The 60,948-nt window shown below is 41.2% G+C and overlaps 1 protein-coding gene across 1 annotated transcript; it reads left to right on the forward strand.

Annotated features, from left to right (window-relative positions):
• Positions 1–18,412: 18,412 nt before the first annotated feature.
• On the forward strand, positions 18,413–60,179 carry pcdh7a (protocadherin 7a). The gene is given in 7 exon segments (XM_082535712.1): positions 18,413–18,825; positions 18,986–20,816; positions 20,819–20,930; positions 23,149–24,325; positions 30,737–31,516; positions 54,412–54,613; positions 56,144–60,179. Coding segments are annotated over 6 exon segments (4,119 nt in total). The 5' UTR covers positions 18,413–18,825; positions 18,986–19,507; the 3' UTR covers positions 56,683–60,179.
• Positions 60,180–60,948: the final 769 nt, after the last annotated feature.

The raw sequence follows: 60,948 nt of genomic DNA on the forward strand, positions 1-60,948 counted from the left end.
GATTAATGAACAAATGAGTAATTAAACTTGAACGAGAAGACATCCTTGAAAGACTAATAAACCTAATTTGAATCAAGTAAGGATTTGGGGTTTCATGAGCACAGTCCGAGACAACTTTTTTTTTTTAAATTTCTTTCTTTCTTTTTGTGCTGGAAGTATCCTTGGCCTGTTTCTTTTTTAATTTACATAAAAACCTTGCTAGGTTTGAAAAATGGTCTTTTTCTTTCACAAGTTTATTGTGAAGCCCACCCCTTCTTGGAACACAGCAGCATTTAGTCTACTTTCAACAGAGCACTGCAAGATCAGCAGCAAAATGAGAAGCTGTGTATGGGCTGTATTTTTTGCAAGGAGGATTTTCAGCTGTCAATGTTGACCTTCACTTGTAGAGAACTTGTAGACAAAATAGATTATAAGAGTGCAAAGAATGCTGCCTATAGACAAAGATCCTTATAGAGCACTCAGAGCACTTTTTACACTGAAGGCCAAGCTCTTTATCTGTTACTGAGACACTGGGGAATACATTCAGGAAGATTTGGGATTCAGTATATTGTCTAAGTGGACATTAACATGCAGACTGGAATAGCCAGGGATCAAACAACTCACCCTCTGATTAGTGGTTGACCCGCTTTTGAGGCAGGCCTGTTTTTGAATGCATCTTGTGCGCATTTACTTGATCTCTGTGCTATAAGTAGCAGAGACAGATGAGTGAGAAAGAGGATAAACCTCTTTAAAATATAAGAATTCACAAGCTATTGATTATCATTTGTAGATTAACATGTCCAGAGGGTCCAAAGAATGAGCCTTGATAAGGCTGCACTCCACACGCTGTGATAAACAAGCCCACACAACTGAAAATAATTTTAACACATTTTAATGAATAATTTATTCATTTGTTTATAATATTAGAAGTTGAATAAAAAGCAGGAATAGATACAATCACAAAATATTTAAGGTTTGTCGGATTTTTTGTAACACTGATTTTTCAGTCTTTTCCTGAAAAATGTTTTCTCTATATTTTATTTGACTAGGTCACAATCTTTATGACACACACAGCCATGCATTCATGCAGACATACACACATGAATACAAAAACATTAAAACACAGGTAGTGTACACCCCACCCATCACACACACACACACAGAATCACAAGTGTCCACAAGAAATAGCATGCACTTGCCACCAATAGCTATCAAACCTAATCTAACACACACACATGGCCACCCACATACAGAGTTAATGCTCTGCCACCCACACTTAGGTTGTTGTGGCCAGGAGATTCTGTCATAACTCAAAGGCTGACCTTTCATAAGCCACTGCTCCAGACAGATGAATAGTCCTATAGCACTGTGTCTATGTGTTGTTGCTTGTATTTGTGTACTGTGTATGTTTGATAAATGTGTCCCTGTGTGTGTGTGTGTGTGTGTGTGTGTGTGTGTGTGTGTGTGTGTGTGTGTGTGTGTGTGTGCGCGCGTGGGTGTGTGTGTGTGTGTGTGTGTGTTTGAGAAAGAGAGAGAGAGAGAGAAAAGGGGCAGACCTATAATGAGTGTATGGCTCTGTCACAGGGCAGGAAAGGTGAAGAAGGAAGAAAATGAGCAGCGTGCTGGAGAAGTGGGTCTATAGAAACTGTTTACCTCAAACTGCGTGATAGAAAGGGACAGCTTAAAAGAAAGACAAATAGAGTAGAGGGCTAAAGAATTTAATATGAGACAGAGAGAGGGAGCTTATGAGGGGCAAAGCTGTGGTAAATTGGAAGAAGAGAGATGGACAGAGGTCAGTAGGGTGAGAGAAAGCCAGATGATAGCCAGGAGAGAGGAGAGACTGGACCGAGGAATGGGGCTAAATGACTGATTATGAATTATCTAGTGTGTGTAAATACATGTATTTCAATCTGTGTGAGTGCTGATGCAAATCTATGCATGTAAGGGTGTGTGTGTGTGTGTGTGTGTGTGTGTGTGTGTGTGTGTGTGTGTGTGTGTGTGTGTCTCTTGGCAGCAGTGAAGGGGCAGATGCTGCCTGCGCTCCAGGCCCACTGCTTTACGGCCTTCTGCGGAAATGTCGCCGTGCCAACCTTAGCTCTCATCCACAGCCAATCACACGCCTGGGCCCTCGGTGAAGCAGTTAATGCATACACCCAGACACACACATATACATACAGTGCAACAGCATAAACACACACACACATCCACGGGAGAGCATGCATGGAAATTCGATAATGAGAGACGAGCGTAATAAATGGAAAATGTGTGTGTCAGTGGTAATTCTGTTCATTACGGTGCAGAGTGTGTGTGCCTATAACCAGCAGGAGGCTTTTGGTGCACACAAACAAGCCCTCTCTCTCTCTCTCTTAAATACACACACACACACACACACACACACACACACACACACACAAACTTGAAGGGCTGCCTAAAGAGACATTTGAGAATACTTTATGGCAAGCAAAAGAAATTCATTCCCACCTCTGAACTTTTCTGAGTTGTAGCAGTTTTGTGCATATAACACTGATCATCAGAAAAATAAATAACCAAATAAATAAATAAATAAATAATTGTCCCCTTTCTTTTGCTGAAGAGGTCACACCATATCCTCTAACACCACCATCATCCTTGTTCAGTATGAGGTTTCTGCTTGGCTGCTGCAACTGCTTCTTAAAAACAGTTCAAGGCCTTTTTCATTCATCATTTCTCAACTACTTCCAACTTGTTTTCACAAACTCAAGTAAAAACCGCCATTCAAAAAAAAGAAGAAAATCAAGGAAGTATTTTAGAAAAAAAAATAGCTGAAAGGTGAAAATAACCAGAGCCAGGCAGATTGAACGTAATACAAGATAAAAATTAAAAAAAATTGGGGTTGTAGTAGCTCAGAGGGAGGGATGAAAAGGATGTTAAGATAGGCAACAAGATGCTGCAAGAGAAAAAAAATAGAAATGAAATGGAGAAGAAAAGACCCAGAGAGCAACAGAGGTATGTAAAATGAAAGAGAAACAACTCTGAAGAAGGCGAGAAAGAGAGTGAAACAGAAGGAGAGGTTGAGAGGTAGACAGACAGATCACAACCAGGCTGAGACTGGCCGACAGCTGTGAGAGCAGAATTTGATACTGCAGTACAAACACACAAACACGCACGTATGCAGGCGTAGACACACACACACACGTGTGTACGTACATGCACGCGCACCACCACGGGCTCTAAGGGGCACATACACATGCTCACACTATCCAAAAGAGCCACATTACACATGAAATATTAATGGTGCAAAGCAATCGGCAAAAATGGAGATGGGTAGACAGAAGGAAGACGCAAGGGGAAGACAGTGGGGGAAAAAAGAAAGAGAGATGGATGAAAGCAATATGTCTTTATTGCCAGTGCCCCTGTGACATTTGGACTATCAGCAAAAGGATATACATGGAATCATCACTTTTAGCATGAGCATGTTCAACCTGTACAAACTACTTATTTCCTTCACTGGTGTTTTATTTATTCCATCGAGATACAAAGGAAGGTCATCCAGAGTGCTAAAATGCCCTAATGCAGATTGAAAGTGGCACAATAAATATTTTAAAAATGCATATATATATGTGTGTGCGTGTGAGTGTGCATGTGTTTATCTGTACTTAATGCTGTGTTAGAAATGCAAAGCTTAATTCAGCTTCTCGAGCATGGGTGGCTTGTGTGAGTCTCAATAAATCATTAATGAATAATTTTCACAGGTGAAAGAGTGTGTGCAAAACAAAACAAAAAATAAAGCTGAAAACAAATTTTGGTGAGAGCATACTTGCTAACATCTTCACGAAACACTGTATGCGTCGAAGATGTGTGTATCACTGCATGTATCTGACTTTGCTGTGCATATCTGAGTGTTAATTTCTTATGATAAAGCACAATAGTCAGATGTGTTTGTTCTCTTAAGCACCTCTCTGCCCCTTAAAAGTTTCAGGTAATAACACCATCCATCACCGGCGTGTGTGAACATGCGCGCATGTGATGTGCGAGCGTGCGCGCAGGTTCGACAGAAAGGTCAAAAACAGGAGGAGTTTTCAGAGACAACAGGAGGTATCGCTTCACGGCAGGAGTTTAATCAGAGGGGGGGGGGAAATGAAAATATGCCAGCATGTCCACGCACATATGCAGACGCTGAGCTACACACACGCACACACACAAACAGACACAAATACCCAGGACATGAACATCAGCCGAGTACATGCATTAGCGCGCAGCAGTAGCTCCTCACTAATGAAGAGGGGAAACATTGTGGAACGGCGTGTCTAGGCAGGTGTGGGGAGAAATAAACAAATAATGAGATCAACACTGCCCAGATTACAGCACATTCATTACATTACTTAATCTGTTCCCTTCAACCACCGACACTTCTCTTTACCTCTTTATCAGACGAGCTTTCTTTTTTTCTTTTTCTAACACGTGACTCTCCGTCATGTTCCATCTTTAATTTCCTACAGTGTAAATCTGATGTTTGTTATTGTGCCTCTGAATGCAATGTCACACGTTATTCCATTCGTTTTCCTGCCTGGGAAAGAAAAAGCGCAAAAAAGGAGTCACTCACGCTGGTTTATAGAATCTGACACCAAAGTCTACTTACTCAACAGCTACACTGAATTTGACTTACTGGTTGACAACCGTGCAGTTACTTTTTTTTCTTTTTTTTTTACAAGTACTTGTCAGAATGAAATCAAATCAAAAGCATTTTCAACCATCTCAAGGGCAAGTGTATGAACCGCTGCCATAAAAGAGAGCATGATTTTTCTCCATGATCTGCATTCTTAGACAACTCTGTTACTCCGTCGGCTTCTTCTTCTTCTTCGTGGAAACATTGTCCATGATTCATGTAAGCCGCTTGACAATCACACTCAGTTTAAGCTCCATGCGTGGCTGCACCCATGACAAACACTTTGGTGTACACAATGTCAAAATATAAGAGGGTAAACTGCAAGGATGTTTCACGACAGTGTATCATAAAGCTAAGTACATTTCTCATGCCTTAAAGGATTGTGGTGTTTTCTTCCTTTTTGTTGTTGTTGTTTTTGCTGCAAATGACATCTGTTATAAAAGACCTTGTGCCTTATGATTGTTCACTGATACATATCGACTTCTTTTATTTGCCTCACTTTACCGGTCACTCTGCAGCCATGCTCAATGGTCTGACTCAACAACATTCATGTGAGATTTTGCAAATCAAACCATGACATCCACAGGGGAGAAAAACCTGTTATGACAAATAAAGGTGAAGTGTGGAGAGTAAAAATTTGTTCTGGTTCTGTCTTTTATTCGCTCTGTAACTTTTTGACAGCTGGTGCTGTAGCAGTAAATTTCCAGTGGGGTAAGCCTATGCTGTCTGTGCCAGCATGCTTGTTATTCTGACGATGGAGGGAAAGGAGGAAAAGCTTCCTGATCTTCATTAAGAATGACTCAGCTGCTTTTTTGGCTTGTCAGCATTTCCAAAGCTGATGACGTTCCAGGGGTGCTGCCGGGAGAGCTATTCAACACAGGAATTGAGAGTTTAAGACTAAGGCTGCCACGGCTTGAATTAAATTATAATTGTCAAATTTGTGAGATAGTATACATGATGTGTGTGTGCATGTCATGTGGCGTTAAGAAAGTCAAGGCAAAGTTAGAAACTTAATACTCATCACAAGCTCTTTATATTACTGTAACCTGATTAAAAAAGAAGAGTTGAGACGTGTGTAATCTCCTACAGCTTATTAAAATGTCAGTTTAATTATTCCTCGCACTGTAAGTCAAAAAGAGAAGCTACTGATTTTAATTTGCTTATTCATTTTTTTTAAAGTTAAACACATTTTGAAACAGCAAACTCAAAGTGTACGCTTATGAGGCAATGTACGGGTGGAAATCAATTTAAAATGTGTTTTTTTAATTAAAAAAAACATAGAAAACTTTTGTGTGCTGATTGATTTTATTGTGCTTTAAACTTTATCTAAAATTTTAACTTTATTTGATTTTTTAATAATTGTTAATGGAGATTCTTTGTAGCTTTTCTTACTTTCAAAACCACATCCAAGTTGTAAAACTGATAATGTGCACAAGACATTAGCATAGCCTACCTTTTATGGGAATGCTGAGGAATGTTTTTCCTTCTGCATTATGTATGCCTCTTTTTGCTTTCCACTGCAACATAGCAAATTGCAATGCATTAACAATGCAAATGACCACTGAAGCAGATCACCGAGGATTTGTTTTATACTTTTTTTTTCAATGAGACACAAGGGTGTTAATGCTCATAGTAGCAATTTATCTGCACTTATACCTTTCTTCTACACCTGACAGGTGGGGAGTAAAAAGCATTAAGTGTGCATTAATATGCGCATGCATTTGTACATGTGAATGTTTGCATGTTCAGCTTAAGTTAACAAAGTGAAAGAAAGTGATAGCAAATAAGAATGTGAGCATGTGTGCAATTATGAGTGTCGTATCCCTCTTTAAAAGTACATTTTCTTTTTGTGCATGACTCTGTGTGTGTAGGTGGGGGTGTGCGCGTATGAGCGCGTGCAGAGGTGAGAACGGCTTAGACTTTTCAGTTTAAGGTCACGTCTCTGATTTATTCTCTGCAATGTGACAGTCTGTGTCACAGGTTGAGTAAGCGGCATCAGAATGCCAATACACCTAAGCTGCAGTGAGTTCGAATCATAATATAGTTCTGTAGCAATGAATATGCCTGATGTTTTTTTGTTTTGTTGGGGTTTTTTTGGTATGTTTCTCAGAAGCTACGAGCCTCAAAGTAAAATTGTGAAGAAGGATATTTCTAAAGGATTACTTTCTGAAGAATTAAGGACTGAAAAGCAGAAAATTATTTCTCAGCAAACACAGAGGCAACGAGAAATTATTCAGCCCTTTGAAAACAAATAAATATGATAAAGTTGTGTAGAACTGCAAATGAAAGCTGAGTAAAGTTGTTATTGTTTCTTAAATATTAAGATTTTTATTCTAATATTTTCCGACATTCTTTTCTACCTGTAATGGATCCAGTTTTTTATTCTAAAGGCATGGCTTTTTATATGCAAATAAATTAATGCAGAAGTTGCCATAATAATAGACAGGTTTACTGGAAGGAAGAGACATTTTTCTCACTTGACATTTGCATTATTTTTTTAAAATCACTGTTTAAACATTTTGTGGATGTTTATAGTGGATAGCAGAGGGCTAATACAAAATCAAGGACTGCAAATGTGAATAAGAAGACCAAGTCCAACAGAAGTCCCCAGTTAAAAACAAACTAGACATACAGAACTTTTTGTTTGGCACCTCCGATTTTTTTTTTCTTAATTAAAGTGAAATAAATATGTTCATATAATCAACATGTTTGACTCCTCCTATAAACAAGGTCTCAAACCATGACTCTGCAGTCCCATCAGCTCTGCAGAGCTTCATAGCGGTTTTCAGGTCACTGTTTGCGACTTGCCTGTTCCAGTTTTCTCTAATAGCTTTATTTAAGCTGCAGCAAACAGCTGTCTACAACAGAAAAGCACTGAAAGCCCACTATACACTGCCTACACAGCATCAAACATCATGCAGACTGCTGGTACCAGTTAGCTGACAGATATGAGTGTTGGAGGCAAACTTAAAGGAGAGTGAATATTGAACTTACATGCACCCAAGGATATGACTTCACAAGTATGAAATGACTGCAGAGTGATAGACAGTTCAATAAGTGTTTATTGACAAGCACTTGGAGTATCTTGCAGAATGCATTGGGGAAATCTGAAGTAACCCCATTTTTCGATATGTGGAGAAGCACAAAGCTCTAACCAGTAAAATAATGGCTGCTAAGCTTCTAGTTGGGCATATACAGTCCATTATGATGTGTTTACACAAATAGTTTTAATGCATCTATCATGTTTCCTGAAACTAGTTTATCTACACAAAAACAAAGCAAACAATGGTTTGGGCCCGCTGATTGGTTTTGTGACAGTATCTAATCACTACATGATCCATTTTAAGTGCTTCTACTGTATGTGCAAATAGTGCAAAACCTAAATATCATAGACTCTGCTAACAACAACAACAACAATCTTTATTTATAGAGCACATTTAAAAGCCTTGGGCATACCAAAGTGCTTTACATAAAACAATAAAAGGTTCAAACATTGATAACGGATAAATAAAAATAACGAGTTATGTTCATAGATAAAAGCTACCAATAAGAATGACTACAGCACATGGGTAATAGCAAGATAAAAGCTGTACCACCATAATAAAAGACACCAATAGAAAGATAGGAGGGAATTAATACAAGAGGTCTATAGGTCACAGCAACCAAACAAACAAACAAACAAACAAACCAGCAATTAAAAGGTGGAGAAGGCAAGTTTAAAAAGATATGTTTTAAGCTGTGATTTAAAAGAATGAATAGAATCAGATGCCCGGATGCCAATCGGGAGATTGTTCCACAGCACAGGTGCGACAAGAGCAAACGATCGATCACCTCTAGTCTTAAGTCGAGATCTGGGCTGAGCCAGCAGTAGCTGTGACGATGACCTTAAAGCCCTAGCAGGAGCATAAGGGTTTAAAAGTACTGCTAAAGTACTGGATACACAAAAGCAATTATAACCTAATTCATAACCCATCACTAATCTTCATTTGTAAATATAGGATGTGTAAATAAGCTGCGGTTCGCTAACAGAGGTTATTGTATGATCTGAAAGCAGTCTAATGTTTCAAGATCTTACTGCTCTGGAATGCACTACAGTGGTTAAAGCCTTATTTTTTGCAGCCACAACCAAGGGTTTCTATTGTTAACAAGAAACCGTCTTTCATAAAGATTAAAACAGCAGCTTCACAGAAAAATTCTTCAATTAACAGTACACCTAACTGCAATTAAACTTTCACCTTTAATTAAGGTACAAACACAACATCCTTGTTTTTTCAAAGAGCACTGTCAGACATCAATCATGTAAATGATAAAAATAATTACCTCGCCTCTCCTGCTTAGCAGTGGTATAAAGATACACACTGTTTGGTCAAAACAAGGTGTTAAACAACAGACTGCACTGCCGAGTGTAAATGTCAGCGATGCTCATAACATCTCAGGCATTATAAATAAATGTTGCTGAAAAGCTGCAATGCCTTTAATAAAGAACTTCCCGACGGGTCTGATCTCAGCCCTATTCATTTATTACAGAGCATCTTCGATATCAATTACAAGCTGAGGCTTAGAAAAGGCTTCCTAAATGCTGAGTGAATATGTATCTGACACACTAGTTTAACAGCTGTACCCTTCTAGATCTGACAGGCATATTTTTTACAAGCTTCTTAACCAGATTACTAGAGGTCTGTGTATTTAATTAATAATATGAAAAGGTTCAATTGTTGACATGCTTGTATCTACATTTATTTGTACATGAGTGTCATGGTCCTGTATGTATTTGGACTTTTTGATTCTGGCTTATTTAATATTGTAACGTTTAGCTTATTTTCAGGGTTTGTGTAGTAGTTGTATATTCTGGTCTTAGTTTTGTCATCTAGTCTTTAGGTCTTTGTTTCCATGCCTCCCCTGTTTTCCATCTTCCATGTTTAGTCACCCTTGTCTTCATGTTTGCTTATCTCTTGTCCTGGTGTTTTATGTTCCCTTCTGTCTCCCCAGTCTGTTGTTTTCCCCTTGTTGGGTTATTTCCAGTCAGTTGTATATAGTATTTGTATTTGTATTCTATTTTTATCTTATTGTATATTTATTTTATTTTATTCTACTGTATATAGTATTTTATTTTATTCTATTCTGTACAGTTGTGTACTGTATTTATTCTTATTGTATTCTAATTTTTCCCTCATAACTTTTGCACTGTCCACTTCCTGCTGTGACAAAACAAATTTCCCACGTGTGGGACTAATAAAGGTTATCTTATCTTATCTTATCTTATCTTATCTTATCTTAGTGTCAAGTTCACATGTCTTAGTATGGGTCTCGGTGTTAGTTCCTGTTTTACGTTGATAGTTCCTGTCTTGTGTGTATTATGTTCAGGTTTGCTTCATCTGTCTCATCAATCGGATTAGTGTCAACTGTGTTCCCACCTGTGTCCTGTTCCCTTCTTATCCTCTCTGTGGCTGTATCCCAATTCAGGGTCTGCAGCCTTAAAGTACGCAGCCTCAACGATCCTCAAGGGCCGCGTACTCAAAGGCCGGAAGTGCGAGGCTTGTGAAATGGGACGGTCTAGCCTCCGTTGCGCTGCCCAGGTTGCCTAGCAACCATGATACTAACAACTGGAAACGTGTCATACAGCTTTGTTTGACAGAAATGAAGGAGAAAATCTTTTGTTCATTTGTTGGTTTCTTTCTACATGAGCTTTGATCATTCTCTGTAAGATTAAGCTCAGCTATTGAACGGCGTATATTTTAAAGTAAAGGCTTTAAAACCAAGTTAGTACAAACGTCACTAATGTCACATAACTTTGCCGACATGTGGCCAACAGTAATGTTTTAATGTTCTTCGTTATTAAACATTTGCACATAAATAAGTGACATAATATTCAGTACGTACTTAAAGTGTACTCTTCGGGCGCCCCTCATCCGCCGTTTTTTTTCGGCAAAATTATCCACACCCACCGCCACGCTATGCATTCTGGGATATGTTGGGCCACGAAGTCTACACTGCCACAGCCTTAAAATTCAGGGAAATGAAGGACGCATTTCAGGGCCGCATTTCGAGCAGCCTTTGAATTGGGACAGCCTTCGGCGCGCCGCTGTGACGTAATCGGCCTTGAAATGCGGCCTTTAAGGCTGCAGACCCTGAATTGGGATACAGCCTGTGTATATATTGGTCGTGTCCAAATTCATGGGCTGCATCCTCCTGAGGACCTCCGCGGTCTATGCGGGCCGGGTCCTCAGAAGGTCGGGTAGGCCGGAAGTAAACAGCTGGGGAAATTGGACGGTCTAGCCTTCTGATTAGCGTCACCGCTGTCTCGGTGGAGTTTAATAAACTCAGCCGTCTGCTCCTTGCTATCTAAAATATAACAGGACACTGGCGTAAATTCTCGACCGTCTCATACTTCTTTTTCATCAGTTTTCTGTTTGACGTTTAGTCAGCTGTGTAAAAACCAAGGAGGAACCCACCCGGGGGATTAATAAAGTTTTATTTTATCTAATCTAATAACTTTAATCTCAGCCAAACCGATTTACTCACGAACAAACAAAACACTGAAAAAATCCCAACAATAACATTTTTAGGTTGTCTAAGTGACTTATATATTACGTTTAACCCGAGTAGCGAAAAATGAATTTGGACACGACTGCGTTCCCGTCTGTGCTCTGTCGTGTTTTGCTTCATTGTAGGTAGTGGTTCTGTCTGTCTGTTTTCCTTCCTGTCAGTGAGTCAGTTTATTTTATGTTTTGTGACTCTTTAGTTGGCCCTTTTCCTCGTGTTTTTTGTTGCCTTTTCCAGCATTAAAGCTATGAATTTTAGTTCAGTTCTACGTTTTTGGGTCTGCCTGCCACACACCTACGCGTACAGTTATGATACATGAGTGTTACAGATTGATGCTTCCTTTGCTGAATAGGTACTCCAGAACAAAACCACTGACATGTAAGCTTGATTTTGACCTGCCATTGGGTTATTGTAGAATTAGTGTAACCTTCCACCAGTTCCATTTTGTCATTTTGTGACAATCAGCAGGGCTTTGCTCCCTGAATGTTATGTACACTGATCTTTTCTAATCATAAAAAAAAAGAAATAACACTAAGCGGCTTAGCGAATTTTGCCATCCCGGGTGTCAGAACAGTCACTCACCGCAGAACAGTCACTCACCGACGTGCAACTAGTTTTTCATTTACACACTGTAATTTCCACTGTCACATGCAGTCAAACGCTTGTAGTGTAGAGTCCAGATGTCATTAAAAAGAGCAATATAGCAACCCAAGAGATGGACAGTACATATTTCAACAAAGAGCTGGGTTTTTTGTCTGCTCTATAGTACCTGGATTCTACTTTAAATATTTGAAACTGTTAAATGTCTCAAATCCCAGTTGTATCATGAGTCTATCCCAGCTGCCAACTGGCAAAAGGCGAGGTACACCCTGTTCGCCTGTCTGTCACAGGGCTAAGACAGAGAGACAGACAACCTATTGTAGTTGTGTGCATGCCTGTTGCCACTATTGTTACTACTATTTGCCATTTAAAGATTGCCCTCATGCACTCATTCAGTTTTATGAAATCAACCTTTCCCAACATTTCAGTAGTCGCAGATTGTTTTGTTTCTTTTTCAGTAATTTCGGTATTTATTTTCAAATCTTTGTTCAAATACACAATTTATGTCATAACTTAAGCTATAACAAACGCAACAGACTGAATCCTTGTGAGCTACACAAAGCATTTATAATCATTTAGTTAAAAATAATACGCTAACACGGTTAAAATTGGAACAAAAGGGTCGCACAACATCATGGCAGGATACATATATTATTCTGTTGGTAAACATAAAAAATAAATGCAGAAATGTTGCTTAATATTTAATGGTTTTAATATGTTTATCACTTTTGTATTTTATTTTTAGTAACCCGGGTTGGAAATCAGTCCTAACATTAGTGTTTTCTCAGAAAAGAAGATGCTAGAAGTGGAATGTAATGAACTATAAAAGTCAAGGATAAATGTAGATGTTAAAATAAAGGAAATATTGCATTGGTTAGACTCACACTCTAAATCGAATCAGAAAATATTAGAACAATATGGAGGACTGACCTTTGATCTACCCATGGTGTAAGTACACGACTCGATCGTGTCACTTCTTCTTTGTGTCATCTCACTGTGATCCTGATTCTGGTAAATGGACTTATATTGCACTTTTCTATTCTACTTGAGCTCTCAAAGCGTTTTGTGCTACATGCCTCGTTCACTCATTCACACAAGCACATTTTCTACATCTAAGTGCTTTCCATCTCACATTCACATGCTGATGAATGCATCAGTAGCAGCTTCAATATCTTGCCCAAGGATACTTTGGTATGCAGGCTGGAAGAGCCAGGGATTGAACCACTAACTGTCCAATCAGTAGAGTACCTGATCTACCTCCAGAACCACAAATTATGAGGGACATACCTAAAAAGGTAGATTTTTATATATATTTTATTGAATATGTTTTTATATAATATGACATTTGCTAGTAGACAAGAAAACCAGATCACTCACCTATTAGTAATGCCAACTTCTGACTGTCTTTTACAGGTGATTAAGGTTGGTTCCTTCAGAATCAGTTGAGAGTTCATAGCAATTTCATTGAATTTGCTGACTCAGGTTTAGCACTGCATCTAGCAAGTCCAACTCTATGAAGAAGCTAATTTAGCACTGGCACCTTAGCTGGGAAGCCTTAAAACATTAAAATTAAAATTGTGGCAAATGCTTCTCACAGTCACAACTCCTAAACCTTTCTTTCCAATATTGTTTGAGTGCTTGTTATCATCCTAGTGGAGAAGACCAGCTACCCCAAACACACTGCCACGTCTCTCTCTGTTTTCCTATTCACACTCAGCACAGAACTTAAAGCAGACTACATGCTGCATTTAATGTCTGCAATAAATTATATGCACTAGGTGTAAACAGCTGTTCAAAAACATCTATGACTACCAACTATAAAAATGGAAAATAAAGAAAGTACCCTGGGGATAATACAAACAACCCAGGGGAATTTGAACTTTGGAGCCAAGTATGCCTGTGTACACAGCACTAGCAGGGGCATAGGAATAATAACAGAGATACAGCTGCATATAAGGAGAAGCCCAGAGATGCTGAGCTACCTAGAGGTCAGTACCATCAAAGCTGAATCAGAATACATGATATCATAGTGCAGATAGTGGTCAACATATGGTATGATTCAGTACAAAAGCTGACATTATGCAGAAGCTAGCTCTTAAATGCTGATGTAAAAGAAAAAAAATAATGCAGTATAGATCACTGGGATTCTATTCTTAAGTGGTTTTCAACCTTTCAATGAGAAAGAGTCACTTTTCAGGTGACACACAAGATCACTGTAAATTAGACATGAAATTACTGCATGTTTTTAGTTTGATCACAAGTTTCTCACATAACACTGACTGAGACAGAGAGTAAAGGACGAACAGACAGCAGCAGGGGTTTTATTTCTAGGAGCTTTATTAGTTTATTAGAACATTAGTAGTTCCCAGCATGTAGAACATGATTTATAGTTCACAGCTCTGGGAAGCAAGTACACAAACCAGCATAAAATTCAGATAGATGCTTGTCACTGAAATTATTTTACAAAGAGTTAAAATAGGACAAATATGCATTTGTTGGAATTATAACTGCAAGTTTTAGGAACCGTTAGATCATTTCACCTTGTAATTGCTGTTCTTCTTTGTCAGACTCCTTACCCTGGACTTATTCAATATTAAAATAGTTCTTTGACTGACACTCTCATAGTTAGAATGTGAATGATTGGGCCTCTTTAGAGGTCTGTTACTGCAGCTGTTTCAAGCTGCTTTGAAAAGACATCAAACCGTTGATTACCAGACCTTGCTAACAAAAGCTACTAATTGGCATTTCATCTAATATAGCCCACCAGTACCAGTGTTTTCAAATGTGATTAAGTTATTCCAGAGTCCAGTTTAATAAAGCATATCCCTTGTATCTAGAGATTTGTAACTGTGATAACATATTAACAAACAGAAACATTTTATTCTAGACATCATCCAATGCACACGTGGGCATGTGAACTGAACTGTAATATTCCTTGCATCCAGAGATTTGTAACTATGACAACATATTAACAAACAGAAACCTTTTATTCTAGAAATAGTCTAATGCACACATGGGTGTGTGAACTGAGTTGTAATTTCATATTGAAGGACACCTGTGCTCTTTGTTCCTTTATTAAATGTCTTCTACACATTAAATACCAGGTGTATAAAAATTAAACATTATACATACACAACATAACAGCAAAGTATACTGTCCACACAAAGCCATGAGGGCTGATCCATGGTAGAAGTCAGAGAATGGTGACAGAGGCTAAAGTCCCACATCAGTGCTGATGGTGCTTGGTTTATTGGCTCTTTCACCATGATAAAGAGGATGAAGGTCATGCAAGATTGAGTCAGTCCTTGTACTCATCCCACTCTCACTGACTACCTCTAGACAATATGGGCTCATCCTACAACACAGCTTGCTTTCTTGACTGGCTTATTGAGCTATTTAGCTTTGCCAATCTTGATGCTCCCTCTCCAGCACATCATAAAAAAGAGTGCACAAGCTCCTCAATGTCCTGTGTTATGGTATTATACACAGTGAAGGACAGAGTCAGCCTCCTGCCTCCTCTGTATCTCTGCTTTTCACATGCTGTGGAGAATTAGATATTGGCACAGTCAAATGTACAAACAGATATCAGTTTCACTGTATAAGGATATATATGTTTGTAGGGTAATTGGATTGGTGTGGGCGAAGTGACAGTGATTTGAATTATTAAGAACTATGAATGACGAAAATATTATGTATGTTGAGAAATTCTGAAAACCGAGTTAACAAAGAAGAGGATTTCTTCCCTGCTTGTTTCTAAGGTGAATGCTAAGATGTGGTGAGGCACAATCTTAAGGGAAGCAATTAAAGTTGTGGTTGCAGTTATTAGAACTGATTATGACTTTTTCTTTTTTCAACTGTTGATATTTTTCTTGATTTTCTGCATTCCTCTTCTAACATTCTTCACCTGTAATGCTTTTTTTCATGTTTTTTTATTGAACAAATCATTCCATTTTGTTAAGGTTGCCAGAGCTGTTCACCTTAACATTATGCAAACTCATCTAACGCTTGCATTACATACAAACCCAAGAAGTTTGAAAAGGATTAAAAAGATTCTGATGTGTTTAACTGGAGAAGAGCAACAGAAAGTACACACATCTAAGGAGTGATGGAATATTCTGCAGCTTCATTTGCGCTCCCCTACCAGGAAGCTGCCGATCCTTTAACAGGTGGAAGCAGGCATTGTGATTTAGGAGAGATTCGTGTGAAGCAGTTAATGGATCAAATCGCAAACGCTGAGCTGAAGTCCACCACCAGGAAGAATCAATAAATGTATTCTTGGGCTTGCAGCTTGTGTTCTGTGTAGGAGGTGGACTGCAGGATGTCAAGTAGGTGGTCTGTGAAGATGATTCAGGTTTTAAAGGGCTTTATGACCACTGAGGTTAGCGTGATGAGTTTTGTAGTCACTCAGCCTTTTTTTGCTGCAGTTCTGGATGGGAACACTGGGGTATAAATATATGCTCAAACAACCTAATGTGTCACAGATAGTTGGCAACTGGTGTTCGTCTTTGTGCTTCTACCAAAACATAACAGAGGCAGCAATCAATAAACAATTAACAAATCTCATTTATGATGCAGTTTGAGTAGAAAAAATGAATAGACGGAGAGGGGAAAATACAAATGTCAAAGAAATGGCATATAATGGCTTTAGATATAATGCACCTTGAAAGTTTCTGATTGACTGAATGTCTGTAGTTAAAGCTCCATGATGTCAATGTAACATCACATATACATAAATTTGAATGAAATTGATTATAAGGTCGCATTCTCTTAAAAGGGATGGTGCTGGAACAATTATCATTTGCCTGGATGACATCGAGCAAACATGATTCATGATACTTAACATGAATAACTTTTTATGATCAATGTTGTGGAATGGTTTTTCCCTTATTTCCCTTATTTCCCTTATTTCTCTGTGTAGTTATTACAATATGATGTAAAGACTGTTGACTGCTGCTGCGGTGGCACAAACAGCAGATTAAGCCTTTAGGCTAAAAAGCTTGTCAGCGCAGAGACAAAAAAGACATTCTGTGTTTAACTAGACCACACACACACACACGCACTCACACCACGGGTCACTTTTCATTCAATATGCAAATTGAAAGTGCAGTTCATTTGCTGATGAAAGAGGATTCGTGCTCAATTATATCTTAATGGGTTGGATATAACAGCATGTTCGGGTCAGCATATTTTTATTAGATGATTTTTTTATTAGGTCAAATGAGACCAAAATTTCTTAAATCAGCTGAAGCAAAAATGAACTAACCTGACCGGAGGAGCCAAACAATACACACAAGCAGGCGCGCACGTGCACTTCATTTTCTAATTGCCCGTTTCTTTCTTTCTCTCGTTTCTTCCCAGAAATGAATGTGCGCGCTCATGCCCGCGCGCACAAAACACGAGGCGAATTCCAGGATTCATTTCGAGGGAAACAAACGCGCACGTGGGGCAGACAATAGAGGGCGTGAGTGCGCTTGAAGCGGGCGAGTGTCGGTGCCTCTGAATGTTAAGCACATTGGCCCATAAGCGCTTTACACACCCACAGCTCCTGGTGCAGCTGGGAGGGGGGGGAGAAAGGGGAGTGGGGGTGGGAGAGAGGGTAGAAACGGCAACATGTCACCCGTCTAGGCAGTTTGTCAGTCTTTGTTTACTCTCCGTCAGCAATAAACTGTTCACTAATGGCTGGTGCACAGGGCTCACTCCGTCAATAATGTTATGTGTTATGGGGAACTCCCTGCTTTCAGGCCGGGAGACAAACGGTGCTAGTGGCTCTATAACAAACGGCCTGACTAGCTTGGAAATTAGAAATGCAAAGGTGATGTAGTAGAGCAGCAACGTGGAAATCCCGGTAGTGTTCAGTAAGCAGCGGACCGATGCTGCATTGCGCTTCTCACCGAGCAGGTCCCTCCGCTGAGAGACAACAACTCCACACCAGTGTGCGCACGTGTGTGAGTAGACTATGTAAGAGGCAGTGAAAGCCAAGAAACAACCGAAACACCTCTGAACGTTAAAAGAAAAGAAAATAAAATCAGAAAAAGTGGTAGATAGCATGCTTACCACTTTTAATTCATCCGTGGAATTTATTTCTGCATTTATTTACAATAGAGCATTGGTTGCAGTGTTGCCTTGTGGAAGGTATACTATAGGTTACAGTTTACGCATGCCGAGCAACTATACCCGTCACAGGATTGTAAATATTACAACAATTTCCCATTACGTGAGAGCGCAAAGGCTGTGTCAATTTCTGCCTCTTTCAGAAAAGAATGAATGAAGCCCTCTACACTTGCCTCTGCAAAAGAGCTGCACCAGCAGAAATATGACTGAGCGCTGGGCTGACTTGTATTACAGCCAGATCACTCTCTTTTCTATCCGTCTCTCTTGTCCTTTGTATGAATACGTGAATAAAGATATTTCCCCACCAGGAGCTGTCAGCAGCCCAGACACCAAGCCATTTAATCTTCCTATATGACAGGAAGGGGGGTGAGGTCTGTCCCCAGTAACCGACATACACACACAGCGACCCAACACCGCCTCTGCTGCCTCTCCCGTTACAGCTCAGCGATCGAGTTACGCGAATGGGGGAAAATGTTGCAGTAGCGAAGAGAGAGAGACAGAGAGAGAGAGAGAGAGGCAGAGAGAGAGAGAGAGAGAGAGAGAGAGAGAGAGAGAGACTGCAGCATTGCTGGAGACCGGAGGCAGCAGCAGCAGTCCCGAGCAGTGCAGGTGAGAGGGGAAAAAAACCAGAGGAGGAGGCGCGTGTGGAGGAGTGAGAGAGAATGCGGGACTCTTGGAAAAAGACGCATCTACACTCGGTCCATCACCGAGACATCCATCCCGAACACGGGCTGCACAGGATTATGCTAAATTGATGCTGCACTCGGGATACCCCCCTTTTAGTCCACAAAGAGTGGCTCTGGTTTTTCTATTTTATGAGAAAATACATGATCAGAAAGTCGGCTTGCAAAACACTCCTCTCTCCAGATAACTTGCGTGAAGGAATCCGACTGCTTGGCACGTTGCTCCACTGCGGGAAAAAGAGGAAAACGCAGCTGGATCTGAAGGTAAGAAAAGATCCCGTCTAGCAGGATCCCAGAGACTTGTTTCAAACAGATTTTCATTCTTTTTCTGAGATTCGAGTAAATTTTGACCATCCGGAGAGCTGAGAGGCTGTTTTCTCTTTCTCCCTCTCCCTCTCTCTTTCTCTCTCTTTCTTTCCTCTAGTGGTGCTGCATTGCAGTTTCTAACTGTGAAAAACGCGAGAAAAGCCTCTGTCCCAAATGTGACTGGAATAAAAAGAAGTTACAAATAGCATTATGAACTGATAAGCGCCCTTGTCCGGATAGCTCTCCGGTTTACGGAGGGAAGAGAAAGAAGTGAGGAAGTGGATTAATCCAATTCTGATAAATTAGTTTTATTTTTCGCAGCAGGATGGATTTTTTTATATCTCTGAGGCTTAAACAGCCCAGCAAGATAAGAGCACTGCTGCTATAGAAGTTTGAAAATAAAAATCACTGAGTATAGGAGGAGAACAGAAGAAAGGAGCCTGTGCCACTGAAGTGAACTACAGTCAGAAAGCTTTTCTCCGGACCTCAGGCAGCAGTCCACAGAGAGTGGTAGAGAAAGGGTAAGAAAGGATAAACCAAACACCCACGCCGTGAGGTACACCAGAACATAAATAAAGAAGAGACGAGCCGCAGCTACGAGGCAGACAGAGCGGGAAGGAGAGAAGCGAGAGAAAGAGCCATGCAGAGGCTTGGTGCAGTGCACTCCTCCGCGGCGCAGGTTCTCAGCCTCGTGGTCTTAGTGCTGCAGCTGCTGACTCAGCTACCGGGTGCCGACTCAGCTCTCCGGTACCGGGTGGCGGAGGAGGGTCCACCTGACGTCAAGATTGGCAACGTAGCCGCAGACCTTGGCCTCACAGCAGGTACAGGCAGTGGGGATGTCACCTTTGCCCTGGAGAGCGGCTCAGAGTACTTCAAGATTGACAATGTGACAGGTGAGCTGACAACCGGCCCACGGCGCATCGACAGAGAGAAACTCCCCCAGTGCCAGATGATATTTGATGAAAATGAGTGTTTCTTGGACTTTGAAGTGTCAGTGATCGGGCCACTGCAGAGCTGGGTAGACCTGTTTGAAGGCCGTGTTGTCATCACAGACATCAATGACAATACACCTTCCTTCCCCTCACCTGTGCTGCAGCTCTCAGTTGAAGAGAATCGGCCCATTGGAACCCTTTACCTGCTTCCCACTGCCACAGACAGAGATTTTGGGCGAAACGGCATTGACCGTTATGAGCTCATTCAGGACGGTGGGGCTGGGTCAACTTCATCAAGACGCACAGCAGGAGGAAACCCCATTACTAGAGTAGATGGGCTTGGGGACCGGAGGGGTAGAAGTGGAGATAATGGGGGAGGAGCTAGAAGCAGTGTGTTTGAACTGCAAGTGGCAGATATACCAGATGGTGAAAAACAGCCACAGCTCATTGTGAAAGGCACCTTAGACCGTGAGCAAAAAGATTCATATGAGCTTGTCCTGAGGGTTCGAGATGGAGGGAACCCACCACGTTCCTCCCAAGCTCTGCTTCGTGTTTCTATCTCTGACGTGAATGACAACAGCCCACAATTTGAGAGGTCTACATATGAAGCAGAAATGGCAGAAAATGCCCCTCCAGGTACACCTGTCCTCCAGGTTAGAGCGTCAGACCGTGATATTGGAGTCAATGGGCAAGTGGAGTACGTCTTTGGAGCTGCAACTGAGTCTGTCAGGCGACTCCTAAGGCTGGATGAAGCAACTGGATGGCTGAGTGTTCTCCACAGGATTGATAGAGAAGAAGTGGCACAACTGAGGTTCACAGTAATGGCCAGGGACCGCGGCCAGCCACCCCGCACTGATCGAACCACGGTAGTTTTGGCTGTTCGGGATGAAAATGACAACGTTCCTGTTGTAGAGATCCGAAAAATTGGCCGGATCCCTGTACGAGACGGAGCCTCTTTAGTGCCAGAGAATGTCTTGGTGGACACACCAGTAGCTCTGGTCCAGGTGTCAGACCGGGACCAGGAGAGAATGGAGCTGTGACTTGCACAGTAGTAGGAGATGTCCCATTCACACTCAAGCCAGCTGGGGAAACAGTGCTCCCACCCTTACCTGCAGATGACGCCTTTGACAGGTAAGATGAACCAAAACAGTTAACAGTGATAACTTACACAAAATCCTGAAAAGTTAAAAGTAAACATGCCAGGATAAGTGTTTATCATTAAGCATTTGCTGAACAACACTGAATCAAAGACTAGATAATAAGTTACTTGGGCACACACTGTCAGATAATGAACCTCTATCCTAATAATAATTCCTTGCCAAAGCACGGTGGAAATTTTTTAAGGAGCACAACACAGTAAGTTATCTTTGGTAATTATGAAGTAATGAGGCATTTCAAATAAAAGTTCAATATGATACACAACTTCACTTGAGCGGGGGACAAAACATTAGCAAACAGGCAGAATATTAGTAAAATAACATGTGTCTATGTATCATTAAGCACCTGAATCAAAATGACAGAGTTGAAAAACAACAGCGAGGTCATTGTTTATTAAAAAAAGGGTCATATACATCAAACAATACAACTTTAAAATTCCATCAAACACAGGTAATTTATAGCTATTTATTAACACTTATGTACAGTGATTAATTCAGTTATCAAAGAACACAGATGTGTGAACAATCAGCGGGAAACTTGAACCCTTGATCCTTATACGGAGAGATTCTGTGGGCTCTGTCATGCTATGGAGGTCAAGTTCCTGGAACAGTTTGTTCCCTTAAAGGCAAGGGTCTCCAAAAATCAATACAAAGGTGTCCTGAGTGCTCACCTTTATTGCTTGATGAAATATTTCTGTACTGATGGCCTTAATCCATAGGGCACAAGGGGTCACTAAATGGTTTATGAGTATAAAAATGATATTAATCATATGGTCTTTGTAGTAACCCCATCTCAACCCAGCACAACACCTATGGGAGATTTTGAATCATATACAAAGACCTGACTCTCTACCATTGTTATCAAAACATCAAATGTGGGAATATATATTTTTTAATAACAATATTTAATCCCCCCCATTAGCGTTTCGCACACTTGTAGAATCAGTGATGAATGGTGAATAAAAGTTGTTCTAGAAGGAGCCTATTAGCTTAGTAAGATGCTTTTCTTCTTCTTTTGTAATTTGTCAACCCCCATTTTCCATAAACTGTACACTAATGTGAAGCTACTTCTTGGCTCACTCACTGGTATCTCCTCACCATACATACCATACAAACCTTGAACCGTGTGAACTGTTATCATGATTCAGAAATATACAGCATATGAAAATGTATATACACCTGCTTATTCTAACACTGATAACAACACATCCAGCAAACCGTTTCCATCTAGATCTCTGTTTTTCACAGAGAATTCAAGTGTTTTTCTATGCCAATTTCACTTGAGCTTAGTTCAAGTAGTGTCACTCATTCACTAACGTTACAAAGTAGGGAAGCTATCTTACAATCTGTAAACTTAAGGCACAAATATTCATTATAGTCAAGGGCTTTGCACTTTTAAATAATATTATTCCAGCAGTGATGACTACAGATGTCAGTGCACTTCAGTCAGTTATAAGAATGTTCCCTTAAGGCATTGAATGGCAGGAGTGAGAAAAAAAAGACAAAGCCTCTTAGGATATTATTGTTAGTACCAGACACCTGTACAATGAGGTTAGTGGTTTTATTGAATGTAAGGCTATTGTCGACTAAAGAAATTTGTCAAAGTGGTAACGATAAGAGGTCTTCACCACATCGATACATGGTTTTAATTAAAATGTCACAATCACAGTTTCTCCAGTGTTAGTGTCCCTTCACAGATTATTGCAGTCACCTTGGAAGATGTTTTTAAATCCAATGATTATTAAAGTAGCAAATATTAGAGCTGATTGAAAGAAAAGTGAAATTATTCGACAGATGTTAATTTTCAGGCAAAAAAAAAGAACAAGGTATTCTCTAGTCCTTTCTTTTTAATTGAGTGCTTGTCTTTTTTTTGTTTCTAATCACTGTGATCTACGTATCTCTATGCTTTTTTTCCTGTTGGAGAGACAACACAAGACTTTTGAAGATGTGACCTTGGGCTTTCTAAAATCAAAAGAAGTGACATTTTGTATGATATGATAATAGAACATTTCCCATAAAAATACCAAGACAATAGCCACTTAACTTTCTGCAACACCTGGTGTCTCAGTGCCAGTGCAGTTTAATAAGAAATATCATTATTTGTCTCCACCGGAGATCAAACGTATATCATTTCCCTGTAAAATGTCTATTGCATTCATGTTTCTTTTTTTTTCTTTTTTCTTTTTTTACAGGAACAAGAAAAAGTACTTCTTACACACTTCTGCCTTGCTGGACTACGAGGCCACAAAAGAGTACAGTGTAACAATTGTGGCAGTAGATTCTGGCAGCCCCAGTCTCTCTAGTAACAGCTCATTGATGGTGCGAGTTGTAGATATCAATGACCATGCTCCAACCTTTGCCCAGAGTGTTGTGGAGGTCCACTTTGCAGAGAACAACTCGCCTGGCGAAAGGGTAGTCACTGTTGTAGCTACAGATGCAGACAGTGGCAAGAATGCTGAAATTGCCTACTCACTCGACCCTGCTGCTAATGGACCATTTTACATAGATGCAGACAATGGAGACATTCGTGCCACTGGGGTTTTGGACCGTGAGCAGCGAGAGCGATATGAACTGCGGGTTTTTGCAAAGGACAAAGGCACCCCGTCTTTACAAGGCTCTGCCAGCGTTGTTGTTCAGGTGACCGATCGCAATGACAACGCTCCAAAGTTTGTTCAGGAAATCTTCACATTTTATGTAAAGGAGAATCTGCTAGCCAACAGTCCAGTTGGCATGGTCACTGTGACTGATGCTGACGAAGGTCAGAATGCAGAACTAAGTCTTTTTGTAGAGATGGATGGAGTTGATGAGAAGATGACAGGAGAAAAATCAGAGGGAGAAGATGGTAAAAAAGAGAATGAAGAGTTGTTCTCCATTGAGAACAACACTGGAACCATCTTCTCTTCTGCATCATTTGATCGTGAAAAGCTTTCCACCTACACTTTCCGTGTCCGGGCAGTGGATGGAGGTGAGCCTCGCAAAACTGCTACTGCCACCATCTCGCTCTTTGTGACGGACGAAAATGACAACGCCCCCGCAATTACTTCTCCAGCCAACGAGTCCTACACCCTCCTACCGCCTGCTAGCAGTGCCCGCACCATTGTCAAAACTGTAACAGCCATAGACTCAGACACAGGCCCAAATGCTGATCTTCACTACTCTCTAGTAGGAGGAAATCCCTTCCGACTGTTTGAGATTGGCCACACCAATGGAGTGATCACCCTGGCAGAGCCTCTGGAGCGCCGCCACAGAGGTCTACATCGTTTGGTGGTCCGAGTGAATGACAGTGGCATCCCCTCTCTCTGTGCCACTGCGCTGGTTCATGTCTTCATTAATGAGAGCTTGGCTAATGCTTCACTAGTGGATGCACAGGTAACTTCATGTATTAATACAGTCTTATGCTAACTGATTTCTCCCACAGAGTACATTAAGTTAAATAACTCAAAGTAAAAGATTTAATGAAACCTACTGTCCCTTTTTGGTAAATGTGAACCACAATTCCACACTGTTGATAATGATAACAAATATTGACAGCGATGGTATTGCCCCGGGGCCTACTTAAACGGCCACAATGTCTACACATTACAGTGCAGGAGCTGTGGCTGCAGAATGAATAAATGCAGAGATTCTGCAGCCTGCATGGTGTAATTTTCAGACAGTTTTTTGGGGGAAAATGTGCCTACATTTGCCCCAGATAAAGAAGCCCATTTCTCAATTGATGGCTACTGGCAATGCCAGCTTCTTTGTAGTTTGGAGCCTACTGGAGTGTGTTCTTTGTCCAGCATGCATTGTTATAATGTGTGTGTGGTTAAAATAACTGTTATTACTGAAGTGGTTCTCCTTTTATGGTACATTGAACTCAAAGCTGAAAGCATTAGGTGTGTGTGTGTGTGTGTGTGTGTGTGTGTGTGTGTGTGTGTGTGTGTGTGTGTGTGTGTGATAGAGAGAGGGAGAGTGAGAGAGAAAGAGGAGAGGAAAAGAGTGTGTTTGAGAGAGAGAGAGCATTAGAGGTAAGTATGTTAGAGAGCCAGCAAGAGAGAGATCGCCCTGTCCCAGTTTTGGCCCTCTGATACAGAATAGGTTGAAGTATGTTCGTACATTTGAATAGAAGTTATTCCAGAGCCGTGTCTCTTAACTATAGACTTGAATATTAATGCAGTATAGAGTTTGCATTGTGTTTTGAAGCACACTGTGAAGAGAAGAGACACGGGCAGAGATTAGATAAAGTAAACCACTTCAAATGGTAAAGGAGTAATGTTTACTGGGAGAATAAAGAGAATCTTTAATATATAATGCATCTGCTATTACTGAATAAATCTGTGTGGCTTTCTGAAACAGAAGTCTTCAGAGCAAGATCAGAGTTGGCTTGAAAGAGCCACACAGAGGTGCAGAGGTAATTGACTAGACTCAAAGACATTACCGAGATACCAAAAATAACTACAACAGTATGAGTTCAAATTTAGCTTATGCTATGCTGGTGGAAATCTTTCTTTCTCCTCTGCCTCCGTATTAATCAAATGAACTTCCCATTACACTTTAAAAATGTTCAATTAAGTTATAAATGCTGGCAGGTAATAATTACTGAAACTTTATCTCTGGTGTGGAAATTGGTACTGGCGCTTAATTAATTAAATTGGTTCAGTGGCTTTGTGGTTAGAGTGTTTGTGCTGAACTTGTGGTTTCAACTCCCACTTGAAACTTGGGCAGGAACTGATTCTTAGATTTTCTCTGAGGAAAAGGTCTTCAGCTGTCCACTCTTTGCATGTATCATGATTTATATAAATATAAATATTGTATAAATAGTAGTGAGGTAGTGAGGCGAACAGTAAGAGTAGTAAGAGGCACACATATAACAAGCAAAAAAAATGTTTTGGTCAATATGGACAGCATAAAAAGTTCCACTGAACTCTAACCTATGCAAAATGTTAGCTGAATCTGTAAGAGCACACTTTATAATGCAGATGCACCTCTTGCAGACTCTACCTCGTTCTATGCTTGTTGTAGTGTATTGCTTCCCTGGGTGGGAAGATGACTAAAAATGAGACACTTGGAGAATATATATGATTGCCAGCTGAGAAATGTAAACTTTAACTAATTTCTCATTTTCTGTTATGTTAGTATAGCTATTTTAGACAGTTGCATAGCAACTACAGTAAAACTGTGCTAAACATGCCCTCTGAGTAATCTAAATCCTTGTATTGAACCACACTTAAAGCTAAATGTTGTGTTTTAGCAAGGGAAAAACATCCTGTATTACCTCAGCTTGAAAGTTTTGACTCACCTCATGTGGAGACAATTTGGCATCCAGATATCTTTTCGAACAAAGTCAAACAAATGAGTGCAGACAGAGGGTGAATGATTTTATCACAAGGGAGTAAATAGAACACCTTATGAATTTAACACTTAAAAATAGAAATATATATTAAAAAAAACAAGAAATCAAAGAGATGAGAATTTAAAAAGATCACGAGGTAAGTGATGAAACAATACCAGGGCAGGAAGAATTAGCTGCAGTATGCCTAAATGACCATGCCACTGAATCAAACAATAGGGTGTAATATATCCAAGCTGATATAAAAGCTGTCTGTGATTACAATATGCATAGTTTAGTGTGACTGGAGGAACTTGAAGGAGTAATTGAGTAGAAGTCATTGAAGAGAGAATACCTCCATCTCATAATGAAGTCAAACTGAGTGGTGGATGGATGCCAGATGCAATTAGGGAACGAAAACGGCTGCTGCTGCTGCAGTAGCACCGCGGCAGAAAATTACCCCAGTCTTTTCTATCCAACATTACTGGGAGAGCCACATGTTGGATAATTATCTGGAATATCATTCTGCAGAGTTTGAGGTAGAAGAAGAAAGAATTTAGTTGTGAGATTTTAGACATTGCTGTCATTTGGGACCCCTTAAGGTACATCAAAAGTGTGATCTACTATGACGTCCACTTTCACATTTTGACCAATTGTATATTATCTCAGTTCATCTATATATATATGAATATATATTTTTTCATCTTAAAAATGTAAGATTTTTAAAAGTGTTGCTATTCTGTGGTGTGAATTTATTGAGCCCCCAACCGGGAATGAGTACTTTTCAAGTATCGGCTAGTTGTGTGGACTCCTTGTCTGGATGCATCAGTATCTGCAGTGACATGCTGATAACTGAATCCTTGGAGAGTAGAACAGATAGATGCTAATGTTAGGTCCAGCTAGAATAAAGCTCATGCAGCAGAATGGAAGATTCCTCTGGGATTTTGGGATGCGTCACAAGGTTGAATTCAAATGTAGGGGTAGAGTTGGCAGCTTATATCGCTCAACACTTGGGGCATCTAATGTTCTTGTGCAGGTATGCTGTACCCATACCTGCATACAGCATGCATATCTACACTTGGATGACAATACATGGGCTGTCTCATCTTCTCACATGCACACACACACACACACACACACACACACACACACACACACACACACACACACACACACACACACACAGAGAGAGAGGAGATGATTCACAAGCATACACCTTGCACCATTTCATGTTTTTTGCCGTCACATGTGCCTGTGTGCTCACTCAAACACACAGAGACTCGGCGGCTGCACCATCACATAGTGGTATCTGTACATATGACACACCATCGCAATGTTCTCTTTGTTCTGCACACACAATACAGCAGACAGTGCAGGGGATGCGCTATGCCAGAGACGCCCAGTAGAATGAGAATGGAAAGGAATACTGCAGGCAAAAGAACAGTGGGGCTGATGGGAGAGCGGAGCCTGGCAGAGAGGCCCTCTGCAGTGGAAGCAGAATAATGGAATAGAACCAACACAACTCAGTGAAAAACAATGAAACTTAACCCTGATAGATGGGGATAAAACAACGAACTACAACACTGCCAGGCTTATTCTCAGCTCATGGATAACAAAAAGAATGCCTCTGTATAAGTAAGCCTCATATGCCTTTTGTAGTATAATGAGCAAGTTACACAGTGCAGCTGTATGAGCAGAATTTTCTGCAGTATTACTAACACTGCAGGTTATACCATATATTTTTTTTATTGAGCCATCTGAAGCCACGAGGGCTCATATTTAACTTCTTTTTCTCCCATCCATCCTTGCATACTTTATTATCTAACATTCTTAAGCAGCAGGCAGCAGGAATTACATGAGTCAGTAGTTTTTTGTCTAGATGGGTCAAAGAAATTGTCGTATGAGCTCTGTGACAAGGTGTCGGGATTGCTGAATGAGTTGTCTCGCTAACAGCTTACACTCTCTGCGGGCATGTGTAGGTGCATGAATAGATATCACTGTGCTCATATCTGTCTAAACTTGTAGTGCATCTAAATAATGATTCTGCCTACAAAGCTGGTTTGTATTGATTAGTCGTATTTAAATTCATGAGTCTACCCCATATTATCAGCAGGGCTGTGCAGACCAGAACACCACAGCCTCATTGTCTCCTGTCGAGCAAGGCTCCATATCCACTAGAGATGGACCGATCCGATATTACGTATCGGTATCGGTCCGATACTGACCTAAATTACTGGATCGGATATCGGAGAAAAATAAAAAATGTAATCCGATCCATTAAATATCACGAAAGCACCTCACAAAACTTGCAACACACCGTAACTCACCTCAGAACGTTAGCAGTCGGAGCAGTATGCATCACGTGATAGAGCAGCTGTGGCATGCCGGACCTGTCGGTGGTCTGGATAGCATGTGGAGCTTCGCTAGCAACCTGGCATTTCATCTCCGACAAAGTTATCCCCGAGAGAAGTAAAGCAAGTGTGTAAGTCCATCTCTGAATGTTTGTAAAGCATTCCCACGTTAAGCTTAACAAACGACTGCCTCTCGCTCTCCTGTTGCTACTTCAATCGTGAAACTGCTTAAATGATCAGCTGATCGGCTTTTCTGTCGCGAGTCCGTGTCTCTTGTTTGTTTTTGGCCCACTTTGCACCAGAAAGAGGAAACCAGCGGCTGAACAACAGCAGAACGTTTAAGCTTGATAAGCTGTTGTTAGAATTTATTTAATATTAATTTCTACACCAGGATCTTTTTCTACGTAGCTGACGCTGGTAACTGTGCAGGGGCGGATCTAGCAAAGTTTAGCCAGGGGGGCCGATAGGGCATTAACAGGGAAAAGGGGGCACAAAGACATACTTTTCTTTCTTATTCTCATTTAAAATGTCGAGCTTTTAATAAATAATTATCTGACACCCAAAGTTTTAATTTGATGTAAAATGAATAGAAGTCAATTACTGTATATAGTGACTATTAAGTCTAATATATATACCCTAGTAAGCTATAGTACTTTTTACTTTGGGAAGGTACCATCTGTGCAGTCTGCAATTTTGTTGAAGAAAGATGTTGAATCTATTTAATATTTCTTGAAAAATAATTGATTTCTGTGCATTTTTTTTCACACTGCATCAAATTAAGGTTGATTACGTCGATTAAGCATCATGAGGTGGAGCGTGAGGGGTGGTTCCCTATTTTTTATTTATTTATTTTTGTTGTTGCTGGGAGTTGGAACCCTATTAGTTAGGTTGCTTAATATTTACGCTAAGTACTCTTTAAAATACCAGAATAGGGAGGATGGTGTAGGTCTAAGTTTATTAGATTGATCAGTATTGCTGAACTATGAAATATTTTTTTGTATACAGGTATAACAGAATAGCTTTAGTGTAGTTGTTGTTTTAAACTTGAGTATGAACTTGCAGACTTGCAAAATGCAGCAAGATATTTTAAAAAACAGTTTTGTTGATTAAAAAACACTATATCGGATTCATATCGGTATCGGCAGATATCCAAATTTATGATATCGGTATCGGTATCGGACATAAAAAAGTGGTATCGTGCCATCTCTAATATCCACTAATGGCTGTGTTTGTGTTTCAGCATAACCCACTTTCTTATAATGATCCTTTTATTAGTGTACAAGCTCAGAGCATGTCTGAGCTTCAATCCTGTATATGTGTTCATAAAGGAAGATAATTGTTAGATCTATCTTAAGCCCAGAGACAAAATATGTGCAATATGCTGTATATTGAAATGGATTAGCGTGGATTTACCTTGTAACAAAACCATTATGCTAAACAGAACAAACTTGAGACCTTAAAATGTGGGGGAAAAAATGGCTCTAAAGACAATTCCACAGAGCTCACATATTTACAGTGGCCTCCTTATTTGTCTAACTGTCCAATTCGCAGTGCAAAAATTGTGATACCAAATCCTTAACAAATCCATGCCTACGCTTTCATTTACAATAGGGACATTGTTCATTGATGAGACAGTAGATGAGTTTGCATTCAGAGGGTGTATTCATAATGTCTCTTGAATTTATTTTCACATTTACTGACTGTTTCTCCTACTTTTCCCATTCCTAACTGCCCATGAGCTCAGTGTCTAAAGTTTCATTTTATTCTTTTAATCAGCTTTAAACAGTATAATCCCAGATTTTTTCTCTACTACTGCAGAAGATGCGAGATCACAAGTGAAGAATTGGAGGCACAATTTGAAATGCTGCAACTGGGAAGCAAGAGCAATTATATATTTAGTGACACCCTATGTGTCTGGGAATAATGGGAAGCTCTCACACTAAAACACAGTGTAATTAAGATGACGATGCTGTTTGATGTTTCTCTGTGGCTCACCCCCACTGTGTCATCTTTTTACAGTTGCTGCTCTAAACTTTTTATTGATGGTTTGTCTCTGCATTCCTTTTCCTTCTTTACTCTGCATTTGCATCTTATCTTTCCCCCTATTCCCTTTCTCCCCAGGTGGCCCGAAGCCTGATGGCTCCGCTGTCACTAGACATTGCAGGGGACCCAGACAGCGAGCGTGCGTTAGGCAAGCAGCGCCTCAGTGTAGCAATTGGTGTCCTGGCAGGAGCCGCAGCAGTCATCTTGGTTATTCTTCTGGTAGTCACAGCTCGGCAGTGTGGTGCTCAGGGTAAGAATGGCTATGAGGCCGGCAAGAAGGAGCCAGAGGAAGATTTCTTTGGTCCCACGGGGGCGCAGCCACAGGTTGGCCGTGGTGGGGGATCAGATCGTGGACGCAAGCCTCGTAGGGACAAGCGCAGTGGAAGCAGTGGGAATGGACCTGGAGGAGGAAAGTCAGACAGAGCCCTCTACAGTGGTATAGTCACAGTCAACGGACTGCGTCGCCATGCCAATGATGATGATGAAGAGGATCTGAGCAGTGCTAGTGAGCGCCTGGCAGCTCGTTACTGTGCTGTGGATGGTGACCCTGGAAGCCCGCGGATGGGCGGTGGTAGGAGGCATCAGTCAAGCCCAGATCTGGCCCGGCACTACAAATCCAGCTCGCCCCTCCCCGCAGTGAATCTTCAGCCTCACTCACCTCCAGCAGAGGGAAAGAAGCACCAGGCAGTCCAGGAGCTGCCTCCCTCTAACACCTTTGTAGGCAGTGGTGGGTGTGTGGGAAGTGCTGGTTCCAGCAGCAGCAGTAGTGGAGGCAGTGGCAATGCAGATGCCATGTCCCTGGGATCTGACCAGTGCTCAGAGTATGGCTGCCAGACTGGAAACAAGTACAGCAAACAGGTAGGCGCACTGGATGTTGAATATTCTTTTGACTGGTCCCTCTTTACAACTCTGTCTTAAAAAACTCAGCTCTTTCTGTCTCTTTGTCTCTTTGTCCGCTGTGTGGCTCCTGATCTCCTCCTTTTCATCCCAGGCTTCATGTCTTCTTATTCACACATCTGCTGACATACTGTACTGCAAACCCTGTCGCTGATGTCTAAACACCATTTTATCTCCACAAAATAGCTGTCAGTGTGTGTGTGTGTGTGTATGCTTACGCACTTTTTTGTGTCTGTGTCAGCATACTAAGCCTATGAGCAGTGTGGCGGTAGCCTGCTGTCAGACGCGTGCGCTCCATGTCAAACATCGGCCCTCTGTTTAGCAAGATCTACTACAGGGCACATACATCAAGCTCACACTGTAGCCAAAGAGTACGTGAATGTGCATGATTGTGTGTATATGTGCGCGCGCACACGTGTGTGTATGTGACACCGTGTGTATGAACCCCTGAGGAGATCAGTCGGAGTGAAAACAGAGAGGGGTGTGGGTGAATAGTTGCTTCCAGCAGGGTAATTGGTCATTTTGTGTTTCTGTTTCCCTTGTCAAGCTGTTATCTTTCTTCCATTTATATATATGTTTATCCCATAAACAATATCAGTCATATAGTTAATGGATGCAATGGCTTTGGTTTTCAATCCAGGCGCTGCAGTTAAAAGCTGAATTCCTGTTGAATAAATGCACCATAGAGATGGTCACTCACCCCTCCACCTACACATGTATACACATTTACAAATACACAGACACAGTCACTATCTATCATCACGGCCACACTGACACAGCAGGGTCTCCGGACTCTGTAGGGAGTGCGCCCACGAGTGATATTTGAATGACAGCTAACCCTTCTTAAAGAGGCGGGCTTCTCATTTCCTTGACAGACAAGTCTACATTTATCCTCCACGTGGTGAGAAAAGTGCTGATGTGGTCATTAAAAGGGAAGGAGAGCAGCTTCTTAGGCTAATCAGTTCATACATGGGCTCTCTGATCCCGCTCAGTGCACGTGCACACACACACACACAGGAACACTCACACATATGCATACGCACACAAACTGCAGAGGTTAATCCATTACGGATTCAATCCTCTTAATCTGCCATTCCCAGGGAAAGAAAATGCTTACTGGGAGAGTTTGGTGTTCATGCTTATGTGCACTCAAAACATGCCAGAGCAGAGAGAGACTCACACAGACACACAAACTGACAGAGTAATGAATTATTGATCGGATGTGGTAATTAACTCCCATTCTGCAGTGAGGTTTGCCCCCTCCCCACCCAAGCTGACCCCCAAAATTTCCAACACCCATTGGTTTCATACACAGTGTGTGTGTGTGTGTGTGTGCTGGCTAAGATTTTGGGAGCTCATGTGTGACTTGGTTTCGCTTACATGTCAAAATTTGTTAACTCAAACAGTTTAGCGACATGAGCAGGTTTTTGTTTGTGGGTGCCTGTCACTTTGCTTGCAGTAGTGCTTATTCCATGAAGGCATATGCATTTTATACATGAGTGCAAGTGAGAGATAGACTCCGGGAGTAATAGGTGGTGTGCATGTGCCAGATGTAGGATTTGCGATGCCAACAGAAACTGGAATAGAATTAGATCAGGAGTGGGTGAGAATTACAGAAGGTTAGGAGGGGGAAGAAGATGGAGTAAACGAGATGGGGCAGAACTTCTGCATTTTAAAGCTACTTTACTGGGTCAGTGAAAATATTAAAAGCTGTTCATTTGAAGTCAGCACATCATCAGACCAACTTGGATGCTCATGAATAAAGTGCAAGATTGCATCAAAGAGGAAACAAGATCACAAGACAGCTCAGTTAATAGTGTTGGTTGTTTTTATGTAAATTGTCCACTGAGGAGTAGGAAGAGAGAGAGTGGGAAAGATATCTGTATACGAATGGAAATGGTGAGGGACAAAATGGTGAAAAAAACAGAAATGTGGTCTAAATGATTAGCTATTTAACTAAATTCTACAAGAAGTGTGTGTGTCCGTGTGTGTTTGTGTTGGGGGTTGGGGGTGTGTGTCTCTAACAGTAATAGAAAAATTATAGAGGTTCAATACCAAACTTCTTCTTCTTGCTCACCACAGTTGATCAACTGCCTCCATCTCACCCTGTCTCTAACATCCTCCTCTGTCACGCCGACCCCCTTAATTTCCACTATATCCATGAATGTTGTCTGTCTTTTTCCTCTTTTCCTTCTGCTCAGGAGCTCCATTTTCAACATCCATTCCCCAACATACCTACTATCCCTCCTCTGCACATGTCGAGAGCATCTCAGCCTCAGACTTTGTCTGTAAATTGATCAACCCGTGCTATCCCCCTGATATACTCATTTCTAACCTTGTCCATCCTGGTCACACCATAACATCTTCAACTCTTCACCTCCAGTTTGGCCTCCTGTCGTTTCATCAGTCTCCAAACCATATATCATAGCAGCTCTCACTAACACCTTCCCTTTTCACTCTTGCTACTATCTTTCAGTCACAAATCATCCCTGACACTTATCTCCACCCACTCCACCCTGCCTGCACTCTCCCCTTCACCTCTCTTACATGCTGTCCAGTGCTGTGGAGGTTGGTTGAGCCCAGGTATTTAGTTTTGTTTACCCTCACCACCTCTGTTCCTTGCAACTTCACTTTTACACCTGCAGTGGACAAATTCTAAGAAAGACGATAGGAGTATGTTTCTCCAAGAAAAGAGAGGCATGGAAAGCGGGGAGTAAAGATAGAAGACAAGAGAGCGAGAGAAAGAGAGAGGCCTGGTTTGGGTGGCAGCCAGAGACTGAGAGTGGACTGCTGAGATGTGGGTCATCAGGATACCCGTTGGCATCAGGACACATTAATGATCACAGCAGTCACATGGCACTGCAGTCAATATGGGCAAAGTGGCCTTGTTCCACCCTTTAACTCCACCACACACACAAAAAAATGCACAATTCATCACAACAAGGTTCCTCCTGTCTGTTGTCCTCAGTCACCCACAATTAAAGCTTATCAAACTTAACAGTTATTTTTCCAGTTATCTTTGGTTTTCATCCTTTTTGCAGAGTGTAACTTAATCTGAAAGAGCGCTTTGAACTTTTCACTTGTTCACTTTTCTCCCCTTTTAACTCTCACTCCCTCTTCCTTTCCATCAGTCTCCAACTTTCTTTGCCATATGCCAGGCTATAAATCTAAACACCCCGTCGCTGGTACCCTTGCATCTTCCATGCGCCACACTGACCTCCGAGAATAAATCGACTCAGCATTTTCACTAGTGCGACTTCTTTTACTGTAGTGTGCACTTTCTCTCTTGCTGAACCCAGCGGGTGTGCGGGGGCGGGTGAGCGCTCGGTGCCACAAAGGCTGAATCGAACCAGTCACACATCATCTTAAACCCATGCACACACATTCAGTCCAAGTCCAATCAATGTCCTGTTAACAAGGCCAAGACTGCAGTGGAAACAGGTGGGTCGACGGTGCAGTTTTTTGCGCACTGCACATTTCTGCAACACTTGGTGAAGGTCACTGCTGGACTCTCACAACACGGGGCACTTGTATTGGCACAGCAAGGTCAGGTGAAGGGGAGTTTGTGGTGAACAGGACTCATCCGGCCAGTCTTGTCCATCTAATTGGACTGTATGGACGGGTGCGGGTGGAGAGATTAGGTCTACTGGATTATAAAATTGAAAAGCAGCTTTTCATTTCAGCAAAATCCCTCCAGGATTAAATATGATGAGCCTCTGTCACAGACTCAGATTCATGCATGCCACATGAATGCATCCGCACATACGCCCCCTGTGATAACATGCAGCGTGCATTTGGGTCGTAGAGGTGAAGGTACTGTCATCCAGAAACAAACAGAAACACACAACCACACACTGTCCCCTCCCTGTTGCTTTGTTACACACACGAATGCGCACACTGTAACCATCCCGTGACCCTTGTCATGATGATACCAGCACACTGAGGTATTTATTAAAGTCACGACGAGTTCAGGCCACTCAGCCAGCCATATGCTCAAGGGGCGAGTAGATGGGAGATGAGGAGGTGGAGGTAAGTGGGAGGTGAGAAGGACAAGGTAACCAAAGTGGGGATCACCCATTGAGCCAGACTGAAACTGATCTGCTGACCTGGCAGCAAAGCACGAGGGGAGGGGAGGTGCTGGGGTTAGAGGCAGTGGACTTGAGAGAGGAAACATGAGCCAGACTGAATGAAATGAGACAGAGTGAGAGAGGTTTAAATGATGGAAGGAGACTAAGAAAGGGTTGACCATCGCACTATCCCTTCTTAGGTGCTTGGCTGTAGATTTAGAACACTTGCTTACCCTGTAAACATTGATTTTCCGCTTGATCGAGATTGTACGAACATAAATAGTCTGCGTCTGAAAGTGCACTGAAGGTCCATTATTAAAACTCACAAACAAACTGACATTTGTAAACATCGAGAAACACGAATTTCCCTTTTATTGACAGTTTTGTCGACCTGCCATTCAGCAGTACTTTGTGGGCTCTTGGCATGAAGAGCCACAGTTGAATGGAAGTACAAAAGCATCTTCATCGCACCTTCGATTTAAGATTTAGAAGCATCAGCTGAAATTGAAAGAATAATAGTTTGTTAGTTAAATCATTTCATTCAACATTTATATTTTAAATATAGGCAACGATCAGATTTATAAATGACTCATAAATGTTTTTGTCATGTTTTTTAAGGTCACTGGACAAAATAATCCTTTACTTTTTTATTCATGTTTTTATTTATTTATTTATTTCCATGTTTACAGTGTAGTACTGTACATAGTATAGACATATCTACAATCACAGGTTTTGAGCTATCCATCTGTTTGAACTCCTCTGTTGTTAGAACAGCTACATTGATATAAATTTAACTGAAAGAAACTAAGCTCATAGACTGAATCTGACCAAACAAATCTTCAGCTGCATTGCACTCACTTCCACAGATATAACTCTGTAATACAGGGGAAAAGCCTTAGCTTGAGGACCAGATTTGGTTTCAAATTCCTGAAAAATGGTAAATGTGAAAGCACTGCAGGCTGCATCTGCACAAGAACTGTTTTGGTCTCATTTCGAAGCTGCCATTTCACACCTGTTTTTCTGCTATTTTCTCCGGGACTATGTAGAGTGTATTGGGCCGTGACTGCTGCCGAAACTTTTCAGATTGCACAGCGGCGCTCCAACTGAACACAAAATGATTGAGAACTGCAGCTGCTACTGCTGCTGGGCTGGCATGCTGCTTTCACAATGTAGCCAGCGTAGACAAGGTGCAGTCCAAATGTCCTCAGTGGGATGAAGATGAGGTTTTTAAAGTGATGTTTTGGTCGCCCATACTCTTTAAAACGCTTTGACTCAAGATAAGAATGTGAATGTAAAAAGTAAAGGGCAACAGGCGATGCTAAAGGTTGAGATTATTTTTAGGATTCATTGAATTAAAGCCACAAAGACAGCATGTGCACTTCCATGTGTGGCAGCCTAAGTGCAGCCAGAGAAAGACAAAGGAAGGAGAGAATCAGAGGGAGGGAGGTTGCAGGAGGCAAAAGGAGACAAATTGTCTGTTTCCTTACACATCAAGGTCAACCAGAGCTGGAATGTGATTAGAAGTCCCTTGTCTGTCTCAGCTGTTTACCACACAAGATAATACAGACAGGGTGTTCAGCTGATAATGTTACCGTGTTAACAACTCCTCCCTTCAGCTTTTGTTTCAACTTCTCTGTGGAAATGGCAAGAATGTGGGAATGTCTTTCCAGCAGATACATGCACTCACGCAGGCAAGCTGAAGCAGGGATACATGTGGCAGGCACTGTCAAAATTATGATTTTAACACACACAGACGTGCCCACCGAAACACTTTTGTGTGTACATAATAGCACATAATTACACACCCTCCCAGATCCTTATGCATACACACTTTTTCACTGCAAGCAAATGAAGTCTGATAAGAATATGATGACACACAAGTGGATAGGAAAGTTTTCCATCTCTTACATCAGTTTCTTCTTCCATTCCCTCTGGATCGGAATCACATTCACAAGCCCGGGCACACTCTGCCTCCAAGAATCACACACATCTGCGGAGGCTCACAAACACTCTCTCTTAACTCCCTGACACAGACACACATTTGAGCACACACAAAGACCTACATAGCAAGCCCCTCACTGCGATGCTTCCTTTTATTTGCGTCTTGAAGACTCTGCTCCGCATTGTACAGCTCGGCATTCAGCTCATCTGCCTTCCAGCATTACCTTAATGGTTGTCTGTGGGTTGAGCAATTTTACCCAATATTGCTAAACAAAAGCACTCTTTCTCACACTAGACAGGGATTCGAGACAGCTTAGTAGCCCTATGACTGGTTTTATCCACCTACACAAAAGAATCTTCAGTGCATTAAGTGGTATTGAGTTGAGCCGAATTAAATTGGCTTGAATGGATTTTGAATTGAACTGAACTGGACTGCGCACAGCGCAGCTAAATTGAATAATTCAGATTGTGTGGAATCAAGTCAGATTGGATAAACTCAAACTGAATCAATCTAGGGTGAGTCAACTTGATTAAAATTGGTTTAGCGTTGCCAGTCGATGTTCCAGGTGACAGCTCGGTGGACGGACTGATTTTATTATGTAGAATGGACTGACACAATATCAGCATGCTTTCGTTAAAAGATGCTGAAACTGAGTTTTGAACTCATGACATCTACAGAGGAAACAACTTACGAATCATCAAACACCTATCCAATGACAGGTCTGCAAACACACATAAAGAAAAAGCGCTTTTATTCTTAAATCACAATCAGGCTTAAAGCAAAGGAGGTGAATGCTCAGAGTTAAAGTATTGGAATATAAAGATATATGTCTAATTATGAGTCTTAAAAAAAGACAGTACATACTCTCAAAAGTGATGGTAACAGATCTAAGCTTCAATGTACAAACTTACAAAACCAAGGTGGCAAAAATCTACTCACTGGAATGTGCTTATAAACACTTATTATTTTATTGTACAGAGCAGGCGCCTGAGATATTTGCTTTAGAACTCAGCGCTGTGTAAGTCGTCCAATTAAAAAAAGTGTCTCTTTCCAATCTTCCATCCCCAATATCTGACTTTACCCCCCGCCCCCTCCACACACTCACACACGCACAATTACATCTTCCTCCGTCTGTCTTTCTCTTGATTGATCTCTTTGTTCTCCCTAAGTGGTTTCATCTCTTTTCATCACTCTCCATCTGGATCCATCTTTTTTAAAACGTGTTTTTAATGGTTCCAAACTTTCTTTTTTTATAACACTTAATAGTTTCTTTAAATTTTACAAATGACTCTTAACAACCCTCTCCATTTCCTGCTCCCTCTTTTTCGTCTGTTTTTAGACCGTAGTTAAAATCAGCTTTAATCTTTGCTTTTCATTTTTGGGGGGGTTGGATAAAATTAAGCATGCTACCAAGAAACAAGCCTAAGGTGTGAATATCTGCACTGTGCAATATGGTTTATGCATATGCCGGATATCAGCTTATTAGATCTTGCGTGAGTGCAAAAGACTGGCCCTGGTAGCGCTGTAGTCCAAAGCCAATGTTTTTGCTCCAGGCTACGTGTAGCCATCTGTTTAGAATTGTTGGTGGAAGATAGATAAATCGGAAGATCGAGATGAAGACTGTAGAAGAGGAGGAGAATAAATGAAAGAGTAGAAAAGAAATTCCTGGTTAGTACCACTAACTTTGGGGGGGGGGGGGGGGGTATAGTGGTGGCGGTGTGGGGTGGTTGTAGGAGATTTGGGTAGGTGGATGAAGAGAAATAAGGTGAGTGGGAGAACAGGCAATGCTTCAGTGAGTGGTGGAGGGAGATGTGAAGCTACAAAATGAAAATGCATTCTTAGGTATTGCCTAGGGGTGGAAAGCTGATGGGGGGAGTACAGGGAAGGAGGAGATGGACTGAAAAAGATAGAAATGAGGTGTATGGGTCTAGGGTTAGAAGTAGAAGAAGAGAGGAGGGAAGGAGGTTCACTTTGAGAGGAAAGCCAGCTCAGACTCTCCAGGCTATTTTGGTGTGTGTGTGTGTGTGTGTGTGTGTGTGTGTGTGTGTGTGTGTGTGTGTGTGTGTGTGTGTGTGTGTGTGTGTGTGTGTGTGTGTCAGGGAGAGAGGGAGAGACAGGGAGAGGGAAAGAGATGAGAGCTTTCTACCTGCCCTAATGAAAAAGTTACATAAATCTGAGTGGGCATGCCTCTGCCTGCAGCATTTCTCCATATTATACCACTGACCCAAACCTCTCCCAGTGCATGTGTGAGCGTACACGCTATGTGTGCGTGTTCGATCCTTGTAGAGTCCCACTTGCCTGTTCATGTCAGAAATAAACCAGAAGAGAGACACCCATGTAAATGTGCAGACACACTTACACTTACACACAGACCAAAAGATCTAGCTGACCCAAGCCCTAAGAAATAGCCAGTGTCTTCAAACAGAGATGTTAAAACAGGTTGACCTGCTTGACAGACACACATTTTCACACAGGCTGTATAATCACACACTCTTGTTCCCTTGGACTTTGGAAAGGAAGAACTACCTCCATACGCATAAACTAACATGATTTATGTTCACATACAGACACTTAGAGCCAAAACACAGTGAACGTGATGAATCAAACTACACTTAAAGTCAAAGACTTTCTCCTGATATAGCACAGTAATAGCAAGGCATTACCATAAAGCTCGTTCTTAATGGGTCAACAGTGCACAGGTACAAATCAGACATAGATTATTTAAGAGGTTCTCCTCTTGTTTCACAAATGCAGCACTAATATGAAGATGGCAACTAACAGCACTTGAGGAAAAAGGGGGTAAAAGCAAAAAAAAAACCCTCACTTTTACTGAAAATTACTCACATCCGCATATGCACACAGAAGCTTTAAAACAAGCGCACTAAGAAACTGAAATCAAAGTCATGCAAATACGTCTTCCAATTAGGCCCCAAACAGGTTTCCATGGGATGAAATGGCAACCTCTAATTGGCTGGATAAAAGAATGCTCACATCCGAGCCGACAACTTGAGACAGCTTGGAAAATATACACATCCCTACCTGCATCCATACAAAGACACACACAGGTGTACACTTTGTAAGCGCGGATCACAGACAATTTATTCATGGTTAGGGGAGTCACACACGGTATCACCGGTAAGATGAGAAGCAAGGGTAGAGTGTGTTGACACAGATATGGTGTATTGTCTGGTGCAGGCACACACACATGCTTGGGTCAGTCTCTTTTTAAAAGCGTGAATAAAGCTTTGGTCGTGGTGTCGTGTTAACATAAAAGCTTTCATGCTGTTAAAAAGACCAGGCTTTGATTAGAATTTGATGTGTGAGAGTGTTTTCTAATGCCGGCCTTTGCTGACAGCGGCCCTTTTAAATCCTGCAGAGCCTTTGCAGGGAGTCTTCTGTCAAAAATATGTTGAATCAACGATTTCACCTTAACATGCTCTGAAGGGGGTTTTTTGTTGTTACTCTTTTTCTTTTCCCCCCTTTTTTTTCTCTGAATTCTCTAAAAGACAGATGTTAAACGTGCTCACCATGTTTGCAGTAGATCTTTAGTAGATCTCAACCAAAAGGCAACAGCAGCAGCAGTAACAGTGTAGCTGTGGATGATCAAACATTGAATTTAAAATTGTTAACTAACTGAATATCAAAAAAATAATGTTTTTTTTTAATCTGATTAATAAGTCGCTCCTGCAAGAAAGTGTCTCTGTGTGACTTTTACAAAGTGGTGTTACTCTTACATGGCATGATCATTATGAATGGTTAAATAATTCATTTCTTATTCCCGTATGGGGATTTGTGTAGAATATGAGATCTGGACTGTGAGGAATCCAAATGCGCATATCATGTCTGAACCCATGTAGAGATCAGTGAATGTATTTGCATCTACAAAGTGCTCCACTTAAGCTCAAAGTTTTCAATATATATAGTGCTTAAGTTGCTGAAATATTGTGTACATTAGAGGTCTCGTTGCTGTCTTGTGAAAATTAGTTTTCAGATAAACTAAGCGGATTAAATCCCCCTAATGGGCTGAAAAATACATTTCTTCCTTGAATAAGCTTTAAAGAGTAATTGGATTGTTGTCTCGTGGCTTAAAAGAAAGCTTGAAAGATCAATGCTTTCTAAAAACACATAGCTTCCTCTGCAGATGGACACCGTACAAGAGCCGTAGACTGCAACAGTTTCAGTATTTAAAAATTTATGTAACTTTTAGGGATGAAAACAGGTTGGATTTCAGAATCTTCTATGCCAGCATACTGAATATGTAGTCTGGACTCTTGGTTGGTTACAAATGGCAATTTCTGTCAGCCTATTGGGCTAATGAGACTAAATTATTAATGAGTTGTGAAAATAATCCACAGTTAAGCCCTGAAGCCTGAAAACAGAAGCACTGAATCAGAACATAAAGAAAATGTGACAGATGTTATATAGATGGTTATATTTTAATATACCATACACAAATCCTCATACACCCAAAATGAACCCTAATGAGGTTTCTTACTGACACCTTAAAAGTGCAATCTATACCTGTCGTTTTATGCTACAGACAAACAGCATCTAAACTATTTTTACTGCATTAGCTGCAGAATAATTTGCACTTTTCAACATTTTTTAATGCCACGAGTCGCATAATAATCAGGCAGACTTCTGAGTAAAAGGCTCTGCTGAATATGACTTCACGGGAGCCATTTCTTAACCCTAATGCCGAACTATAATTTTCAAAGGGGATTGCAAAAGCCAATGTACATATATACGCTTGAAGTGTGGTGTGAGGTTATCGATAGGGATGCTTTGGAGTCTCCCCTGCTTTCTAATTAACTCTCCTTCTTCCTTCTCCGACCGCTCAATGGCCCAACTTTGCACTTGGTCTCTGGTGTATCGAACACACACACGCGCGCACATGCACGCGCAGACTCACACACGTTATCACACACTCGCATGCAAGAAGTCTGTTTGCATACCAAAAGCATACTTCATAGCTGAAAGAAAATGAAAGCCGTATTAATTATACAGTCTGCGTTTGTACACGCACGCACACACACAAAGAAAAAAAGAGGAGAGAGTGAGGGAGCAGTTATTTTGTTTCTCCTATGCGTCAAAGGAGACAGAGTGCGAGAATGATTGAGTCTCTCTGCGTCAGGGAGAGAGGGAATGAGAAATAGTGCAGAGGGAGAGAAAGAGTTCACTGTCTTCTCTCTTTAATGTGCGTGTGTGCACGTGTGTGTGTGCCTGTACATCTTCGTGCGTGTCGTCTACCCAGTATAACGCCCCCTCTGTGTCCCCGAGCCACTCTCTGTCACTCACACACACTGAGACTATTGTCAAGACATTGGGCGAGGCACCCCAAGACATTTCTGTGGCACTGTGTCTGTCACGGGGGTGATAGGGCTGTAAAGGGGTTTGCACATGCACATACACCCACACAGTTGTGTTTAAATCATTTTAGAGGACATTAAATTGACTTAATTTTTTTATCTGAAGGCTTCTCCTGAAACTAACCATAGCTGCTATTTGCTTAACTGCTTCCCTTCCCTAAACTTAAACTAAACCTGCTCGCAAACCATGTCTTCACCTCCGAATTGTGCCCTAGTTATTATTGGGACTTGTTTATGGTTCCCAAATGGGAAGTTGGTCCCCACAATATGATGGTGTAAATACATTTATGTCCCCACAAAGTATAAACACACAATCTATAAGATCCACAACTAATGTACAAATATGCCATTTTATATGTAGGCAGGTGAATTAATGTGGCAGTCGCCTGGAGTGCAGAGCAGGCATGTGTGAGTGTGTGTTTGTACTTGTGCGTGCCAGAGTTATAGCATACGCATATGTGGGTTGTGATTATGTGTGGCAAGGCCTATGTGGTGTACGTGCTTGTTTGTATCTGACAGCACATTAGGCAAAGCTATCTTTAACCTTGTAAAATGAGTGACACTGATTCTAAACTGACAGGATGGATTTCAGTTTGCCATGGCGCTCCATCGTGTCAGCCTCTGTCAGCTCAGCCCGTCCGCCCATTTCACAAAAGACAGGAGCGTCACAAAGGAGACAAAGTATATGTGAGGGGGAGGTAGAGAAACAACGAGAAACAAGAAGAAAATGAGAGGTTTATGGAGAAAGCTGGGAAAGATATGAGAAATGAAATAGTTTGGAAAGTCGGGGAGGAAGAGCGGTCTTGTTTGACAGAGAAAGGATGCCACACCAAAAGAGCTGAAAGTGTAAACGAGGCAAAAGAGTGTGAAGGAGAAAAAAAATGGGAGTGTGAACCGAGGTAGAGGTGGTGGAGGGAGCAGGGGGAAAGAGACCTTGCTCTTGTAGTCGGACGTCTCTGAGGTCCTTTATTGACTCTATCTATTGTTCACAGCAGCACTCCTAATCACTCTCAACAGGGAGGTTGTGTTTGTGTGTGCCCGCGCGTGGATGTGTGATCTTGTTTGCGTGATCTTGTTTGCCAGCCTTTTACAAAAAGTACGTATCTTTAGCCTCATCCTCACTTTTACTCTTTCATACACTGGCCCCCACAGAGAAGCTATTGTTCACTCTTCATCTGGTCAACCTTAATGGACAATAGCAGTGGGTGGGAAAAGCCTGTTCCTAACACGCATACTATTAGTCTAATGGTACAAATTCTCACACACACACACACACACACACACACACACACACACACACACACACACACGAAGACAGAATGGGCAGTAAATACCATCTAAATAGCAGGCATACATATGTATGGTCTCTCTTACTCACGCAGGCACACAGAAGGCCAGTTGTACGCGGCCATCCTGTTTGCATCTTTCTTAACAATGACTGCTGTCATGGATATTATAAGAGATGACTGTTTTAAGGACTAGCACTGGAAAGTGATGAACACCACCAGCACACACACACCAACAGAGGAGCTAATCTGAATCATGGGCATTTGTCCGGTAAGCCTCGTTTCACATCTCACACTATGAGCCTTTGTTTCTGTTTTGTTTTTTCCCCTATAGACAGCCACGGCTGCACAAAAGGATAAACATTTCAAAGGGCCGATGCTGTGAATAGAGTCAATGATTTTCAATGTGTATCTGCAGGGTGGAGAGCCCAGATGGAGACAGGGAGAAGGGAGAAAGCACAATGCCAGAGTGGACAGATTGATGGTAATAAAGCTGTGGTGGATGGCGAAGCAGTCGATCCACATGCAGCGAAACAGTCTCTCTGCCTGTCTGCCTCTGCACAAACAGTCATCCGCAAAATACCTGCAAACATCCACACACTTTAAATAACTAGTTAGGGCTAAAATGGTGCACAACTGACTCACGGTTTTATTTCTAAATGGAGCCAATAAGAGAAAGTGATTGAAGTTCACAAAGCTTCAACAAATCACAAACGTGCCTCGCACAAAGCAAAAACTGTTAACCGGGACAGGCGTGTCAGAAGTCAGCGAGGCTCGTAGTTCCAGTGTTTGCCACCGGAGGGCTTGCAGCAGACTGCAGCATTCTGAAGAGGAGTGTGGAGAGAGGGAGCGAATGGGTCCGCATAGTGCCGATCAGATGACCTCGCTGCTGCAGTTAATGTTCTCTGGCGCTCAGACACAAGGCTAAGGCTCTCCCTCATACCGCGGGGCTGTTGTACAACAAGCTGTTGTGGTGGTAGGGGTGGTGTTGTTTGAGGAGTGCGAGTGTGGTTGTGTGTAAGTGTGTATGCAGGAGGGGAAAAGATTAGGGGAGTGGAACAAGAGAAGGTGCTCCTGTGAGGGGAATGAGGGAGCGTGACACCAAGAAGGTAACATGTTTCTAAAGCACTGCTCAATTTCTGTAATCCGGTCTTTCTTTCTTCTATACCCTTCTCCCCATATTTCTCCTTTTTCTTTGCCTCCTTTCTCTTTGTCCCGCTCTCTTGCCCTCTGCGTCTCCACCCCCCCACGCACTTTAATTTGCCCCCTCATTTCTACTGCCGCACTTGCCCCCCTTTTTCTCTACCTCATACCCCCTCTCCCTCCCTCTTCTCCCTTTCTCTCTCTCTCTCTCCCTCTCTTCTTTTTCTCTCTGCAGTGCAGCACAGTGATTATCATTCCTCTCACAGAGTCAGGCCTGATAGTCAGATACTGCTGAGCACCCTTCTACATCACCTGCTTCTAGAGGGAGCAATGGAGAGCGAGAGACTGAGACAGAGGAAAGAAGAGAAAGGAAGAGGGGAGGGAAAGAGGGAGAGAAGATCGGTGAACTGCAGAATGAGGGGAATGAAAGAAGAAAGAGGAAATGAAAGGGGAGAAAGTGGGGGGTGAGGGAACAAAGGGTGAAGGAGAGCAGAGAAACATGGGAAGGGAGGGAAAAAGCAGAAGCATGGATAAGGGAGGATTGCTGTTACTGCAGAGGTGGTCCCACTGCAACATACATGCTGCATAGTTATAGATGTGTTGTCAGTGTGTGTTAAAGTGCACACTTGCAAGTGTGAGTGTGAGCAAGCGTGGCTGAAGTGCGCATTTACGGCATCAGCGTGGAAGCTATGAATGTCTGTGCGAGTGCGTGAGTGTGCGCTGTGATAATAAGGCGCCTTGACTCATCAACATCACTGGGCCAGACAGCTGAAGAAATGCCACTCATATTGCTTCATCCCTCCCTGAGCTGAGTTTCAACCTGCTCCAAACCATTTTGTGCATTCTGCAAATGCCACAACAGTCCGCGTCTCTCCCTCTGAACAACATTCTTCATCTCTTCTTCACTTCTACTTCAGACAGTCTGTGGTCATGCCGAGTCTTTTCCTTTTATTATTTTATATTTACCTCGCTACAAATGCTGATTAACAGACATTTTTTTTTCCTCATCCCACCTTTGATCAGTTGTTCCATCCATCATCCGTCACTCCCTTCCACGTAGTCTCTTGACACATGTCTGTACCTGTCTGCTTGACCCAGCGGTGACACTGCGTAAGCAGGATGTCTGCTCTTTTCAACATAGCCTTAAGAAACTGCATTATGGCACTGGAAACGTCACTCTGTTACACCACTAAGGGCTTGAACAAAGTTGCAGATCATTTCTATATTTAAATAACCAGTTTAAATATATCATCATCAAATAAATTGTTAACCCGTCTGTCCTGTTTGCGCAGTAACTGAAAGATGCTTTCTGTCAGTGTGCTTCACTGTTTCCCCTCCTCACTGGCTTTGATGCATAACTTAGCAGTTGACAGCAAAAGATTTCAGGAGGTTTTCTCATAAACTCTTGGAGATTTTATTAGGATCACACGAATTTTACCAATTAACTCATTTTCCAGTTAAACTTTAGTTTCATTTATTTTATTGGACTCTTTGACATGATGAGAAAAGACAGAAGAAAAGAAATAGCAAAAAGTGTTGGAGTAGAAATGAACTTTGTTTGTGCAATTAGATTAAAAAAAACAACAACAACAAAGATATTCATGTGTTGTTGTTTTTTTCACCAACAAATTTCACACTTAAGGTGCTTGTAAAAAGAAAAAAATCCCTTACAGTTATGAAACAAGACATCTGGAGCCAGAGAATTTAAATGGCAATTAAAATGGTAGAAAACAATAGTAAAGAAAGGCAAGGAAAAGCAAGCTTTGAAGTTAAATGCAAGTCATGCAACATGTCATCCGTAGAGCCACTTTGTGTGAATCCACAGTGAAGAAGTGTCTCTGCATAAACGCCTTTTTCATGGCAGTTTAATCATGCAAGGTGTAAGGATGCCTGCTTTAAAGCAGTCAATGCAAGCTCATTATTTTTCAATAATATTTGCATTGTAATCTGGTCGCTGTTATTGAGTTCACTTATTCATTCCAGTATTCACTCTACTCTTAAAGTATGACCACATGCACGCTGGCTGTCTGCATTAGCACAACATGATTTCTAAACGGCAGCAAAACAACAGAGCAGAAACAAAGGTCATTTTGACTGATCAGCATTCTGGATATGAAGTCTGGACTATACCCATGTGGTGTCAACAGGAGCATATTAGTTTTCAGTGTGTGCTCTGGTAGTATAGTGCAATATCACCTTACGTATTCCACACAGTTATAGCTGTAATAAGCATTAGGCTGACATTTTATCAGGTCTGGTATTTTTTTAGATAGTAAATAAACTTCCAGATTATAAGAATCGGGATAAAGTGATATTATCTGTTAATAAAAAATAGCTATGTTGAATAATCTGCACTTTTAAGGCATTTTTAATCCTTTCTCGTGCAACACTAGTCACAGTAGAGCTGGCGTATGAAGCTCACCGGCCATCAGGAGCAACTAAGGGTTGACCGTCCTGCCCAAGGTGGAGGGACCAGGGACTGAACTGACAACCCTCTGATTTATTTATTTTTTGACAGCTTTGTACAGAACCAAAGAATAGATCGCTATTTACTTTATTCATTTGTATATTAAAGGCTTTTTAGAGCAATGTACTCGTTTAATCACTAATTTATTTTTTTTTAATTGATTATTAAGTCATTACTCATATTATGCTTAAATGCCAGGGTTATTCTAATCATTCAAGAGGTCATCCTGCCCACTAGAGCTGCTAAGCCTCTTAAAGAATTCCATAAATCTGGTCTGTAATTAAGACTTTCAGTATCCCACATCAGTCACACAATCCAATTTTTGGCCTAAAAATATCTTATTTTACAAATATTGATGTATGCCATCAAACGTAACGTGTTCTCAGGATTAAATCACGATTCAAGGATCGCTGCCAGGGAAATTACACCGCGGCACCCCTCAGTCAACGTAAGGAAAATTTCAGGTGTCTGGAGGGAGCGATTACAAACAGGATGTTTGTTGTCTGCTTGATTGACGTTGGACTCAGTGAATAAACCGACTTTGGCCTGTTTCAAAAGAACTATATTAACAACACGGGAAAAACACTTTTTCTTTTAACATCCAGTTTTTTATTTTTAGCAAACAGCAATAAATACAAACATGCAGCAATATGTTGGGCAAAGACAGATGAAAGTATAATCCATCACAACACTTTTGATGCCGGGCAGTAGGACCGGCTAACGTCATTATGAATTATAAAGATAAAAATTAATCATCATCAACACTAGCATTTCCAGCTCTCAGTCGATAAATTTAATATTTGTTCTGTCACAGCCTGTTACATTTTACACTTCTTTTCATAGTTTTGTTGTCTTGAATAAAAGAAAGAAGCCACAAAGAAAAAAACCAATTATTATGGTCATTAAGTATGTTTAGCCGAAACCTGATTACACTGACTTTTATCAATTGTCAGTTCAGAAGTTAAAAGCTATCATCAACTCTTTTAATGGATAATGATTTTATATTATGTATCAGCATTTAAAAAGTCATATCAGTCAATCCGTCAAATGAATTATTTTACATTTTTTGGTCTGTATTTACTGAATGTGTCTCACTCTGCCTCCATGCAACATGATTTGAATAAATCTGTGTTCATGATGGGAATTTGTCCCCCTGTCTATGCACTGTTACAACCCAGTACACTTGGTTTCTAAAAATTAGCCGCAGTGGCTCTTCACCTATACAAAGATGATGTCAAACATCAAGGAGAACGAGCAGAGAGCGAAAGGGAACTGTGGCTCCAGTCCTACAACCATATTTGTAGTTTTGGTTTATGCATAAGCCACATCCTGTCAGTTCATTATGCAGACCAGAGTGTACCAGGGCATAAACAAACACAAACACGGTCTCACATCCAAATGCTCTCTCTCTCTCACACACAGACACACACACACACAGAGAGAGAGAGACCAAGAATCAGATGTGCAGATACACACATGTGTTGAATATGCAGACACATGTAACAAGAAGAGAGGGAGACTGTTAATTAACTAGAGCTCGTTAATTCTCTTTGAACCGACAGCATGGAGGTTTACATACTAATTACCTTGATGACTGAGCCAACCTGTGCACGCGCACACACACACATTCTACAAACACAGACGCACACGCAGGTGCGACTAGTCTCACGGGCTGACATAACACATCTTGCAGGTTTTGAAAGTCTCACACTCGTACACGGCTATCAAACACAAACATAAATGTGAGAAGTCTCACTCATATGCATATACACACACTCACACACACAGTCTGCAACACGGTTTTGCCCTGAAATGAAAGCTATATTAGGAACTCTCTTTTTTTCTCTTCAGAGCTGCAAGATACAGATGGTTAAGTTTATTCTTAGTTCAGACCCATCATGCTTCCTTTTGATTCACTCTTTCGATCTGCCAGAAATAACTTCAGACCAACTTCCAGGATGGTCATATGTTTGTACAATATAGTTGCATTACATCCACACACACATATGAAAACATAATCGATCAAACGCGGACACTCACACTCGCTCACTTTGCTGCGCAGATGAGCGAAGCTCCCATGTCAGTATTGGACTGTAATGGCCCATGTCAGATTAGGGGGAAGGGTTTTTTTTATGTCCTCCGTCAGACTCAATTAATACTCCATCAGGCATGAATTCATAGGCCACACTGGACCTTAGCCAGTTCATCCATGCGTGTGTTTTGAAACTAATAAATGTGTTTTCACATTCAGTTGATATTTGAGTATAGCACTATGTTACCTATTATAATAATGAGACTTTTTTGAAGTTCCTCCTCCAAATTAGAGAAAGTGCACATGCACACACAAAAGTGCTTTTGTCAGTCAGGTTGGAAAACATCAAGGAGGTTTTTCAGTGCAAAGGTAGAAGCTGGCAAAGAAGCAAGGAGAGAGTAGGAGACACTTCGCAGGTATAAGCAAAGAAGGCGGAGATGTGAAAAGCTTTTTAAGAAATCCATATTCACAAAAGAAAGATGTTCAAATGGTTACTGGGTAGCAGAGGGTGAGTGAGAGCGAAAAGGAAAAAGTGAGACGACAATGTGAAGTAGCAAGAGGAGCTGAGGCAGAATGTGTAGAGTGTGGAGTCATAGAATGTAATGACTAGAAGATGCCAAAATATGGGATTTGGCAAAAGAAAAGAAGCGAGGTTTGTCAATGAGGCTAAGGCAGTGGATGTGAGAAGACGCTGGAAAAGGGGGTTTGGGGAGTGCAGAGAAGTTATGGGTCAATAAAGCCCGCTGTGGGGAAGCAGAGAGGGACTCATAACGAGGTCAAGGACACATCATCGATCGCCACATCATAACGCTGACTGGCAAGGAGAAGAAAGGATTGAGGAGGAGATGGAGGAAGTGAACAGGAGTCACGGAGGACAGAGGGAGAGCTATGCTACAGCTGTGGAGAGGGGGTGACTGTAGAATTGGCCGAAGCGAAGAAGGGGGAGAAGCGGGAGAGAAGTAGAAAATAAAAAATAACAAGGATGAAGGAATGAAAGGGGGCAAGTCTGGCCAGAAACAAGGTTAGAGGGAAATTGAATTAGACGGAATCATGGCTGAACAGATCAGATCTGTAATAAAACACACACAGAGGAGCAACCCGCACCAGTTTTGCAATAAGCTGCTGTAAATCAAGGCGTGCTCTGTGTTGCAAGCTGGATTTCTACACTTACACAGTAATCCTACCCCCTCTCATGTAGCTGACATGTTACATTTAAGCCACAGAGCTAAGAATCTCATATTCAGAAGTACAGCTCTAAGAAAAAGTTTGCTAAGCCTTTGGAAAGACCATGATCTCTACATTGATTGCCCATAAAATGTTATCTGATCTTCATGTGACAATTATAGACAACCGCAGACTGACTAGACTAGCAACACGCAAACAGCTGTGCTTTTCGTCTTTATTGAGCACACTAAGTAATTGCTCAATAACCACATGAAGAGAACATGAAGAGTTTGTGTGCTGAATCAGATCTTTCGACACAGCAGCCTCAGCTTTATACTTTATACTTACTGCTCAATTAGCAAAGGTTGCTCACACGCTAACTTTCTTAGCATAGTAGCTAATATAAAACATATTGACAGTGTTATTGTTACTTGTCATCTCAATATACCTCTGTTTACTGACAGCTTTGCCCACCTGAAACAAATTACCTAGTTGCACAAAAGTACGATTATTACCTCTTTTCTTAAGTTGTGTATTTCCTCACTCAGGTAGATGTAACGGCACATCCTTGATGTTATTGAATACAATCAAAATAGAAGTGATTTTTATTTTATTCTGGACATTTTTCAGATTGAAAAGGGAGAAATGTCAACTGTGCAATTATACTGGTTGAAATATCTTCTATTGTGTAAGATAGAGAGCGTTTTTCTCAGCTGGGCAAGAAAAGAAATTAGCGGATTCAGGAAAGAGCTTCTGAACAGCGGACTGTGTTTTTAAAGTTGCCCAGTCATTTATTAGGGGGCAAGTTTGTTTTGTCAAAGCCATACATGAGAATATCTTTCTTTCTTTTTCCTGTTTTATATCCCTTGAACACGGGCATGCCCCTCTTGTGGCCTTGTGATCAGAAATTATTATAATTTTTCATCATTATTTTCATGAAATAAATCTGTGATCATGAAAACACATCCTGCCGTAATGTTGAGTTAATATTATTTTATGATCAGAAGTAGAAAAGTTTTGACAGCCTGTTAAGTGAATAGAGGATTTCTTTTTGTCAACACCTGTGATGTCGGAAAACACTTATTATTACAAGTTCCCACATTTTCTTGGCAGCCAAACTATTTCTTACTCATGTTCTCACTGACTCTTTACACCCAGCTTCTACTCATTTATCCACTGTTCCCTCTCTGAGCTGTTGCCCCCTGTTTGAATAAGTGGAAAAGAGGTTGAGCTGCTTCAACTAAGTGAACGCTCTAAAAAATACATTGCTGTCTGTGGAGAGTTAAAATGAAGCCACCGAGGTTGCAAGAACTACTGGTTTTCCATTAGATTCCAATGTCTCGGCTCTTTCCTCACCCTTGCACGTGCCTCCCATCCCTGTTGTCTGAGTCACTTTTTCTCATCCCCATTTTATCTCAACGATGTTAAGAAGTGGCAGAAGAAACACGTGCTCCATTAATTTCCTGTTTCTCCTTAATTAATTTTGCTGTGTTCGCCTCTCATCTTGTCTTGTGCGTTCATTAGGTGAACTCGCTCAAATGTTTCTTTTCTTTCTGCGCGTGCTTGTGTGCCTGTTTGAAAGAAAAGGAAGATTTGGTACAGTCCGGACTTTTATTGCAGCCCTCCATCAGTTTTCCTCCCCGATTATCCTGAGGTGACTTTCTGAGCTGACGTTTTGTCCACCCTAATCTGCTTCCGTCCTCTGCTCAGTCACTTCCTCCCCATACGCTGCATGTTTCAAAGCAGATTTAGGTTGAAAGGGATGTAATTTTGTGACCAGATAAATGAGTATGAAAGGGGTTTGTGGGGGAAGGGGGGTTATATAGAAATGGGCTTCCTGGTGCAGAGTGATCCCTTCAGGCCAGACAGCGTCGTTTAACTTTCACTGATAGCCTCTCAGCGTGAACTTATAACAATCTTTATCCTCTCTGTCTCGCCTCAAAGTGAAAACCGCTCCGCTAACTAGACTGGGGGTGATTAGAGCGTTAAAACTGGAGCAGGTGCGATGCTTAGTTTGCATGAATGATGTAATTCACTCCTGAAACCACTTACACTGTAAAACTAGATTATTTGTTATTGATGGGAGATGGTTCAGTGGTTTGTGTCGCAAGGATGCTTGCAACCTATTTTTGAAAGTTGCAGTTCTTATTTATTTTTTGCTATTCAGATATTAATAAATTTCTACATTATGATGAGTTGGCTTACTTCTAAACTAAGATAAAATGAAGGAAAACGCTTGTCAGATCTTTTGATATCTCATATCTCTGGAACTGGAGCCCAAAGAGTAAATTGTTGTGGATCACAAATGTGTAGTTTTACATTCTTATTTTTTTTATTAACCCTTTAATGCCCAGTGTATTATATTAAAATGCATTTTTTAGACTTCTACATCATCTGTCAACCCTCCCCACTCCCCCGAAAAACCTAAATAAATCTCACAATACATTTTAAGCAATAAAAAGGAATAACAAAAATAGAGGTAAAAAAAAATGCCAGGTGTAGCAAATGTGACATAAATTAAAACTCAGGCTTTAAAGGGGTTAAATAAATGCAGTGGATTTTAGTAAGTAAGCTAGTGCGAATTCCACATACACAGCAGGATGATCTAGTAGAGACTGGCTTGAGCTGAATACGCTGCCTGTCATTCATTTTGAAGGAACATGTCACCCTTTGCGCCAGAGAGGCTGTATGAGCCTTTGGAGACACAGACAAGCCTTTTTAACTGGAAAGCACATGCACCACCGAGGCCTTTTTTGCAGTTTCAAAAGAGTTAACCACGCTCAGACTGAAATTTAATGGCCTCTTCCTTTGTGCATGTTCCACCATTCCAGCACATTTCCGAAAAATCTGACCTGCCAGTATTTGTACCTGAGAGACAGACAGGAAAACGGAAGGCCTTCACCCCGGCTTTTGCTTTAGTCAAAAGCATAAAATCTGTGCATGTCCGTTTTTTCTTGCTGTCAATGAGAAAGATGTAAAATGTCACCAGACTCATCATTTAACATCCTTCTCTTATTTCAATACAGTGCTGAATGTTGTTTGTGAGCTTGAACTTTATATTACCCAGCTGCTACTACTAGGCACCATTCCAGATTGAAAAGAAACTCTCTCTGGCCCGTCCAGAGGTTTGTAAACATCAACCATGTCCAGAAACCTTAATCTAAACTAGGATTAAAGGCCAACTGAAAACTTTGAGGGAGTGCCATGATTGGTTGATAACTATTACCCTGCATTGTAGCAGCTAAGCCCATAATCAAGGCGAACATCCTCCGATAATCCCAATATGTCTTTGCAGACCCCTGCCCAACAGCCTAATCCTCAGATTTAGAACCTCAGATTAGGAATACTGGATGATTAATCTCATATTGTGCGTTTGTTTTCTGCAGGGGACCCTTCGCCGGGTGACCTTCTCGGTAGTGAGCCAACCACAGGACGGTGGTTGCTATGACAGTGGCCTGGAAGACTCGGAGACTCCGAGTAGCAAGAGTTCATCAGGGCCTCGGTTGGGAGCCCTGCCACTTCCAGAGGAAGGCTACGAGCGAACCACACCTGAGGGCAGCGTAGGGGAGGAGGAGCATGTGGAGAATGGTACACACATGGCGCATTAGAGCTCAAAAAGGCCGAGCGATGCATTTACTTGTATATGTTTTACTTTGCTTGGACATGTTGATAGACACTATCTATGTCTCTCATTTTCTCTTTCCCTATCTCTCTCTCGCACCCCCTCACCTCCTCTTTCTATGCCATAAAAACACACAATAACACTTTCATTAAAACCTCGGCTTGCTGTCAAGGCCTCGGGAATCTTTTCAGTCTTTCACATGATGGAAATCTGTTTTATACAAAAAAGCATTTGTTCTGTGTGTGTGTCTGTGTGTCTCTGTGTGTGCATGCACTTGTCCCACATATACAAAGTGTTTCTGAGTAATATGTGAAGGTTTTTTTTAATAAAAGCTAATGTGTGTTAGTATGTTATGCCAGAGAACCATCCCTGGCCTTGTCCAAGCATCTGCTTCACCAATGAAATTGTGTTTTCACCTTTTTGTGCAAAGTCTTTGTCAAGGATGGCAAGCGACAAAAAAAGTTATTCTTTTGATCTTTTCACTCGTCTTTCCTCTGTATATGGTCATGCCAGGGCTGCAGCAACATCGGCAACAAGCCAGGGTCACTGTGACCTTGGTGAATAACTAGTTCTGTGGCTATCAGTGAGTTTCCAGTTCAATGCTGCTTCTTGCCAGTGTGCGAAATTTTGTTGAGTTTAATACGTTTTTGTCACGGTCAGATGGAGAGACGAATTGAACAGAGAATTCGTTGTGTTGGCTTTAATTATACTGCACAAGTATGTTCTTGTTTGGTTTCGCATGAAGTTACTGCTGCCGCTCTACATATTCAGTAAAACTTTGCTGGCAGATTACAGCAGAGATATCTAATTTCTTGCGGTAAATTCAAGTGAAGCCAAAGTTAGAAGCTTTAACAGGAAATGAACACATTACATGACATGACAAGACATGAAAAGACAAACGACTGGTTTTGCATACATAAGGCTACAATACATCAGCATTAAATCTCTGGTAGTCTTGCTAACCTTTGGAAAAAAGCACTGGAGGAATGTTACAAATACACATCCAATCAATTCCTTCCACATAAAGAAATTTAGTCTTGCCATTCAAATTCCTGCTGATGAATTTCCTTTTCTTTTCAGTATTTTTTTCTTTTTCTTTTTTTTTTTTGCTTTGACCTCAACTTTTACCTTTAATGTAATGCTGAACCGCACCTGATTTTTTTATGCATTCTTTGGATGTCAGCAGTTTTTCTTTTTGCTCCAGCAGCATTTTTCCTTTAATTCAACCCCCTCCTTTGCAACCTTTGTCTAAAACCATCTTTTTAAAGCTATTTTCTGTCTTCCTGTCTCATTGTTCAACTCTCCTTTCTCTCTGGTACTTTTTATTTCCTTGTCTCCTCATCATTTGGTGGTCTAGTGTGTGGCACCGTGAGTCAGTTCATTGTGACATTCCCCTTTCACTCTCTTTTCGCCAGTGTTTTCATTGTGATATATTACTTGTTAAATTAAGGCAGAGATGTCATTTAACTTCTTTTGTTTCTTTTTTCTGTATCCAGATGCTAGACAGCTGCCAGATGTAGCTTTGACAGGGAAGTGTACCAGGGAGTGTGATGAGTTTGGCCATTCTGACACTTGTTGGATGCCTGTCCGCTCTTCGGCACGGCCGCGTCAGCGCCACGGCAGCGACCCACCACGACTCTCGACCTTTGCCCCCGGAGATGACAACAATAACCTTCGCGGTAACGACCATGAGAGTGACAGTGAGAGTGCGGGAAGCGCGGGGAGCTCCGAACCCGGAGTGGTCGTCAGTGGAGAAGGTCAGAGATTACCTTTAGCCAATGGGGATCCGCTTGGCACCCTGGGTAGGGGAAACCACAACAGGAATATGGGTGATCACAACCGTAACCTTCTTAACCGCAAGATGACTTCTGCATCCTACGACACATTTAGCAGTGCTGGTTTTGGGAGACGCCAACAAGAGGAGGGAGGGGGAGAAGGCCAAAACCCACCTGAGGTCATACCACTGACGCGGACAGGAGGGGACTACAAGACCACATCCTGCCTGACCTTGTCACGCCGTGAGGTCTACCTGTGACATCCTTGCAGTCCTCACCACTACTTCCTTTTCCGTAACAAGAGGGAGGATTAAAACTTCACTGGCAAGTCATCAGCGTGAAAGGACTTGGAACCTGGGAAGATGTGAAACTGTCAGAAAAGATGTTTTCCAAAAATACTTTTTGATTCTGACTAATATTTATAGGCCCTTAAATGTAGGAAAAAAATTGGATAAACTCCTAGGAGAACCCTGAACAGAAAGAACACTTTCTAAAGCATTTTTCTAAATACTGGTGAAAGTTACCTACAGGCAAAGCTCCTCTTATGACAATGTGGAGGAGGACAATCTTCTCTTCTTTTTACCTGAATCTGATGCATGCCTGACCCTATCCCACAGAGGGAACTGTATGAAGAAGAAAGAAGCGGAGACGGTGTAAATTCTGATGCTATAAATTCCTGAGTGCGTATAAAAACTGAGTCTACAGCAGACCAGATTTGGACTCAACTGGTGAGCCATCTGCTGAAAAACCACAGAGGTTTCATCCAGTCAAAACAGATTAAAAAAGAAGTGACGGGTCTTTGATTGAGTTATTTGAATCTAATTCAAACCAATCAATTTTTCTAATGTCTAATCAACTGTATCATAACACAAGAGGGGGATATTAACCAATCAAACTGCTCATGTCTTGAGGATTTTCTGTCATAAATAGAGCATAAAGTACCACCTGAGTGTGATCGCCGTAATGTTACACACTAGAAAAAAACGTCAGTTGTTTAAAACACATACGATTCAGAACAAACAGCAACAATGTGAAAACAGACTTTTCTTACAATCAAATGTAATTTTTCAGAATACAGTGTCCTCATAGTATGTCAGTAGTGCCACAGTATTCGGGCGTGTGTGAGAATATATGTTTATTATTTTACCTTTACACCCAGTCTGTATGTATATAGTGTATGTCAGTATTTGATAAAACAGCAGCGTTATCTCTCCGCTGCTGTCTTTCGTTGAGTAGACTGGGGTGCTTAGTTCATTGCACATCTACGGTATCCTAACGGTGTTCATGTATGATAAGTGCTTTCTCACGCACACGCGGACACATATGCACTCATACGCATGCAAGCGCTCATACACTGAGCATAGCATGTAAACACAAACATACAGTGCATTTACAGAATGTGGACGTGCATAAGGCCACCGTTTATGACACGAGTCAGTGGCTGTGTAACATAAAGTATGTAATAACCTGCATTAACTTTCATACAGAAAAAATTAAGAACAGGCAAACACAACACACACATACACACAGCATATTTAAACTTAAGTCATATAAACGCAGTGCATAGTTCATGTGCACTATGTATGTATGTGCTTTTTTATCATAATTTTTTAACATTATCATTGAACTAGCTGTAGCATTTTGCCTGCTCCCCTCCATCCAGTATTTAAACATGAAATGTATTTAATAATTATTCATCTCTGACTGATGTGTGAGACTACATTAAAGGGAATTTCAGTGACATCTACTGTAAGTGACGATAGACAATGTGAAAACCGGAGCTATTCTGCTGTACGTAGGACTCATAGAAAAGACCAAACTTCTATAGCTTCTGTAAGAAAAAAAGGAAAGAAAAAAACTGCATGAAAGAAAGATTATGCTAACTTTTTTTTCCCCTCTTTTTTAAACCACATGCTTTTTTGAATACCACGCCTATTTGGATACATCTGTACTAAATGTGTGTGCTCGCGGGGAAATGGAGATAATGATTGCAGCAAGGGAGTTAGCTTCAGTGGATGAGATCGTTTCTTCTTTATCGTGGAGAGAGTTTGAAGTAACCTTGGGCCCTTTCGCTCACTTTGGCACAAAGGATGCCAGAGGCTATATATATATATATATATATATATATATATATATATATATATATATATATATATATATATTAAAAAAAGAACATAGTGAATTGGGAACGTAAGACTTGTGCTGCGACCCGTTTCACCGCGCAGTGCTGACCTGAACACGCCCATACTGCTGTGCTGAACTGCACAGATAACAGACTCCTTCACATTTTGTCCTTCCCATCAGCTACTGCACGACTTCGACACACTCTGCTGCATTGGGCTAAAGAGTGGGTGTGGATTGAGGCCAACACATCTTAATTCCCATCATCAGTGTGTGGCTCAGTGGTGTGATAGGGATAATAGGGTTAGGTCGTCCCTGTGGTCTTAATGAGTTTCTTTTCTCCTCTCTTCTCCTCCCTTGATCTGTTCTGATCTCATTAATGTCTGGATAGAGGAATGTAGCACTGCTGGAAAATTGCTAGTGTGTCTCTTAATTTTTCTGGTTGTTTTCGGAACATAAGAGTGAACTAAGACATTTAAAAAAAAATGTGTAGTAAGGTTCAGCTTACTCACAGAGTCGCGGCTTGACTGTCACCTCACTGAAAGATAACTGGACTGGAAATGAAGCAGGAATCATTGTGACACCTCCTTAGATTTTACAAGGATAAGAACAGCTCCGTGTGTGTGGATACACTTTGTATACCTGTATATATCTTTAACTTTCCAACTCTGTAAAAAACACTCTTTAGCTTCAGGTCCACTGATGTATTTACTCCCAAAGCCTTCATTACTCCCATATACCCCAATATGGCTGTTTACTGAGCTCTGTTTTTGATGGACTGTGCTGAGGATGTAACAAAATTCAAAGCCTAACATTTGGGATTTTTCGCTTCTTGGAGACTTCATGGGGATTGAAAACAATCATAATATCCTGCATGGTATGTTCTGAGAGACAAAAGGACACGTGCTCATTCTCTGGGAGAATGAGTTGAGATAAATGGTTTTCAGACCCTTAAAGGGCATCAAGAACCCGTGGAGAAACCAGTTTGTGAGTTTTGCAAAGAGACTCTTGAGACAGCCCTGCCTTTTAAAAGTGGCAAATATTTCTTCAAACTGCTGTTTTATGGCAGTTCCATGATGGCACCTTTCAAACACTTAAGAGTGGATTTAAGGGAACTTTATGTAAATGAATCTGTGTGGGTGTGTCTCTTTTTTTTATACTGCACGTTTAAACATGAAGATGTTTCAGTCTACTGCGAAAATGAAGAGGGGAGAGAGACAGAGAAAGGCATCATGTCTGAGATCTGCCACCTACTAATCAAGACACTTTTGAGAAGAGACACTTCAGTGGACGCCATGTACCTGTCATCCCCCTTGTGCTGTTACCCTAGCCATGTACAAATAAAGTACACTGTAGAACAGACAACCGGAAACCATAACAAACGATGGCATGCTTAAGGTTCAAATCTGCACTTGATAAAAAAAAGGAAAAAAATGTTATTTTTGTTTTCCTCTTCTTTGTTTTCTTTACCTTTAGGAATTGGCTCTGTTTCTTTGCCAATTCCCCCCTGTAATTACATAATGAACTAATTGCATTTGCTATGATGTGGAAGAAGAAGAAGAGCTCTTGACGAATGGTTTGGTATGAAGATTAATCATGTAAAAGTTTGACTTTGACATTAAAAACTTCAGACATACCCATTGGCTGTTAGCACTTTCACTCTGTTCTCAGATTATTTCGCACAGTAACAATGAGAGCAACAGCAGGTGTGACACTTGTAATGACACCAAGCAAAATAACTTGCAATATTTTTTTTTTTATCAAGAACTGAGCCAAATGTTGGCAAATTTATTCATCAATAAAGTCATTACTTACAGCAAATGGAAGCCTTACTTGAAAGTGGTACAAAACTGGAGACAAGGCCATCTTTATTCAAGGTCAGCTTGGTCCAAATTCTCAGTTTCATAACAGCAAGCTGCAGTTAAAAACTTCAGAACAATTTTCTAAGCAGGCTGAAGTGTGGAGGTCATTCTCCCATTTACATCTTCCAAAGTCAAGAACGCCCAGTGAAGTTTAGCTTTTGTCTGCCTTCCTGTTGAACCAACAGCACCACTGTCACGCAATTATATGTCATTTTTGCAGCTGGCTGATATCTGAAAATTAGATTATCACAAAAAAATAAGTTTATCACTAAAAGGTGGAACAATCTATCAACTTTGAAATATTCTGCACTGGACCTTGTTACTAGAAAAGTTTAAAATGTAGAAGCAATTTGGATTTGGACTTATCTGAAAATGCTTCACAGGTGTTAACTGCTACAAAGATTAGCGTGAAGGACTTTAAAATGTCAAAACGAAAAAGAAAGGAAAAGAAAAATGAGAATCTGTGTTTGGTTTGAGTATGCAACGCTGACACCAGATGGTCATGCGTGGTACGTCAGTTTCCTGGTAGAGCTTTTTCTCTGT

This window comes from Aulonocara stuartgranti, assembly GCF_965226115.1.
Source record: "Aulonocara stuartgranti genome assembly, chromosome: 6".
NCBI classification, from domain to species: Eukaryota; Metazoa; Chordata; class Actinopteri; order Cichliformes; family Cichlidae; genus Aulonocara; species Aulonocara stuartgranti.